The sequence below is a fragment of the Podarcis pityusensis genome (assembly GCF_964106645.2).
Source record: "Podarcis pityusensis genome assembly, chromosome: 12".
NCBI classification, from domain to species: domain Eukaryota; kingdom Metazoa; phylum Chordata; class Lepidosauria; order Squamata; family Lacertidae; genus Podarcis; species Podarcis pityusensis.
In genome coordinates, this window is record NC_138037.1 from 8,505,230 (window position 1) to 8,577,108 (window position 71,879).

At 45.6% G+C, this 71,879-nt stretch overlaps 1 protein-coding gene across 2 annotated transcripts; it reads right to left on the reverse strand.

The window, feature by feature from the left end:
- Positions 1-21,033: 21,033 nt before the first annotated feature.
- On the reverse strand, positions 21,034-49,099 carry GARS1 (glycyl-tRNA synthetase 1). 2 transcript variants are annotated; one of them, XM_080974076.1, is made up of 17 exons: positions 49,079-49,099; positions 42,362-42,463; positions 39,501-39,603; positions 38,133-38,274; positions 37,469-37,557; positions 36,250-36,326; positions 34,594-34,739; positions 33,237-33,386; positions 32,321-32,483; positions 29,870-30,034; positions 29,637-29,745; positions 29,114-29,258; positions 26,984-27,069; positions 26,131-26,240; positions 24,981-25,074; positions 23,065-23,255; positions 21,034-21,333 (listed from the first exon to the last, which is right to left on the reverse strand). In XM_080974076.1, exons 1-17 carry the CDS (start codon positions 49,082-49,084, stop codon positions 21,208-21,210), a joined length of 2,004 nt encoding a protein of 667 aa, XP_080830202.1. In that variant the 5' UTR covers positions 49,085-49,099; the 3' UTR covers positions 21,034-21,207. The 2 variants fall into 2 exon arrangements, with proteins under 2 accessions (XP_080830202.1, XP_080830201.1); XM_080974075.1 differs by lacking the exon at positions 49,079-49,099 and adding an exon at positions 47,700-48,057.
- Between the last annotated feature and the right edge of the window lie 22,780 nt (positions 49,100-71,879).

Genomic DNA, 71,879 nt, shown 5'->3' on the forward strand with positions numbered 1-71,879 from the left:
AGACACAAACACACACACCACTTTGGGGAGAGGGCATCATTGCGCCGGTGAACTACAACTCCCAGAAAGCCTTGCGAGCAGAGACCATTCCAATGCTAAATGCATGCAACTCTATCAAATTAAGAAAGAAAGAAAAACTGTTTCCCGGGGTAGAGGCTCTTCCTCTCTTATCTGCCTGCGTTTGCATGGCTGGATTTCCAAGCTGGGGGATAGGGATGGGGAAAAACCATTCCCAGGCGTTGCTCTTCTAAACACAGATTCCCACCCGCATCCCTTAAATTAAGCAGACGAGAGATTCCTTCCTCCGGTAGCTTTCCTTGATTTGGACCTTTGCAGAGAGCAAGTTGACCATCGTCACAACACACACACACCAAAAAAAAGCCTAAAGCAAGATCTCTTTCCAGCTGGTCACCAGGGCCGGAAAGATAAGGCGGAAAAGCAAAAAAAACTAGACCCGACGGGTCGCGCATTCATCCTGCAGCACGACCCCAACGGTGCATAGCATCACAGAATTGCACCCATTGCTCTGCGCGCATCCGGATTGGGGCGTGATTGCTTCTTCCTCGGCCATCGCTCCGTTGCGCTTTGGAAAGAGAGTGCACAACTCCCCAGTTTTTATCAAAGGGTCTCCTGGCAACCACATGATACCAGCATCTGCTAGCGATTGCACCTCCGTGTATCAGTGGCTGGGTATCCCCAATGAAGAGAGTCCCGCTTTCATAGAATGTACGGTTGGAAGGGAGCCCGGGGTCATCTAGTCTGACCCCCTGCGATGCAAGAAGCTGTTGGCCAACGTGGAATTCGAACCCACGACCCTGAGATTAAGAGCCTCATTCTCTACCCACTGAGCTATCCCAGGACTTCCCATTGGAGTTGGCCATTATGGGAACAGTACGCTGGGCTAGACCAGTGGGGTGGGGTCTGGCTTTGGCCTAACTCCGCAAAGCTCTTCTTTTAATGATTATTACACCCTTAATCATTTTAATGAAATTAGAAGACATTTAATATCAGCTCACAAAATCAGCAACATTTAATGATACGTCCTTTTGAATGTTCCTTACGATACGATAATCTTTATTGTCATTGTCCCATACAGAACAACAAAATTGAAAAATCTACATCAGACATTCAAAAACCAACAAGCCTTCTATCCCAGCTATCCCACCTGGTTAGCCCCCTAAAAACTCTGATACCCCATAATTAAATATGATATACTCCCATAGAGACTACCTTACACTGTGTTTAAAACCAAAATCGCATTTGGATAGAAACTGTTTCTCAGGCGGCTAGTCCTAGTCTTTATAACCCTGTACCTTCTTCCAGAAGGCAGAAGCTGAAAGATCATTTCCGGGGTGCGCACTATCCTGCGTTATCTCTGCAGCTTTCTTATGGCACCTGGAAGCATAGATTTGACCCAAGGTGGGAAGAGTGCACCCAGTTATTCTCTTATCACCGTCAGAGTAATAATAACAATAATAGTTTTTGTTTTTATTATTTATACCTCGCCCATCTGGCTGGGTTTCCCTGGCCACTCTGGGCAGCTCCCAGCAGAACACCAATAACAATAATAAAAAAGCAATAGCCTCAAACATTAAAAACTCCCCTAAACAGGGCTGCCTTCAGGTGTCTTCTAAAAGTCAGAAAGTTGTTTATTTCCTTGACATCTGATGGGAGGGCGGGTATCTGTATCATGCATTTAAAGTATTTTAAACGCTTGACCATGGGATAACATATTAGGACAAACATAATATGTTATAACCAGTGATATTCTTCCTGTAGCTTGGGGGCGGGGCAGGTAAAGAACACAGATCTCAATGCAAGCATGTTTTTAAAATAAAAATTAATAAAAACTGCTACAAAAAGAAAAAGAACATGCTTTGTGGGTGGAAAGTTCCGGGTTTATTTATATATATTACCTACAGTGTTGCATTAACATCCCAACTTTTCCTCCGTGGAGCCCAAGGCCTCATTAATGGTTCTGCTCCGCATTTAATCCCCAACAACAGCCCTGCGAGGTAGTTTAGGCTGAGAGAGGCAGTGACTGGTCCAGGCTTACCCAGTGAGCTTCATGGCCAAGTGAGAATTCGAACCCTGGTCTCCCACGTCCTAGTCCGGCTAATCCCTAGCATCTCCGTTTTGGCAGCGGAGGGAAGCTATCACTCAGCAGTTGAGCATCTCCCCCTATTTTTGCAGAAAGTCCCACTTTCAATCCCTGACATTTCTAGGTAGCTCTGGGAAAGAGCCCTGCCTGAAATTCTGAGGAATGCAGTCAGTGTTGGGAATACAGTGGTACTTCAGGTTACATACACTTCAGGTTACATATGCTTCAGGTTACAGACTCCACTAACCCAGAAATAGTGCTTCAGGTTAAGAACTTTGCTTCAGGATGAGAACAGAAATCGTGCTCCGGCGGCAGCGGGAGGCCCCATTAGCTAAAGTGGTGCTTCAGGTTAAGAACAGTTTCAGGTTAAGTACGGACCTCCGGAACGAATTAAATACTTAACCTGAGGTACCACTGTACTGAACTGGGTGGACCAATGATCTGACCTGGTGAAAGGCACCTTCCTGTATCCCCATGAGAGTGTGAGGAAGCATGGGTAGGCAAACTAAGGCCTGGGGGCCGGATCCGGCCCAGTTGCCTTCTAAATCCGGCCCATGGACGGTCCAGGAATCAGCGTGTTTTTACATTAGTAGAATGTGTCCCTTTATCTAAAATGCATCTCTGGGTTATTTGTGGGGCATAGGAATTCATTATTATTTTTTTCAAAATATAGTCCCCCACAAGGTCTGAGGGACAGTGGATGGACCCCCTGCTGGAAAAGTTTGCTGAGCCCTGTGACCATGAGATGAGTTCAGGTGCCCTGAGGTGAGAGTAGAAACAGCAGCTTCCTTATCTCTTATCTGTGCTATTCTTATCTCTGTGCTACAGAACCCTGAAAGGATATTAAAATGTGGGGTATCGGGGGAGGGAGAGAGGAGGCAGCCCATAACCAGCAGCTTAAATATGGTTTTTTCCCCCTTTTAAGTAACCCCAATATAACCCTCCCCTTCTTTTTATCAAACAGACCAAGGCCACACTGCTGTGATAATCGTCTCTAAAGAAGCCTCATGAGGTCTAGGATATCACCACCCGTATTATAAAAGGGTACCTTTCTTTTGCTGTTGAAAGCGAACAAGTTCAGATGAAGAATTCAAACAACTGGGAAGTAGGGGAGCTTCGTTTGGGGAACCCGGAGCAAAACTCACCAGGTTATCTTCCAGAGGAAAAACACAGAAAATAGCCGTTAAAAGGAGGAGGAGGAGGAGGAGGAGGAGGAGGAGGAGGGTTTGGATTTGATATCCCGCCTTTCACTCCCCTTCAGGAGTCTCAAAGCAGCTAACGTTCTCCTTTCCCTTCCTCCCCCACAACAAGCACTCTGTGAGGTGAGTGGGGCTGAGAGACTTCAGAGAAGTGTGACTGGCCCAAGGTCACCCAGCAGCTGCGTGTGGAGGAGCGGAGACACGAACCCGGTTCCCCAGATTACGAGACTATTGCTCTTAACCACTACACCACACTGGCTTGCAATCTCCTGTTTTGTGAAAGTAGATGGGAGGAGGATATTGAGAATGGAGCAGGCATAGTGAATAATGCCTTCCTTTTCCCTGGCACATAGTGCTGAAGTTTGTATTTCTGTCCCAAATGTGGGAAGAGGTTCAGCGGGAAAGGGAAATCTCCAAAGGCACCAGACGTTGGTCACGGTATCTGCATGTTTGCAAGAAATGTCGGATAGGCTTCTGCGCAAGACCCACCTGCTCAGGGAAAGGAAAAGGTTCTTTCCAGCGGAGCGCATGAGACAGGCGTTTCTTTTTTCTTTCTTTTTTTCTGGCTAGAAATGCATGAGGCAGGCGTTTCTAACCAGAAATCTGCCGAGGAGCTCGCTGTAAGATGTTCGTGAAAGATGAACTTTTGCATCTTCTCCTGCTGTGCGAAGAGCCTGACTCCCCAAGGTGATCACAGCATCCGTGTTGTGAAAAGGTTGGATGCGCACACAGGTCGAGGGCAGAGCTTTGTTGACAAGGGGACCCCAATGACTCACTGGAAAATCTGTGGCGGAAGAGGGGTCATCTGTATGTGGTGAGCGAGGGGAGAGACTGGGCACCAAGAGGCGTTTGGGCGCTCGTCGGAGGAACCGCATGAAAAACGGGCAATGTGCAGACAGAAGGTCACCAGGTTGATGGACAATATGGAATTGATAGAAAGGACTGACAGAATCCGAGACCAGGGAGAAGAGACGGTGGAAGAAGATTGGGGGGGGGGGGGAGCTTTAAAAAAAATTTTATTTAGAGAAATGTTGCAAAATTAATGAGTGTTAGAAAAATGTTGGAATGAAATTATATGGCTTTAGTAGAAATGTTATAAGGAGCTAAGTATAAGTTTTAGGGTTTTAATGGTAAGATAAGGTTAAAATAAATTAAGATAAATAAATGACAGAAAACAGTGAAAGATGGAAAGGATTTGCTGAAATAATTAATAACTAGAACACAAAAAGGGAGGTGTGAGGAGGTCGATGAAACAAGTTAATGAAAGATAAAGATATGGAAATATTGGATGTGCTTTTAATGGTTTTTGCTTTTGCTTTTGTTTTGATGTATCGTGTCGTTTGCTTTTTTTTATTTTATATGTACTGTAATGTATTGATTTGTATTGCTTATTTTTTCTTTTTCTTTTTTACTCCTTTCTTTAATTCTTAAACTTTTAATAAATATTATTTTTTTTAAAAAAAAGGGCAATGTGAGACAGGAAGCCTCTTGGAAGCCTGTCTTGACACGCAGAGAAGATAAGCTGCATTCCGTTCTTCTGGGCCCGGAACCAAAAATGTCGGAACCTGCGTTCAACCGAGCTCCTCCGAACTCCTCTGGAATCGCCCTCCGACGATAATTAACGACCTGAGCCTCTGATAAGGCTCCAAGCACGTTCCCATTCCGCAGAGTTTCAAAGCAGCAGAAGTGACGAGATTTATGAGCTACATCCCCAGGTATTATTTTCTAGCTACGCAGACAGAAAAGAAAACATCCTCTCTCTGTGAAACACAGAGAGCAACTGAAACAAACAAAGGAACAGGAAACCAGTAACGTCACATCCGTCTCCTGTCTTCTGTGAGACTTCCAACAGTCTGGAATGTGCGGAATGGAAACAGACTCTTGTGACTCCAAAGCATTGCACAGTGGCACAAACAGAAACTAACAAACCCATGTAAACGGGACTAGCCGGCCGCGTCTGTTTCAAATGGCTCAGAAAAGAGAAGCGGGCTTGGCTCTGGAAGCGGGTGCAACCCTCCCGAAGGTGGGTAAGGTACAGAGAAGTCCTGTCCAAACAAGGTCACAGAAGAAGATTGTTTGTGGAAATGTAGGTGGTCCAAAGAGGGTTTTCCATTCATCTTGGGGAAATCAGGTGAAAGAGGAACTTGAGGAGACTAATAAATGGAGGGTGGCCATGGCAGAGGACTTTGAGTCTCCTTGTGAAGATGGACCACCAGAACCTGCCTATCAAGGCTACCACCAAAGACCAGATATGTCTCCCACACCTCTGGAAATTCAGACAGGGTGCAGATTGGAAGGTCCCATGACTTCTGCAGATCATTTTGGGAATGTTCGGAAAATGTGCATCAAAGCAGAAGCTCTGGAGGGTTCTGGATACAAGAGCATCTGCAACCCACATCCCACTCTGGTGAAAGCCCAGAGAGACTCGGTCAAGGAAGAAATGGGTCCAGGGAACGAATATCCTTTGGAAACTCAACAGGAGGAAAACGTTACCCCATTTCTCAGCAGTAAAGATGCAGCTGTTCTTGAGTTCGCCAACGACCTTGCAAGAGGCGAGAAAGGTATCTCCGTAAGGAAGAGCGAGAGGCTATTCTCGTGCCCTGTGTGTGGGAAAGGGTTTAATCAGAAATCCAACCTTACCAGGCACCATAAAATCCACACCACGGAAGGGCCTTATAAATGCGGCGAGTGCAGAGAAAGCTTCCGGATGAACCGGAAGCTTCTCAGGCACCAGAGGACACATGTGAGCGAGACTTTCAAGTGCACAGAGTGTGGGAGAAGCTTCAAACAGAGGTCCAACCTCGTTAGACATCAGAGGATCCACACTCAGGAGGGCCCTTACCAGTGTCCGGAATGCGAGAAAACCTTCAACCAAAGGGGGAACCTTTTCCGAGACCGCACAATCCACGTCCGGATGGGGCCGTGCAATTGTACCAAATGTGGGAAGCCGTTTTCCCAGAGGAGGAACTTCATCCAACACCAGAAACTCCACGTGAGCGACGGGGCCCACAAGTGCTGCGAGTGCGGGAAGCGGTTCCGGCTGAGAAAATACCTCCGGCGACATCAGAAGATCCACAGCCAGGAAGCGCCATATAGCCGTAAATGGCACAGGGATGGTTTTGGTCTTAGGAGAAGCGCTGGAGGTCTCCACGTACTTAACAAAGAGCAGAGGGCAGACAGCAGGGAAGCTTGAGACTATCATGGAGGTGTCTAGACACATGAATTCCCAGTGTAATGCATATTGGGATTTCAGCTCCGTTCGTCCAAGCTGATAAGGCTCATCTTCCTCCGAGCCCTCCCAGCAGAGCATTAAAACAACAAAGTCCACAACAGAAGGATGAGATAGGTATGGGCTACATTGCTATGCTTTATTACTAAGCTATGCAGAGAGCAAAGAAATATACATCTCCTCTCTGTGAGAAGCAGAGAGCAACTGAACAATGGGAAACAAAGAACAAAGGAACAAAGGAAACAGGAAACCAGTAACATCACATCCCGTCTCCCTTTCCCGTGAGAATCCAACAGTATCTGACTCTGTGGAATGTAAACAGAGTCCTGTGACTACAAGCAGCTGCACAGTGAGGAAACAGAAACTAACATCCTCCCCCTTTCTGTGAACACCACTGGGCAGCATGCCAGTACAATATCAGTACAAACCCAATTTCTAACAATGCAGAGATGGACTAAATTTCTGATTTGGAATCAAGGATCAGGAACCTTTGGTTCTCTAGCTCCCATCATAAGAACTTAAGAGCAGGACAATGGCCTATCTAGTCCAGCATCTTCTACTCATGGTGGCCAACCAGAAGCTTATGGAAAATCCACAAGCAGGACTTGAACACAAGAGCCCTATCCCCTCCTGCCGTTACCAGGAGCACATACTTTCAGAAGCATAGTACCCACAACAGTGGATCATCTCTGGCCATTGACCTTTTGGGCTGTGGATGATGGGAGTTGTAGTCCCGCAACATCTAGAGCAGTGTCTCCATCTCTTTTTGGACTACAAGTCCCATCATCCCTAGCTCGCAAGATCAGTGGGTCAGGGATGATGGGTATTGCAGTCCCAAAACAGATGGAGACCCAAGTTTGGGAAACACTGGCTAGAGGGACATAGGTTCCCTGCCCAAATCGCTCAGATCTGCTGTTGAGAAATGTGTTGGGACTTGGGAAAGAGTGGGTTTGGGCTGGGTAGTACGCCAGCCTTCCCCAACCTGGTGCCCTCCAGACTACAGTTCCCATGAGACCCAACCAGGTTGCCAAAGGCTGCAGTTGGGCAAATTCTCCCAGCTTTGAGTGTTTGCTGCAAGGATGCAGAAATTTGCCTTGGGCACAGATTCCAGCTATAACTTCCTGCCTTTTTCTAACTGCGAAGAGATCCTTCAAAACATGAATTCGCCAAAGCGGGGGTTATTACAATACCACAGGGGTAGCCAAAACAGTGGTTTCCAGATGATGGACTCCAGTTCCCATGAGCCTCAGCCAGCTTGGCCAGTGGCGAGGGAGGATGGGGGTTGGAGTCAAAAACAGTTGGCTGGTCCTACTGTATTAGCATCTTAAAAAGCAGAGACATCACCTTGCCAACAATGGTCCGTATAGTTAAAGCTATGGTTTTCCCAGTAGTGATGTATGGAAGTGAGAGCTGGACCATAAAGAAGGCTGATTGCCGAAGAATGGATGCTTTTGAATGATGGTGCTGGAGGAGACTCTTGAGAGTCCCATGGACTGCAAGAAGATCAAACCTCTCCATTCTGAAGGAAATCAGCCCTGAGTGCTCACTGGAAGGACAGGTCGTGAAGCTGAGACTCCAATACTTTGGCCACCTCATGAGAAGAGAAGACTCCCTGGAAAAGACCCTGATGTTGGGAAAGATGGAGGGCACAAGGAGAAGGGGACAACAGAGGACGAGGTGGTTGGACAGTGTTCTCGAAGCTACCAGCATGAGTTTGACCAAACTGCGGGAGGCAGTGGAAGACAGGAGTGCCTGGTGTGCTCTGGTCCATGGGGTCACGAAGAGTCGGACACGACTAAATGACTAAACAACAACAACATCCTATCTCCTCTCATTCTCCTGTTTTCCAATCTACGAAGAGTCGGACATGACTAAACAACTAAACAACAAACAACAACTGTATTAGACTTTCATCAGCTAGGGGACCTGTGTCTTCACCCTCTTGCATAACTCCTTAACTCTTCCCCCCCATGGCTAGCAAGAATGGAATAGATTATGCAAATGTTGATGTTTATACAAATGTGCCCTGTTTGCATAATTTATACAGGATTGGCCAGAATTTGATTTTTCTTGGCACGCACTTTGGATGGCACAGATGCAGCATTTACATTTTTTTAAAAAATAGATGAACCACTGCATAGACAAACATTGCTGCCCATTTACCAAGTGGTATCTATGGTGCTAACAGCTTGGGAAGCTAATTGCCTGCGTTGTCCTGCTAAAGAGGCAAAGAGGATTTCATTTGCCTGAATGCAAAATGGTCCTTGACCATTGACAGCAATATTCAGTGCCAAGGTGAGCTGCAGGTAGCTGTCCGGGTGAGCCAGGATCTGTGCCAGAGACTCAGAGCTAAGGAAGAAAGCCAGGAGTCTAAAAATAAAAATATAATAAAAATAACCATTCCGCTCCCAGCGCAACAATTCCCATAGTGGTTTAACCGTTAATTGCACTTCCCAGCAAACTCGGAATTGTAGCTTAATGGAGTGAGGTTGAATCCCAACAATACAAAATTACCTTTTCTGGGGGAGTAGGCAGGGGGGGTGGGACTCCCTGGTCCTGAATGGGGTAATTGTGCCCCTAAAGGACCAGATGTCAAACAGATAAATAACTCAGTGACTTTTAGAAGACATCTGAAGGCAGCCCTGTATAGGGAAGTTTTTAATGTCTGGTGTTTTATTGTGTTTTTTAATATTTTGTTGGGAGCCGCCAAAGGGGACTGGGGCAACCCAGTTAGATGGGCGGCATATAAATAATAAAATTATTATTCTTGTCATCGTCGTCTTTGTGAGGGAAACAGGGGTCTCCTAAACATCTCTCAGGACCCTTAACAAGCTACACCTCCCAGGGGAACACCATAACTGTGGTATCGTGGTGCTTTAAATGTACAGCGGGACCTCAGTTTTTGAACGTCTCCATTGACGAACATTTCGGTTTTTGAACGCTGTAAACCCAGAAGTAAATGCTTTGGTTTTCGAACACGCCTCAGAAGTCGAACATGCAACGTCTGCTGAGTGCAAGATACTGAGGCTATTGAGTTTTCGGTTTTTGAATTGTCTTCCGGATTGGATTAAGATCGAAAACCGAGGTACCACTGTAAAGTGCAAAGGAGGCCCTAGACTGAAACAGGGAAAAGGCTTTCAGTGTCATGCATGCTTCCACCATGGGAGAACCATCTCTGACTCTATATTGAGAACCCTTATGCTTCTGTTTAGCCAGCTAAAGGCTCACCAATGTGATATACAGTGGTACCTTGGTTTTCAAACTTAATCTGTTCCGGAAGTCCACTCCAAAACCAAAGCGTTCCCAAAGCAAAGCATGCTTTCCCATAGAAAATAATGCAAAATGGATTAATCCGTTCCAGACTTTTAAAAACACCCCCTAAAACAGAAATTTCACATGAATTTTACTATCTAATGAGACCATGGATCCATAGAATGAACGCAATAAACAATGTACTGCAGTCACACAGTCAATCAATCAGTAGCTGAACTGGGTTCCACATGGTCACAAAAACAAAAACGAAAGAGCCGCAAAAACAAAAACGCAAAATAAATAGCAAAAACAGACAGATCTCAGCGAAACACTTAAAATGGAAGTGTGGCACTCAAAACAAAAGTGTGCCACTCAAAACGGAAGCGCAACAGTCAAATTGGATGTGTAACACTCAAAATGGAAGCATGGCACTCAAATCAGAAGTGTAACACTCAGAACAGGGCATGTTCAGCTTTTGAAAAAAGTTTGCAAACCAGAACACTTCCAGGTTTGCAGCATTTCGGTTCCAAATTGTTTGAGTACCAGGGCATTTGAAAACCAAGGTATCACTGTATTTGAACAGCAAGAAACCTTGTTGCGCCTTCAAGACTTAACAGGTTTATTATTATAGACTCTGGAAGGGACTCTAGTCCACAATAGCTTGCTCCCTAATACATGTCTTTAAGGCCACAGGGCTGCTCTTTGAGCTTCAACAGACAACGCCTCTAGGAAATGTTTATATAGATGAAGAACGTCTCCAAAGCACCCCTTGTGCAAGGCTGCCGTGGATTTCTAGTCCCTTCATAAAACTATAGTTCCCAAGGTTTCTTTGTTGGGAACCAGCGCCAGTTGAAAAATCTGGAAAGTGTCTTACATTTATAGTGTGGCAGTAAATTTCATTTAAGGGATGCAGGTGGCGCTGTGGGTTAAACCACAGAGCCTAGGACTTGCTGATCAGAAGGTCGGCAGTTCGAATCCCCACAACAGGGTGAGCTCCCGTTGCTCAGTCCCTGCTCCTGCCAACCTAGCAGTTCAAAAGCACATCAAAGTGCAGGTAGATAAATAGGTACCGCTCCAGCGGGAAGGTAAACGGCGTTTCCGTGTGCTGCTCTGGTTCACCAGAAGCGGCTTAGTATGCTGGCCACGTGACCCGGAAGCTGTACACCGGCTCCCTTGGCCAATAAAGTGAGATGAGCACCGCAACCCCAGAGTCATCCGCGACTGGACCTAATGGTCAGGTGTCCCTTTACCTTTACCTTTAAATTTCATTTTACGTTTATGGAAGCAATAACGAAAACTGCCGTTAAAAATCCTCACATCATCTGAGGCCACTGATGCATCTAGCTCAGTCTAAACCACCGAGCCTCTTGGGCTTGCCGATCAGAAGGTCGGCGGTTCGAATCCCTGCGACGGAGTGAGCTCCCATTGCTCTGTCTCAGCTCCTGCCAACCTAGCAGTTCGAAAGCACGCCAGTGCAAGTAGATAAATAGGTACCACTCCGGCGGGAAGGTAAACAACGTTTCCGTTACTTAAGAAGAAGAAGAAACAATCTAACTCAAAATAAGTCCCAGCACAAATCTCAGCCTGGTGTGCAAAAAATGTGAATATAATCCCTTCCCCCCCCCCAAAAAAAGCACTTCATTTTTCACTTTCCAAAATGTTCTTATGCAAAAGTTTGACTCATCCCTCAAGGGCGCGTTCAGTTTGTGAATAGTAAAGATTGTGCATAGTTTAGCAAAAGGCCCAGGGAGAACTAATTAGCATCCAAGACACAGCAAATGGATGACTTGTTCAATCAAAGGGGGTCGAGAGAATCTCGCTTGCTAATTCCCCATCTGATTTGCAAAATAAATCGGCTGCGCAACAGGTTGTTGCGAGCGGTGCAAGCAGTCAGATATCAAGCAAATAAATATGGAGGGTGAAAACCCAGGATCGCTAATGCCAGCAGATCAGTTGTGTAATCCCTCCTAACCGAGAATATTGAATGAGCGACATGCTCTGTCCCATTCTGGCTCCTTTGCTTACGGAAACAGTCTCATGTTTGAAAATAAAGGTTGCCTTTATGTAACTTCAATCATGTTCTATAGATAATGCAGAGGACAAAACTGTTCGGAAACATTTTGTCCTCTGAGCTTGAACGTTGGACAAGATTAACATTAGATTAACGTTGGGAACATCATAATCCATCATCTAGGAAGGGAGAAAACTCTTATTTCCTTGGCGCTTGTCAATTTGGAATTTAGTCATATTTTACTACAGCAAATACATCTTGCTGGCTTTCCCCGCAAGTTTCCTAGAGCCACAGTCACTTTACGGTTTGAGTAGGACCACAAACTTTCACATATTAACTAGGGTGTTTGATGAAATCAAGGATGGAGAGGTTGGACAACTACAGCTCCCATATTTCATCATTATTGGCCCTGAACGTTGAGGCTGATGGCAGCTGGGAGTCCCAACAACATCTGGAAAGGTCGTTGTGCAGATGAAGTGGAATAAATCCATATTAGCAGTCTGCATTTGAGTTGTTGTTGTTTAGTCGTTTAGTCGTGTCTGACTCTTCATGACCCCATGGACCAGAGCACGCCAGGCACTTCTGTCTTCCACTGCCTCCCGCAGTTTGGTCAAATTCATGCTGGTAGCTTCGAGAACACTGTCCAACCATCTCGTCCTCTGTCGTCCCCTTCTCCTCGTGCCCTCCATCTTTCCCAACATCAGGGTCTTTTCCAGGGAGTCTTCTCTTCTCATGAGGTGGCCAAAGTCTTGGAGCCTCAGCTTCAGGATCTGTCCTTCCGGTGAGCACTCAGGGCTGATTTCCTTCAGAATGGAGAGGTTTGATCTTCTTGCAGTCCATGGGACTCTCAAGAGTCTCCTCTAGCACCACTGCATTTGAGTAGCATGTAGAACTATCGTGAACTATCACTCCCAACAGAGTTGATTACAATTATCTACATCCTGCATTTGAGTAGCATGTAGATAATTGTAATCGACTCTGTTGGGAGTTATAGTTCACGATGTCTAGTGGCCACCAGAGTGGGAGAGATTGCACATCCATAAGGCGGGGGGGACAGAAAGCAACTTGGGTTGACCTCTTAAACGTAAAGGGTAAAGGGAGCCCTGACCATTAGGTCGTGACCGACTCTGGGGTTGCAGCGCTCATCCCACTTTATTGGCCAAGGGAGCCGGCGTACAGCTTCCGGGTCATGTGGCCAGCATGACTAAGCCGCTTCTGGAGAACCAGAGCAGCGCACGGAAATGCTGTTTACCTTCCCGCTGGAGTGGTAGCTATTTATCTACTTTGATTTATTTTTTATTTATCACACTTTGATGTGCTTTTGAACTGCTAGGTGGGTAGGAGCTGGGACCGAACAACGGGAGCTCACCCCATTGTGGGGATTCGAACTGCTGACCTTCTGATTGGCAAGTCCTAGGCTCTGTGGTTTAACCCACAGCGCCACCCGCGTCCCCAGGTTGACCTCTTAAAAATAAAAGACAAGGTGCCTGTGAACCACATTGCTATGATAGGCGCCACATTTTAGAGCTGGCCACACAGAAGTTGGTGGACACAATCAGAAGCCTCCAAGTGCCTGTAGCTGCTGCTGCCTGCTATCTATAGATCCATCTTCTGTCTCTCTTAACCATGCCTGATGCCTTCCACTCCCTCAGGAAGTACCTGGTCTCTTGCAGCCAAGCAGAGCAAGCAAATTATGGCTCCTCAGGGGTACCAGCTTCTGGGAGCTGAGGTGTTTTGGGCCCCTTGATATCTTTTGAGAGGGGGTCACGCCCTTCCAATGTTGAGGGGGTGGAGGAGGCTGGGCAGCTCCAGGGGTTGGCTTTTTCTCCTCCTCCTCCTTCCCCCAAGGGGAAGAAGGGTGGAAGAAATCACCTGCCGGTAGCAGCACCAGGAAGAGGAGGAGCCTCTGGCCAGTGACACGTGACTAGTGCCAGTTTTACGTATAAGCTAAACAAGCTATAGTTTACGGTCCCACTCTCTTGGGAGCCCCACAAAAATGTAAAGGAGGAAAAACTGGATGTACATTTCCAAAATATAAGATAAAAAAGAAATAAAATAAAACCTACATACAGCAAGAGTGTTTTGTGTTGTGTAGACTCCTATGATGTAAGTCATGGGCCCCGCCTGCTAGCCTGCTCCCTAAAATATCACTGGTTTGCTCATTTCTCTATATAGGGTGCCTACATTCTAGGTTAGAGCTTAATAATGATCTCACTACAGTGGTACCTCAGGTTCCAGACGCTTCAGGTTCCAGACTCCGCTAACCCAGAAATAGTACCTCGGGTTAAGAACTTTGCTACAGGATGAGAACAGAAATCGTGCGACGGCAGTGGGAGGCCCCATTAGCTAAAGTGGTACCTCAGGTTAAGAACAGTTTCAGGTTAAGAACGGACCTCCGGAACGAATTAAGTTCTTAACCAGAGGTATCACTGTATTAATATACTTCTTCTTAATTGTATTTCACTATTAATATACTTCTTCTTAATTGCATTTCAGTTCAACAATTACTTTGATAAAATACATATTTTGTTATTTGCAAATGGCTTTAGATACCTATGAGGTCCATAAATGACCATATTGCATATATTCGACACAAAAAACAGCGACAATTTGTTGTTGACGAAGGACAGCTGGACATATAAAGGGCCCCATTACCTTCAGTAGCTTGGGGCCTCATCAAACTTAAATCTGGCCCTGCACATGGTCACCGCATTCGGCTCCTCCCAACATCTTGATGTCATGCGCGCAACAACGGTACAACACGTCACACAAGTGACATGCCCTTCCCCAAAACTTTTGCCTCTTTGGCTCTTTTTTTCCTCTTTGCTTCCATAAAATGCCACCTTGGGGTGAAGGAAACATTAGTGGATGCCAGTGTTGGTGACAGAGACTGAAGATTGCTGGGTGGAGCAGCAACAGCCAGCACCAAGAGCTGCTACAGGCCACCTGAGGCTTCCTAACACAGATGGGCTGCTGCCTGACTCTGCCATTGCCATCTCCTTCTTTGCAACGCACTCCTGTTTTCGGAGGAGCGCCTGTCCTTTTTGCCGTTGATACATTTAATCCTTCTGTGGCTTTCTCCGAAAAGAAGGAGGTGAGGACTGAACGGGCGCAGTCGCACGCACTCCGAGGGGAAGCCAGCTGCGGATTAAAGCAGACAGCAGACATGCTACACAGTCGCCCAGTGCATGAATAAAGAAGGAGCGCATTGGCAGGAGCGCACTGCACCGTCTTGAGCCTCTTATGCATATGGAAGAGTTCATCCCTCCCCTGAGCAGGGACAGGAGCAGGCTGAGCAAATAAAGGAATTGAAAAGGGATTACGGTTGAGCAAACCTGGATTTCCAAGGTACAGCTGCCTGTTTTGCGATGTTCCCCTTTGAGATTGGTAGCATTTGATCCCCTGGCTCCAACGATGCTCTCCGGACCAAGAAATACACTGCCTTCGCCTCTTATCGCTTTCCCGGGAATGCATGCTTCTTATGCGCTGCCAAGCACATCAGGACATTGTCGGTGCTCATATCCTTCTGAAATGCCCTAAGAGAGCATCAGATGCCACTCATGGGGGTCCCCTGCCTTTCTGGAGGGGCTTTCATTCTTTTGAAATAAATTTTTGATTTACAATAATGTTGTTTAGTCATTTAGTCATGTCCAACTCTTCGTGACCAGAGCATGTCAGGCACTCCTGTCTTCCACTGCCTCCTGCAGTTTGGTCAAACTCATGCTGGTAGCTTCAAGAACACTGTCCAACCATCTCATCCTCTGTCGTCCCCTTCTCCTTGTGCCCTCCATCTTTCCCAACATCAGGGTCTTTTCCAGGGAGTCTTCTCTTCTTATGAGGTGGCCAAAGTATTGGAGCCTCAGCTTCAGGATCTGTCCTTCTAGTGAGCACTCAGGTCTGATTTCCTTCAGAATGGATAGGTTTGATCTTGCAGTCCATGGGACTCTCAAGAGTCTCCTCCAGCACCATAATTCAAAAGCATCCATTCTTTGGCGATCAGCCTTCTTTATGGTCCAGCTTTCACTTCCATACATCACTACTGGGAAAACCATAGCTTGAACTATACGGACCTTTGTTGGCAAGGTGATGTCTCTGCTTTTTAAGATGCTGTCTAGGTTTGTCATCGCTTTTCTCACAAAAAGCAGGTGTCTTTTAATTTCGTGACTGCTGTCACCGTCTGCAGTGATCATGGAGCCCAAGAAAGTAAAATCTCTCACTGCCTCCATTTCTTCCCCTTTTATTTGCCAGGAGGTGGTGGGACCAGTGGCCATGATCTTCATTTTTTTTTATGTTGAGTTTCAGACCATATTTTGCACTCTCCTCTTTCACCCTCATTAAGAGGTTCTTTCATTCCCCTTCCTGGATCACTGCCTTGTCGTGGCAAAGGGGCTTGAATAACTCAGAGAAGCTATGAGCTATGCTGTGCAGGGCCACCCAAGACGGACAGGTCATAGTGGAGAGTTAACGTGATCCACCTGGAGCAGGAACCAGCAAGCCACTCCAGTATCCCTGCTCAGAGGTCATGGATCAGTGAACAATGATCATGGATCCCAAGAAACTGAAATCTATATAACAAAATCAATTCTGAATCCAAATATCAAGATTACTCTGAATCTCCTTACTTCCCCCCATCGCTTCCATGGGTCCTATTGATACTGTTTTCCACTGCATAGCAATACTTCTCCAATTTTTAATCTTTCTAAAATATCCGTACATTCCAAGTGCGTTAAAAATCCTGCTAATGTTTTAACCTGCTTGCAATGATCTTGTATATAAATTATAAACTTTTCCCATTCTTTTTAAAAGTTCTTGTCTTCTTGGTTCCTAAGTTTCCCAGTTAATTTCAGCATAGTCCATCAACTTGGTTTGCCATTCTTCTCTCGTCATGGTTCCCTTTCTGGGCTAGTAGCGTCTGTGCAGCTGTTGTCGCGAACATAAACAGTTTTTTCTGGTCCTTTGGGATCTCGATACCTATAATTCCTAATAAAAAAAGCTTCTGGGTTTTTTTAAGCAAAAGTTATTTTGAACATTTTTTTCATTGCATTGCATATCATTTCCCAGAATTTTTTAATTCCTTTACAGGTCCACCACATATGATAAAAGGTACCTTATTTTTCTTTGCATTTCCAGTATATATTTGTACATGTTCTACACATTTTTGCTCATTTAACTGGGGTACATCATTTTCATATAGTTTTCTTTCAGTAAAGACCACGCCTTAAATTTCAGATCTGTTTTCCCGAGCATCTCCCATCTTTTGATTGCTCGGCGGAGATAGCTTGACTACAGTAGTTCGGGCATTGGTGGTTTCAAGACAGGGTTAATGCAATATACGTGGGGCTTCCTGGAAACTGCAGTTAGTGCAAAATGGCACAGCATGGTTCCTGACAGGAGTGAGACCTTGTCAGCATGTGCCATCTCTGCTCAGAGACTTACATATTTGTTACTGGCACATGTTTAATATTGAGCCCTGACCGGCTTATGCAGTGCAGGGAAAGGACCCAAGAGCTAAGGATTTAATCCCCATAGGAAGTCCAGCCTTCAGGTATATGTTCTCAAATTCAAAATTCAGGACTCCTGTAATGTTCTTTTATTGCTTAGTGTTATACATTTAGGTCTGCAGCTCCCTCTTCTGGAAATATAGATTTAATACACTTCTCAACTTCAGGCATCCTTTGTCAATTAGGATGGAAACTTTGAAGACAATTAATTTGTTTGCTTTGTCAATTGAACATTTTGAGGGGTTTTTTAAAAAAAATCCAGGGTCACCTTTTAAAATCAAGTAGTTTATATTACTAGTTATTACTGATAGTGTTTATTAGCTTGGCCTTGTTTTTTTCAGAGTGTGCTGCTTCTTAAAAAAATTATTATGCATGCTAAACAGAGATTTTCCTTCATAAATGCTGGGCACTGCTTCACTTTGTGCAACTGTTGTTTGTCTGGTCGGCTGTCTTTAATTTTCGTGTTTGTGCGTATACTTGAAATTCACTTCTCAGAAAAACAGTTCATCAGTGGAAATTGTACAGTGGTACCTGGGGTTACTTACGCTTCAGGTTACATATGCTTCAGGTTACACTCTCTGCTAACCCAGAAATAATGCTTCAGGTTAAGAACTTTGCTTCAGGATGAGAACAGAAATTGTGCTCCGGCAGCGCGGCAGCAACAGAAGGCCCCATTAGCTAAAGTGGTGCTTCAGGTTAAGAACAGTTTCAGGTTAAGTATGGACCTCCAGAACGAATTAAGTACTTAACCCGAGGTACCACTGTATTGCAATGTTACCAGAGAGCAGAGGAGCACTGAATTCCCCCCAGAAAGGGGGGAAGTTGGCATATAATTGATGTTGATGTTGGCACATAAGTGAAAGGCTCAGTTTCACGATTTTGCTGAACTAAGAGGCTGATGAGGTTGAGTTTTTGGCAAATTCCTGTTTCGGAGTTTGTGTCAGCACTTACATTTGGGAACACCCTGCCTGTTGCTACCAGGCACCTAAAACATTTTTGTTTAGACCAGCCTACCCAGATATTTAGAAAGTCAATGAAAGTTTTTATCTGCTTTTTCTCCATTGTTATTCAAACTTTCTGAAAGTCTTAGATTGTTAATTTTTCTCATTGATACTTTTCTTATCGATCATTTTATCGTTTTTTATGAGCCACTTGAATGTTTGCCTGTTTTTACAGCCAAGCAGTGTATAAATTTTATGAAATGAATAAAATAGATAATAACATAGCCATTGGGCTGACTGCTGGGATAAATGAGAAACTGTTGCTGAAGAATGTACTGTAAGTAATCAAGTTAAATTGCATGATTACGTCCAGAACTTACATTTCCCAAAAGCAGCCTGTTAGCCAATTGCAACTCAGAACTGCACACAATGTAGTATTTTGCCCCATTAATGGACTGGGATGGGTAGCCAACCTAAGGCCCAGGGGCTGGTTGCAGCCCAATCGCCTTCTCAATCCGGCCCATGGACGGTCCAGGAATCAGCATGTTTTTACATGAGTAGAATGTGTCCTTTTATTTAAAATGCACCTCTGGGTTATTTGTGGGGCATAGGAATTTGTTCATATATTTTTTTCTAAATATAGTCTGGCCCCCCACATGGTCTGAGGAACGGTGGACCAGCCCACGGCTGGAAAAGTTTGCTGACCCCTGGACTAGGACAAGAACAAACCTGAGTGTGAAATCACCAGAATGAGGACTAAGCTATTGAGAGGTTCGAGGTTTGTGCCATCTAGTCAATCTCCTTGAAGGTGGATTGAGACCCAATGACTGGCAGAATCCGAGACCAGGGAGAAGAGTAGGTAGAAGAAGATTGGAAGAAATTTAAAAACTATCTACAGAAACACTGCAAAATTAATGAATGTTAGAATGATGTTGGATTGAAGTTAAGGGGTTTTTAGCAGCAATGTTATAAAGGAATAGGTAAAAATGGATTGTCAACAGGTGATAATCTAAAGTTATAATATATTAAGATAAAAGATTAAGATAAAATCAAAGAGGGAAAGAAATTGCTGAATTAACTAATTGAACTGGAATACAAAAAAGGGAGGTGTGAGGAGGTCAGGGAAACAAGCAAATGAAAGATAAGATATGGAAAGACTGATTTGTTTTTAATTGTTTTTATTTTTCTGTATTTTGTATTTTCTTTTTTCCTTCTTCGTATTTTTGTAACCTTTTTTGAAACTTTAATAAATATTATTAAAAAAAAAAAAAAAAGAAGGTGGATTGAGACCCATGTTTTAATCTGTAGCTGGTGTCACTCCCAAGAGGGAAGGAAAATCTCCCCCAAATTATGGCATTTACCTGCTTGAAACCCATCTCAAAATCTCGAGGTGCAAACTCAAGACCTATCAAAGCTCTAGTGTGAGTTTGAATTTGAAGGATCTTTGCATTGAAACTGGTTTTTTTTTTAACAGTTTGACATGCTCAAAACTCAATTTAGGTCCATATGTGTTAAGATCCATTCCAGTTTCAGTGAACCACCGGAAACTGAAGAATATAGCCCTCTATTATCTGCTACATCTGCACATCTGAAACAGTCATTTCGGCTTCCTGAGCAGAAAGAATCAGTGTGGAGGGTGTGATGTGTTTAGAAAGGAAAGGAGACAGAGGAATCAAAAACTATGAATAAAATACACAGTAACCATGGTACTGGCTTCAGAAAGTGTGTTAAAGAGTTTAGGACAGCGGGTGGCGCTGTGGGTTAAACCAGAGCCTAGGACTTGATCAGAAGGTCGGCGGTTCGAATCCCCGCGACGGGGTGAGCTCCCGTTGCTCGGTCTCTGCTCCTGCCAACCTAGCAGTTCGAAAGCACCTCAAAGTGCAAGTAGATAAATAGGGACCGCTCTGGCGGGAAGGTAAACAGCGTTTCCGTGCGCTGCTCTGGTTCGCCAGAAGCGGCTTAGTCATGCTGGCCACATGACCCGGAAGCGGTATGCCGGCTCCCTCGGCCAATAAAGCGAGATGAGCGCCGCAACCCCAGAGTCGGTCACAAATGGACCTAATGGTCAGGGGGTCCCTTTACCTTTAAATGATAAATGCACTGACCCCAGTACACAGCATAAACACAACAAACCCTAGATTTACACATCAGTTCAACCAGTGACCCTGTGAGGTAATGAGATGAGCGCTATTTTGGGTATCCTATCTGTAAAATAATTAAATGGATGTTTCCATAAGACTGGGTAAAGGGATGGTTGAGCAAAGGAGCACACATTATTGCTCCCAATTCTTTATAGTTCAGAGAAAACCATTCAAAACCAGACTGGCCTGGTTAACACATAGCACTATGCCACTGGGTTTTTTCCACGCCTATGGTTGGTTTAACAAGTCACGAGTTAACCACGGAATTCTCCCACAGATGAACAAAGCATGGCTTCTCCAAAGCTTGGGTTTTCCCCCATCTGCTCTTACCTTCTGCCTTTGTAGCTTGGTCAAGTTCTGGGGTGGAGTGACCAAACCAACCATGGGTTCACATATCATGCCAAGCTTTTGTTACAACAAACCAAGGTTTTGCGAGCCAGTAACAAACCACAGCTTCAGACCATGGATGGTTGGCAGTAAACAAACCATAGCTGAGCTGCTAACCAGGGCTCATTCATCATGGTAAGCCACGGTTTAATGAACCATAAAGTAATATAAACCATGGTTTAATATTATCTGCAAGCCAGGCCACTGAATATCTGATGGTGACAGCACCAAGGAGAAAGGAGACAGAGAAAGCAAGCTTAATGAGGCAGTGTTTTTAGTCTTTTAACTGTGTTTATTGGAGCTGGGAGTTAAAATTAGGCAGCAATTGGAAGTGAAGGGGGAAGATAACCAGACAGTCCCTGTTTTGAATAATACACATGATAAATTTCATATTAACATGAACAGTAAAAAGTCGACTTCTTGTTAAGTTTCCGGGGAGTTTGTTTCATTCCTCTATTGTCTCCTTTTTGCCAGTCTCTTGTCCCTCGAAGAGTGGATACTTGGCCTCCACGTCAGCCCAGGTTATGTTGCCGTTTGCAAGATCCCGAACTATGGTGGGAAGCTCAGAGATCTGGAAGCAGGAAGAAGAAAGTGCACTTTCAGACTCCAGGATCAACACAGAGCTAATCAACTTTCTCAGAAGAACAACGGGGCTCAGTCCCCTTGAGACAGCACCGTTGCAGAATGTAGGCAGCCAGTTGTACCCAGCAATAGGTGAGCTCCTTCTTAGAACTGTAAAGTTGGAAGGAACCACGGGGGTCATCTAGTCCAACCCCCTGCAATGCAGGAATCTTTTGCCCAATGTGGGGCTTTAACCCACCACCCTGAGATTAAGAATCTCGTGCTCTACCGACTGAGCTATGCCTTTCAAAGGCGCACTGGACAGGATAAACACACACCAGACCACAGGTTTCCTGTGTGCATTCTCTACTTCACTAGGCACAACTCTCATCAGCCTCACTGCGTGGGCACTGTTTCCTTTTTCCCAGAATATTTCTGGATTATAATGAGCCCAGGAAAATCCTATCTTTACCCTTGAAATAAAGGTATCTGTTGAGGCTCAAGTTACAAGCATGTTGCAGCTGGTGCTTGTTCCCCCATGAACACAGAGAAGGGTCATGGTTCAGAGATTAATAATAATAATAATAATAATAATAATCTACCCATCTGGCTGGGTTTCCCTAGCCACTCTAAACAGCTCTCTACAGAATAAACACAATAAAACATCAAACATTAAAAACTACCCTAAACAGGGCTGCTTTCAGATGTCTTCTAAAAGTCAGGTAGTAGTTTATTTCCTTAACATCTGATGGGAGGGCGTTCCACAGGGTGGGCGCCACTACCAAGAAGGCCCTTTGCCTGGTTCCCTACAACCTCACTTCTCACAGAGGGAACCTCCAGAAGGCCCTCAGAGCTAGATCTCAGTGTCGGGGCTGAACAATGGGGGTGGAGATGCCCCTTCAGGTATACTGGACCAAGGCCATTTAGGGCTTTAAAGGTCAACACCAACACTTTGAATTGTGCTCGGAAACGTACTAGGAGCCAATGTAGGTCTTTCAGGACAGGTATGATATGGTCTCGGCAGCCACTCCCAGTCACCAGTCTAGTTGCCGCATTCTGGATTAGTTGCAGTTCTGAGTCACCTGCAAAGGTAGCCTCACGTAGAGCACATTGCAGTAGTCCAAGCAGGAGATAACCAGAGCATGCACCACTCTGGGGAGACAGTTTGCAGGCAGGTAGGGTCTCAGCCTGCGTACCAGATGGAGCTGGCAGATGGCTGCCTTGGACACAGAAATGACCTGCAACTCCATGGACAGCTGCGAGTCCAAAATGACTCCCAGGTTCCGCACCTGGTTCTTCGGGGCACTGTTACCCCATTCAGGACCAGGGAATCCTCCATACCCGCCCCCTGTCCCCCCAAAACAGTACTTCTGTCTTGTCAGGATTCAACCTCAATCTGTTAGCTGCCATCCATCCTCCAGACACTGTGCATGCAGAAGGACCCCAGTATTTCCAGGCTGGCCCAGAAATGGACGCAACCAGAAACCCTAGAGAGCTGCTGCCAGCCAGTGTAAGCAATACTGGACTAGATGGACTAATGACCTGACTTTAAGAAGACAGGATAGCTGCCTTATACTGTCTCCCAAGCACCGCTGGTTGTAAGAGGGGACTTGTCTCATTCTCTCCATTCAACATGATGTGTTTTTAGTTCCTTCTGCTTCTACCTGCACCCTTTCTCTTCCGGTTGCTTGCCTCGAACCTCCAACTTGCCCCCCGCCCCAACGCAAAGGGCACAGCCTACCTCAGCTCGTATCTGGCGCATGGAGTCGCGGTCTCGCAAGGTGGCCGTGTGCGGCGACCGGTTGACCGTGTCAAAGTCAATCGTGATCCCAAAAGCCACACCGATCTCATCCGTCCTGGCGTAGCGCCGGCCGATGGATCCGGAAGAGTCGTCCACCTTGTGGGAGACCCCGTTTCTTGTGAGGGCTTCGGCTGCGAGAGGAAACAAAGGTGCGCATCATTTTATTGAGTCGGCCGGCTTTATAGAGAATTTAAATGGGCACAGAGAAGAAATGAGCGTCCCCCAAAGATTGCCAGAAGGATGACTGGAAACCTCAGCTGAGCCAAGTCAAGCCCAAGTTTGTTTTATTTAAAGGGTTGGATATTTGTGCAGCCCTTGAGAATGGGGTGGAATGTCTAATTTAAACCACATATACACAGAAAGAGAGAGAGCTGCAACTGCAAACTAAATTCAGCAACGTTGCCATGAACTAGAATACAGTGGTACCTTGGTTTACAACCATCTGTTCCAGAGGCCCGTTTGTAAACCAAAACAGGTTGTAACCCAAGGCGCGCGTTCGCCAATGGGGCCTCCCCAAAAAATTTGTCCGTAATAATAATAATAATAAAAAAAGGTTGTAATACAAAAAAAGTTTGCAAACCGGGACACACACTTCCAGGTTTGACGTGTTTGTAATCCAAAACATATGCAAACCAGACTGTTTGCAAACCAATGTACCACTGTACTGCAGCGTACAATATCCGAGACCACGAAGCCCTTTGGATACATTATGCCTTCCCTACTGCCAAAAGGAAAAATCATAGAATTGTAGAGCTGGAAGGGACTCCGAGGCTCATCTGGTCCTACAATGCAGGAATTGTTTGCCCAATGTGGGACTCGAACCCACAACCCCTGAGATTAGGAGCCTCGTCCTCTAATAACTGAGCAAAGGGCACCCGAAGCCAAAAGGGAAGTGTATATCCTAAATATGAACCAGTTTCCACGGCCAGTTGTGGTTTTTTTTCCTGTCGGGGAATGCTCAACCACAGTCGTGGGGAACCCTTTCCACCCCAAGGGCCACTTTCTCTCTGGGTTAACCTCTTGAGGGCCACATGCCAGCAGATGGATGTAAGGTAAAGGGTAAAAGGTAAAGGGTAAAAGGTAAAGGGTAAAGGTACCCCTGACCAGTCGTCAATCGTGGACGACTCTGGGGTTGCGGCGCTCATCTCGCTTTATTGGCCGAGGGAGCCGGCGTACAGCTTCCAGGTCATGTGGCCAGCATGACTAAGCTGCTTCTGGCGAACCAGAGCAGCGCACGGAAACGCCGTTTACCTTCCTGTCAGAGTGGTCCCTATTTATCTACTTGCACTTTGAGGTGCTTTCAAACTGCTAGGTTGGCAGAAGCAGGGACCGAGCAACGGGAGCTCACCCCGTCGCAGGGATTCGAACCACCGACCTTCTGATCAGCATGTCCTAGGCTCTGTGGTTTAACCCACAGCGCCACCCGAGTCCCTGCAGATGGATGCAGCCAGAGGAAAAAGCAAGCAGAGCAATAGGTGCAACTGCAGGCTACATTCCACACATGTGCCAGTGGTTTCTGCATCCACACATCTCTCCATCCAGCAAGCAAGAGACATGATCACAGTTCAAGCATGCATGCTAGTCAGCTGAAAGGACAAAGCTGAAAGGCAAAGCCAATGAGGAGCAAGGTCTGGGATGAAGGGTCCTGAGAGCCAGATAAGAGTCCCAAAGGGTTGCATTCAGACCCCACCCCTGAGGTTCCCCACCTCTGCTCTAGCACAATGAAGTCGCATCAGTGAAACAAATCGTGTAAAAAAACCTGGTCAATCCCCTTTCCTGCTGAACACCCCCAATTCATCGATGCAATCGCAGCTTTGTTAACACAGGGCAGCCCGGAAGCATCGGGAGCTACTCACATAGTTCCTTCACAAACGGAATGAATTCCTGGTTTTGGCTCAGGGGAAGGACAGAGCACTTGAACGGCGCCACCACAGCAGGGAAACTGAAGTACTGGTGGAGAGAGAAAAGCAAAACAGGTGATCAGGCAGGGGAAGCTGACAGATCCAGAGTGGAAGACTCTTCATCTGAATTAGATGGGAATTAGGGGTAAATTGGAAGGTCCCCCCCCCCAACTCTGCTGTACGTATGCTATGAATTATGTGACTAGAAGACTCTGATTTTGTGCTCTGATTAAATAGTGAAAAGAACATTCATTTTGATCTTGCAATTTGGACCTTCGTCTGTGGATGCTTTGCTTTTCCTTCTTTTTTGCCAAGTCCAGATTCCTCCACCCACCCAAATAGGAAAGGAAAAGCTGAACCTCAATCTTAAGAGGGGCAAAGGGCACAGAAAAATAGGCAGAGTGGAAGCTACCGAGGATCGGGGGGAATTAAATACAGAAAGCTAGAACCTATGTTTGTGTTCATACAATCCACTCCAGGTGACCAAATTGTTCTTTCCATATATATAAATATTGGATACGTACATAGAAACATATGACCGTTTAACAGACAATGAATTATGTTTTCTACCTTCAAAAATAAGGCTGGAAGCCTAACTCTTTTTACAACACACACACACTCCGGAGTTAAGAGAGCTATTTCATACATTTCAGATTTCCTACAGAGAAATATTCTGAGTAGGAAAATGCTTATCATGACATGTGGAGTGTGGAGTTGGGGTGCAAGTGTTTCATATGGCCCAAGCAAACTGATTAGGTAGTCAGTGCATACATCAGCTGCCCATACTTGTTTGCACACTCCACACACTACAAGAAACATGAATTGCATACCTGGAAATGAGTTGCGTGCAGGAAGTCAATTGTGTCAGGTAGCTGCTTGTCTATGAGGGTGCTATTACTCCCATTTTACAGGCGGAGAAAGGGAGCAAAGAGAAAGAGCTATGACTCAAGGCCGTTGGGGGCTGAGCAGGGCTCTAAACGAAGTCTGCAATGCCCAAATCCAGCGTACAATGCTGGGGCTACGAAATCCGCGGAGCCTCTCATAGGAAGCCACCAACATACATCAACTCTGAAACCAAACCAAAGTCACAGGGGGGAAATCCTACCGTCCGTTGCTCATCTCCCTCCCGGATGCGGAACGTGTGCTCAAATATCGTGTACATGATCCTTCCGATACCAAACGAAGGCTCAATCACATTGGGGACAATCTCTTCCACTAGAAAACAGATAGGCAAAAAAAGGGTATGTTTTGCTAGGCCAACTCAGGTTGGAAAGCGTAGAAGCTTTTCGCGTTCATAGCAATTCTGCCCAACAGCAACGGGGCTCAAAGGTTGCCACTGTAATGCCCACAAACATTTATCTCTCAATTTGACTGTACGGAGCAATTATATCAGGCTTCCTCAACCTTGGCCCTCCAGTTGTTTTTGGCCTACAACTCCCATGATCTCTCGCTAGGAAGACCAGTAGCCAGGGATGATGGGAATTGTAGTCTCAAAAACATCTGGAGGGCCGAGGCAGCCTGAATTATATCAGTGCTAGTGGTGGCCCCAGTGGAGGTAAGGCACTGCCTGGGAACTGTGCATTCCAGTCAAACCAAGTGAATGGCATCTGAACACATTTATAACGTTGGTTTGCGCCCCTGACCATGAGGAAGCCATTTCAGTGCTTGTCATGCTGCCAATAAAAAACAGCCATTCCAGCGTTTCTCAAACTTGGGTCCCCTGCTGTTGATGGACTACAACTCCCATCATCCCTAACCGGTGGGGTCCTGGTAGCTAGGGAAGATGGGAGTTGTAGTCCAACTACAGCTGGGGACCCAAGTTTGAGAAACACTGCATTGGGCTGCAATTATATGTGCTACAGTGAATGGGAAGGAAGTCTCCCACTGATTTGGGGCAGGGGACAGTCTTCTGGCTATGATCTTTACTATTTTATAGAAGCAAGTACAGGGAGACCTACCGTGTAAGGTTTTCTGGAACCTCTTCACGCCAACCATGTCCTTTGTTAGTTGAAAAGTTTTCCCTTCCGTTTCAAAGGTAAATTCCCTGAAAAGAAAAGGGGACTCAGAATCAATATCAGGCTCTTTTCCTTCCAGAGGACGCTGTAGAGTTAAAGGAAAACAGCAGCAGCAGTGCCATTCTAGTTCAAAAAGCAGGTCCAGCAGAATTTGAAGGTCATCAAAAGTATTCCAAAATTCCAAAAAATTGTTATGAATGAACAACCAGGTCAGCTCAAGGATTCCTAACAACATCCTGACTAGATTTATACTTCTTGAAAGTAAACAGCTGAGGAAGAGCAGGTAATCCTTCTCTGCTAGCTTTATTCAATGGAATTAGACAGTCCAACATCTCCTAACCTCTACGATCACTATGCTCAGGAAGTTTAGAATACTGCATCTTGCGATTAGGGATTATAGAAATTAAGTAAATATAGCAAATGCTAACAAAAATGGTGGTTAAGTATTTATCTATAGGAATTACTATAAACCTCCAACTCAAAATATTATACGGATATTTAAAATATCCATTAAATGAAGGGGATTATGGGAATTGGAGGAAAGTATTGCAGATGGAGAACACAGAGGGGGAAAGACTCAGTCTAATCAATTCTGCAACATACTGATTAGCCTAATAAAGAAGAAGATTGGAAGAAATTTAAAGACTATCTACAGAAACACTGCAAAATTAATGAATGTTAGAATGATGTTGGATTGAAGTTAAGTGGTTTTTAGCAGCAATGTTATAAAGGAATATGTAAAAATGGATGGTTAACAGATGATAATCTAAAGTTATAATATATTAAGATAAAAGATTAAGATAAAATCAAAGAGGGAAAGGATTTGCTGAATTAACTAATTGAAATGGAATACAAAAAAGGGAGGTGTGAGGAGGTCAGGGAAACAAGCAAATGAAAGATAAGATATGGAAAGACTGATCTGTTTTTAATCGTTTTTACTTTGTATGTCCATTTTTTCTTTTTTTCTCTTTCTCTTTTTTTCTTTTTCTTTTCTCTTATTTTTGTAATATGTTGAAACTTTAATAAATATCTTTTTTTAAAAAAAAAAAGATTAGCCTAATAAAGTTTTGCTCTAATGCAGATGTAGGCAATGGGTAGGCAAACTAAGGATCGCGGGCCGGATCAGACCCAATTGCCTTCTGGATCCGGCCCGTGAACGGTCCAGGAATCACCACGTGGATCACCAGCGCGCACGTTCTTTCCCTCTCCCTCACACGATGATGATGGCGGCGGCGCCTCCTCCCTCCCTCCCTCCTCCTGGCTTCTCTCCGCCCTGCCCAGAGAAGGAAGGGGGCTGGGCTTTGTTGGAGCCAGCAGCAGCAGCAGCAGCGCTCAAGCGACTGCCATCTTAAGCAGCCCCTCTCCAGAGCCCTTTCACGCGCTGCTCATCATCCCTCCACCAGCACCGCCAGCCCCTGCCGCTCACAGGACACAGGTAAGCAGCCACCAGGGCTCGTGCTGCTCTTGAATCATTTTTATTTTTTATTTTTTCAAAATATAGTCTGCCCCCCCCCCCCAAGGTCTGAGGGTCAGTGGAGCAGCCCCCTGCTGAAAAAGTTTGCTGACCCCTTGGCAAATGAGCATTTCCTGATACTTCTATGGATTTGGGGATTTATTTATTTATTTTTAATGAAGGAAAAGGAGTGTCAATTGGGAGCCTTTGCTGATTGGCGGCCGATTCAGTCTCCTTTCATCTTCTAATCCCAATTTTTAAGTAACAATTGCTCGGGCTTTTTCAGATCTTTCACAAGCTCTTCCGCCCTTGCCAAAGCTCTTGAGTGTGCTGGAAGAGGATCTATGTACTACTGGTTCTTGTGATCCAAGAGCAAATTTCATCTACGAAAAACAAAGATTTCTGCAGGCATACTACAGAGTTGACACAAATGACAGTTTGCCAGCCGCATCGTCAACAAAACCCGAGATAGTCTGAGATCAGAAAGCGAAGCCCCAGAACCAAAGCACTCTCTGGGTGACAATTCAGTCGCAAGTTATTTGTGCTCCAATCTGAGCATCACGGCACAAATTGGTGGGTGGAAAGTGCCTGATTCACCTCCCTCAGGCTCAAACACTTACCCTTTTTCGTTCAACAATTTCTCCATCTCATTGATGTAGCACTCATCACAGATGGAAAGGTATTCCAGCACCAGTTTGGCGTCCTTTTTGTAAGCCTTGCCAATGGCTCCCTTATTTGCTTCGAACTGAACGACGTTGGCTGTTTTGTGCAGGTTACGTTAAGGAATCCCAAGGGAACAGGAGGAACATGAAAAACTTAAAACAAATCCTTATTTCCAGATGAATAGGCTTTGGACTCTAATGTAACTGAAATAGAAAACTATCTTTAGAAAGATGTTTCCCGCAAAAGCATTTTATTTTAAAATCCGATTTAAATTTAAAAAAAATCTGTTTTAAATAAAAAGAATCATATCTGTGTGTGTGGTGTGTGTATGTAAAATATCATTGATTTTTCAGGAAGCTTCAAGAGAGCTTCCTGAATTTACTCCCAGCAGCCTCACAAACGGAAAACCATTAGTTGAACCCACACATCCTCCCAACTCGATTCCCCGTCAGTTAGAACTGTTTTATTTCTGAAAGGATATGGGTTCCTTCAGAGGCTTTTCAGCTACAAGAGGAACTTTGGTGGCTCTGGCGTGGCAAGAGAGGTCGTAGCAAGAGCGGTCAGCACAGCCAACAATTTCAATCCACCCCTGAAAGAAGAAAAAAAGGATTCGCCTCTGTTCAGCACACCACCGCGTGAGTTAGCCAAACTCTCTCCTCTCCCCGCCTCCCCTCGATTAATACAGAAGCCTCTGCAGCCATCAAATCACTTACGTAGGATGTTTTGGACTCTGCATCCCAGCAGTCGCAGGCGTAGTGGGCCATTTCGTTCTCCATGTGTTGTCGGAAGCGCAGCTTGTTTGGAGAGATGCCGACTTTGACAAGGTAGAGGTAGATGCGGCCAATGAAGTAACCGAGCACCGAGTTATTGATTACACCCTGAAACGAGAGAGAGAGATGGGATGCCCAAAGCCAAAAACTGCTTCCTCAAGTAAATATGCACTGAAGAATTGATGCTTTTGAATTCTGGTGCTGGAGGAGACTCTTGAGAGTCCCATGGACTGCAAGAAGATCAAACCTATCCATTCTTAAGGAAACCAGCCCTGAGTGCTCGCTGGAAGGACACATCCTGAAGCTGAGGCTCCAATACTTTGGCCACCTCATGAGAAGAGAAGACTCCCTGGAAAAGACCGATACAGTGGTGCCCCGCAAGACGAATGCCTCGCAAGACGGAAAACCCGCTAGACGAAAGGGTTTTCCATTTTGGAGGTGCTTCGCAAAACGAATTTCCTATGTGCTTGCTTCGCAAGACGAAAATGTCTTGCGAGTTCCTGCGGGGTTTTTTCCTTTCCCCCCCCTTTTTCCCAAGCCGCTAAACCGCTTATCAGCTGATCGGCTAAGCCGCTTAACAGCTGATCGCGAAGCCGCTTATCAGCTGATCGTTAAGCCGCTTATCAGCTTATAGTTAAGCCGCTTAACAGCTGATTGCTAAGCCGCTTATCAGCTGATCCGCTAAGCCCGCTAAGCCGCTAATACTGTAGCGCTAATCCGCTAAACCGCTAATAGGCTTGCTTCGCAAGACGAAAAAACCCGCAAGATGAAGAGACTCGCGGAACGGATTCTTTTCGTCTTGCGAGGCACCACTGTACTGGGAAAGATGGAGGACACAAGGAGAAGGGGACGACGGAGGATGAGATGGTTGGACAGTGTCCTCGAAGCTACCAGCATGAGTTTGACCAAACTGTGAGAGGCAGTGGAAGACAGGAGTGCCTGGCTGCTCTGGTCCATGGGGTCACGAAGAGTCGGACACGACAAAACGACTAAACAACAACAACAACAGTGCTGCACACCTTGTGTTCAGTGTTAGACACTCAGATGTACTGTATAAGCTAATCGCCAAATGGCACCTTAAACCTAGGTTGCGGTTGCCACAATGGAATGTCTAGGTGCCTCTTTTTTTTTACAACAGTTTTTTCTATTGCAGTTGTTATTGTGGCTGTTGTTCATTTCTATACCGCTTTATATTTTATATTTATAAATCTCAAAGCGGTATATAACACATTCAAACTTCAAATTGAATGATCCAGAATTAAACAAATTCAAGCTTCAAGGACAATATTTCAGAACCTCCCGAGTGGCATTTTGCTTACTCCGGTCACCAACCAGAGATCTCCACATGGTCGCAACTGGACCCGCGCCAGTTGCAAATCGTGCCTGGTGTCTAGGGAGTTTTGAACACTGCTTGACTTGCGGTACAAAATACCGGGCCCTTTTCCATGACATTTCAACAGCATCCTCCATGTATTGAATAAGGAAAGTTAAGTTAGGACCAATCTTTTTATCAGTTCCACAGGATTTTGATGCCGAGGTGTTTTAAGGGCTTGTTCACAGCTGAGCAGTGGGACCCACAACCAAATCTCAATAATGGTTATCAGAAGCACAATTTTTTGTCAACATGAAGATTCCTACGTGTAGTAAAAGCAAACCCAACATGTCTCTGCCTTGGAAAATCAGAGGATTTTAGTTCTGGAAAGGTGCTGAGACTTTCCATCATAGTTATAGGTAGGTAGCCATGTTGGTCTGCCGTAGTAAAAAATAAATAAAAAAAAAAAAATCCTTCCAGTAGCACCTTCGAGACCAACTAAGTTTGTCTCTAAGAGCCTAGAGCTTAGGACTTGCCGATCAGAAGGTTGGCGGTTCGAATCCCCGTGATGGGGTGAGCTCCTATTGCTCGGTCCCTGCCCCTGCCAACCTAGCAGTTTGAAAGCACGTCAAAGTGCAAGTAGATAAATAGGTACAGCTCCAGCGGGAAGGTAAACAGCGTTTCTGTGCGCTGCTCTGGTTCGCCAGAAGCAGCTTAGTCATGCTGGCCACATGACCCGGAAGCTGTATGCCGGCTCCCTCAGCCAATAAAGCGAGATGAGCGCCGCAACCCGAGTCAGCCACAACTGTACCTAATGGTCAGATGTCCCTTTACCTATAAGTTTGTTATTGGTATGAGCTTTCGTGTGCATGCACACTTCTTCAGATACCAGATGCTTTCCATCATAATTAAGGCTAAACTTGTAGAGTGAATACAGAATTAATCTGTGTTGCTTCTTGTTCAGAAATTGCAATATGCAGACCTCATCTAGTTCTCCACAAAGGTGAGTATCTAGCAGAATTCATGGTGTTCTCTTCCACATTTTCTTCACACGCTTCTACTGCAAAACACACTTTCAGTACCTGCTCAACAGCATCCCCCAGACGCATGGAATGAGCCGACTGCCCGCTGGTCTGGGCTTTGGAAGAGTACAAGAGGATGTGAAGGTCTGCTACATTCTGGAACTTAGGGTGATGCTTCTCACTGGGATCCACAAAATGCTCAATTTCTGCCATTGTGAATTCCCTAAAAGACAAAGGCATGCCCTCGGTTTAGTAGCTATTCTGCTTGAGAGCCACTATAGCATCTCCCATAAAGGTGAGATAACCCACAAGCTCTACACAACACCACGTACACAGGTCAATCCATCTCAATGTCTCGTGGCCTCTCAGACTCAGAGAGCTGGAGTCACCCAGTGGACACTGGGATAGGGAACCCAAGGGCAAAGTTCATGCTAAAGCTGCGAGCATTTGGCACCATATATTCAATTATAAATTATACAATTATAAATTATACAATTATTTATTCAACTGTAAAGAGAACGAACAGAGAACAGAGAATATATAAAAGGTCCACCGCTTTTTAGCCACCCAAAGAACAAATAAGTGCAGTGAAAATCTCAAGACAGTTGCAACAGTAACCCGTCTACCTAAAACCATTTCCCCTTTCTCTCAAAAAACCCACACCAAATATCTGCACTGTGGAATGTTCTACTTCTGGGGATCCAGTTAAAGTCAATGTGGGAAAGCAAAGTAAAAATGACAAATATTCACAAATTTATGATATGCCACAGACAGTGCTGTTGATATTTCCAATGATTATGCAACAGGGTCTTTTTAGAAATCAACATGTAGAGAGGTGACTGCATGGGAAACATTTTAGGAAGACACACCCATGGTTCCATTCCCTTACAAGTTGAGAGAGAGAGAGAGAGAGAGAGAGAGAGAGAGAAAGTCTATAGTTTTAACAAACTCTGTCATAGAAGAATGCTTACAGTACCTGACTCTAATGAGGCCTGAGCGAGGAGAGATCTCATTCCTGAAGGAATTCCCAATCTGAGCAGCAGCAAAAGGAAGTTTGCCTTGGTTAAATTCCAAGAGGCGTTTAAAGTTCAGGAAGATCCCCTGCGCAGTTTCCGGTCTCAGGTAACTTAAAAAAAAACACACAAATGAAATCCAACAATGAAAGCAACTGAGAAGCAGGAAAATAACTCTCCTGAGAGCAGACGGGCCTAGTTCCCCAACTTTTTATCTGGGGCAAATTGTCTTGCAATCAAAAAGTACAACCAGCATCTCTCCCCCGACTGCTCAGACTCCCTTTGCTGGCTTGCTTGGCTGGGGTGAGGGGAAAAGGTTCTGAGCCTCAATAATTCCCCCTGACCCAATCCCAAATTTATTATTAAGGCTTGCATCTGGTTCCATATTCTCAGTGTCTTCCTGCTCATGTGCTTGTTTTTCTAGGAACAGGAACACTAAATGCTGTTCGATTTTAAACCAATTATCACTTTATTGCTTTACTGCACGCTATGATACAAGTAGCTGACAGCCTGAGGCATCACTGCTGCTTATCCGCCTTAGGGCCACATAATTAAACACCGGGAAGACCTTTCTAACAGCAACAGCTGTTCAACAGTGGAACGGATTCCCTCGGGAGGTGGTGGACTCTCCTTCCTTGGAGGTTTTTAAGCAAAGGTTGGGTGGTCATCTCTCATGGATGCTTTAGCTGAAATTCCTGCATTGAAGGGGGTTGGACTAGATGACCCTCAGAACCCTTTCCAACTCTACAATTCTGCGATGCTTTTCTAAGCTTGTAAAATTAAAGATTGCAAGGCTAGTCTAGCCAAAGAGAGATGCTGCGAATAACCCACTCAGCAGTAAATTTGGTCACCTTTATGTTATATTAGGATAAGAACAAAAACACCCCACATTGAGCTGAGTTGACTACCATGGCCTGGTGCAAATATTTCCTGTCGAGTCCCAAGCGGCTTTTGAATTTAGCTCATTCCTAGCTCCATGACTCCTAGCCCTTGCTAAACCTTCCCACCCCAGAATTTCCAAATCGCATGTGGGGGAAAACCACTACGCTTGAGCATTTGTGGGTTTGGGGTGCAGGGAGCAGGGAGCAGTCTCAATTGTTCCATACATCACTACCCCAGTCCCTCCTCCATCACTGGTAGGTTCAGCAACACACACACACCACCCCAAACAAATTGAAGATCCCCAAGACCTCCTCCTGGGGAGGGTTAGTTGACTGTAAGCAGAACACAATGGAATGTATTCAGCTGTAGTACGAGCCAGTCACCCTCGTCAAGCCCAGTAGGTCACAAGAAATATGTCAACATCCATGCTTAATTTACCCTGGCATGTTTCCTCCAGGCCCGATAGAGGTCTTGAACATAAGATTGAAGGACACCGGAGGACTGAGGTCATTTCCAGTAATGGGAGACTTCACGTTGTAGTTCACAAACAGATCCGCAAGCTCTTCCTGGCCGTAGTTGTCCAACTAGGAGCAAAACACGAAAGGCATTTAACACAGGAACCTGCAGCAAAGACTTAACTCTATCCACCCTGTCTCCTCTTTAAAAAGACACCAGCCCCTTATGAGAAACTGCAAAGGATTAATCCTGGCATTTTACTGGGGGAAGCAACAAGCATGGATTTGCCAGCGCAGCCTCTTACAAGGGCATTCTGGTGGTGGGATAAGGGGCCAGAGCAACACAGACAAACAGAAACACTGTCACACGTTTCCCAAAGAGTGCTATGAAGAGGGCTAGAAGGGAAAGAGGCGGGCTGGGGAACCTGTGGCCCTTTGGATGCTGCCAGACAACAACTCCCATCATCCTTCACTGCTGACCATGTTGCCCGATGGGAGTGAAGGCCAACCAGATCTTGAGGGCCACAGGTTCCCCCCTCTCCCTACCTCAGAAAGTAAATTAAAAAGCCCACAATCCTTCTATATTTTCATGCCCTAACGCAATGCCAGCTGTTTGTGAGGATCAGAAAACCAAATCTGCAAGTTGAAGGACTTTGAGATAAGTGCACAACGGGTACAAGGAGGAACAACCTCTTTTCCTTCTCTTGCGAGGTTATGAACTGCTGCAAATGCCTCCTAGGAAGGAGGGGTGGTCCGTCTTTCCCTTTCTCTGGCCAACAGCTACTTCTACAGGAGGACCCAGTCAGGAGAGGATGGGCGACAGCAGTGCAAGTGTCGACTGCCTACACTGCAGCTATCAAGTCCCGCTGTGTGTTTCCACCACACACCCCTCTTGCACCTGCTTTGACAAATGGGGATTTCTCTTCGGGGAAGCAGACATGGATGCAGGGGCTCCAGCTGCTTATTTCCATTCCTTCCCCTTCTTACTCACATTGGGTCAATGAAAAAATGAATAGGTCAACTCCCGCCAAGTGAGCCAGGGCCAAGTGCCACAAGCCGACTGCATCTTGGGCCACCCTCAGCACAGGCAAGTATCACAGCTACAGATTGCCAAATCTCAGTTCCCCCACCAGGTTGTTGTTATTATCCCAGCATCCACCTTGCTTTATCCAAAGCAAAAGAAAACATATAGGCACGGATCAGCCAAGAGCTCCCTTTCAGCTTTGCTCAATCTACAGAGAAGCAAGTTTCACAAATGTCAGCTGCACAGATTTGGACAAGCAGGACTAGAAATTATTCAAAGGCCAGAAACAGGGGAGGAGAAAGTTTCTTACTTGATAGACTTCATGCTACATGTGGAGCTCTGAATTTGCCTGTAATGGAACCACGGAACCAATTGCCCACCACTGGGCAATTGTAATAGATTCCCAGCAGGTATGTGGAACAAACCTTTACAATCTACACACCGCAAACAGCCACCCCACCAAACGAATTCGCCACTGATCTATGACCTGCAGAAAACTCATTTGTGAGATGTTAACTTCCAAGTTCATCCGGTGTCTTAATTCTTCCCAGGAAACCCAAAGTAAGTAATTGAAAGCTTGCGCCTCCGTTTCCGTTTGCACAGCCACATACTGACCTGTGTCAGAACATTCTCCATTTCAGCCTTCTTCTCAGCTGTACATTTCTTGTCCGACATCAGCTTCTGTAAGTGAGCTGCAAGAGAAGGCAGAAAGAAGCGTTCGTGGCCTACCACAAAGCCCACCAGAATGCAGATTCTAAGAACTAGATGGGCAGTTTCCAAAAATAGGTCTCCGAGGAGCCCCCAAGATCCCCAAAGCAGAGATCAGTAATGATAGGTTTCTCAGAGAAACATGTCTATCATATCCATCATTAGTGACTTCCTTCTGCAAAGCATAGCTATAGGAGAGAGTTCCATGCTCCCAGCTCAAGGTGAGCCTGAGGCCCAACAGGTCTGACTTGTGCTCAAATACCCTCCAGGCTTCTCTATAGTGCATAGAGGGTTCCTCAACTCGAGTGTCAATGTAGAAAAGAGTTTTTGAAGATAAATGTCTGAAAGCAACCGAATCAGGGAAACCAATTTGGCTCTGCCCTTTCTCCCAACATGTTCAGGGAGAGAACATCCTCAGCCCTCCCAGAGCTGGCACAATTTAATGTTTCTAGTATCATTTTCACAGAATAAGAACAAAAAGTAGCTGCTGCTGGGTTTGGGCCAAAGACTCATGTAGTCCAGCATCCTGTTTTCACAGCAGCCAACCAAATGCAACAGAAATTCACCAAACCTACGAGTTCCCAGCAGCTGGTATTGTGAGGCATACAGTGAACATAAGAGCATAGCTGTCATGGCTAGTAGCCACTGATTGCCTTACTCTCCATGAATTTGTCTAATCCTCTTTGAAAGCCGCCCAAGTTGGTGATCATCATGGTGACCGTCACTACTTCTTGTGGGAGCGAATTCTAGAGTTTATGAGCTGTGTGAAGAAGTACCGTCTTCTCACAGCACATGGTTAAACTGTGGCACTCACTCCCACAAGAGGCAGGGATGGCAACCAACCTGGATGGCTTAAAAAAAGGATTAGAAACTGTCTAAGTCACTCTTAAGACGGCATTCCGTTTCCAGTCCTGACAGCTGCAGAGAAAGGAGGGAGGATATTGAAAATACGGTGCTGAAGATATGCCAGCCCAGCATAATACATGGCTTATGCTAACTTGGCTTTCGCTTGGGAGAGGAGAGAGATTAAAACTTTCAATCTAAAAACATTTGTTAGATCAATGCTGAGGCGGGGGGGTGGGGTGGGGAACATGCAAACCAGTCCTGCTCTCGCAGCTCAGCATACCTTTCAGGAGATGATCAGCTCGAAAACACTCCCCATTTTTCACATCCTTCACCATGAAGTCTGCAAATTTGTCTACGTGGCCGGAGGTCCTGCAATGGTCAAGAGTAGCGTCATCGCACATGGCATCAAGATTTATTTTATTCATTAGCGGATTTATAAACCAATTCACAATGCAAAGCTACCCAAACAGTAAACCAAAAGCAATACTACTGTGGTAGAATTCACATTCTGCAAAATGACAGGGTTATACTTCAGGAAACATCCTGAGCAGCCATCTACCTTCTTGCTGCAGCGGTACCTATATAAGCGCATGCATATACACACACACAGAGATACCACGGTTTAAGAACAGTCCTGTTTACGAATGATTCGGTTTACGAACCCTACAAAACCAGAAGTAGTGTCCTGGTTTGCAAACTTTACCTCAGTCTACAAACGGAAACCGAATGGTGGAAGGGCACTGGCGGTGGGAGGCCTCATTAGGGAAAGCGCGCCTTGGTTTAAGAACAGATTTGGTTTAAGAATGGACTGCCAGAATGGATTAAGTTCGTAAACCGAGGTACCATATATAACATTCTCTTTCTTTTTTCACTTTATTTTGTAGAACTGAAAAAGCTTCAAATAAAATATTAATAATAAAACAGTAGGATGACATGCTACTTACTTCAGAACAGGCTCTGGCGTGAGCATGGTGCAGTCTATCTCAAGAATCTGCTCTTCCTGGATGAAGTGCTGCCTCCAGGCATGAACTACATTGTTCTTCAAAGCACAACCCACAGGACCAAAATCATACAGGCCACTCACACCTGCAAGAGAGACAAGCTGTGAACACACACACACACCATTCCAAATAAATAGGTAAAAAAACAGAATTCCCGTCTGCAATCTACAACATGAGCATTATAAAAAGTTTTGCAACATTTTATTAGTGCCATAATATAGAACATAATTAATTGTTATCTCCTTACTACTGCTGGCTATTACACAGTTGAATTTTTGCAGATTAAGGCAATTAACTCATCCTACCAATAACCGTGAGAAACTTCCTTTTGACATGGAGAGAAGCATCTCCTGGCAATTTTTACTAGGATGCAAGCACCACTGGGCTCAAGATCAGTGAGACACACTCCAGGTAAGTGTGCACAGGATTACATCGCAAGTATTTTGCTCCACTAGTGGAGATTAAAAGGTCTGTTACAGTAATACCTGTCTAAAATAACCTACAAAAACCAGATATAGTTTTAAGTAAAGCAAAGGCTCTCCTCAAAGGGAATTTACAATTTCCTATAAAGTTTAAACCCATAAAAAGAATTTGCTCATGATGTACTATGGAGCAGTGTTAGAATTAGACCCAAGCAATAAATTGCACTGAATGACAGTATCATAAAAGGTAAAAGGTAAAGGACCCCTGACAGTTAAGTCCAGTCGCAGACGACTCTGGGGTTGCTGTGCTCATCTCGCTTTACAGGCCAAGGGAGCCGGCGTTTGTCCGCAGACAGTTTTCCAGGTCATGTGACCAGCATGACTAAGCCGTCTTTGGTGCAACGGAACACCAAAACCAGAGCAGCGCACGGAAACACCATTTAACTTCCCGCCGGAGTGGTACCTATTTGTCTACTTGCACTTTTTGGTGTGCTTTTGAACTGCTAGGTTGGCAGGTGCTGGGACCGAGCAACAGGAGCTCACCCCATCGCGGGGATTCAAACCACCAACCTTCTGATCGGCAACCCCAAGGGGTTCAGTGGTTTAGACCACAGCGCCACCCGCATCCCCTGACAGTATCATACACCCACCTAATTTTTTTTGCACCATTCAGCTTAATGCAGATGGTAAGCTAGATCTCCGACAGCTTTCATTATTTTTATTGTTAAATTTGATTTCTATGTTACCGCTTGCCTTATGTTTAAAACTGACCATTACATCCTGTATTGTGCATTTTATCACGGCCTAAGACTGCAAAAATAAATAAATGGTGGAGAACACAGGAAATCATGCTCTAAAGAGCCTACAATTACAATTATAAATTGGGTACCTCCATAAATAGAAAAAGCCTGGTCATAGAAAAACCTTCGCTTCAGAGTATCTTCCATTTTAGCTCTGTCCACGATATCATCCTTTGGCTGCAAAGCCAGCTCCTGTAAAAAAACGAATGATAGATTTCAACTAAAATAGTTCTTCCCTGATCCGATTATTCTCTCTCTTTCTCTCAGTAGCACACACACCTCCGTCTTTAGAGATACATTGCCCTGCATAAAGCAGAATAGTGCTGGACGTCTTCTGCTTGTATCTGAAGCTGCCCAACATCTGTAAAAGCTATTTTTAAACACTGTCATAGGGCATGCTGCTTTCAGCTGCATCGGAGCCAGGACTCTGAAGCGCACATGACAAGGAGCCAGTGATGGAAAAACCTCCAGAAAAGTAGCTGAAGTCCTCAGTTAAGTGTTTAGGGAAGCTTCTCACAACCTGGTGCTCGCCAGATGTTTTGGACTACAAGACCATCAGTCCCACCCAACACAGGTGCACTACCCAGGGCTGATGAGAATTACAGATCAAAACATCTGGGGGGCACCAGCTTGGGGGAGGATAGCTTACAAAAACAGATGGCTTAGAAAGCAGCCTATACATGGTGCAATCAATAGACACCTTTTGAGAAATTTCCTGATAAAATGGGTGCTACTGGGGGAAAAGGGATCTCCGTGTAAGTCTTATTGCTAAGATGCATTTATTTAGCACCAGAAGGAAACTAACCAGCTCTCCTCAAAGATAATATAGCACCAACAACATTGCTAAATATGTTTTTAATAATCTCTGTGTGATTATATTTCCGTACTTTACTGTGGTTGCAGATCACTGTGTGGCTTACACATTGGGAAACGATGCAAAATTTTAATAAGCCTAACATAGCTGGGATGCCAAATTCCAAAAACTTAAATGATGTTTAAAAGAAGAAAAATGGAAATGGTAGTTATACGGCCCCCAAGACATGACAGTCTCTGCACATGAGACTTTGAAATAAACTAGAGGGGAGAAGCAATGCTTTTTGCTATATGTGACCCAGTCCAGTACAGTAGAGCTGAGAAGGTAGAATTTAAGAAACTATAAATGGCTTAGGACCAGGTTATTTGAAGGACTGCCTCTTTCCACACTACGTAGGAGGTGCTACCCTGTGTTCCTTCACCACTGCAGGACAGCTTCATGGGAACACAGATGTCGGCTCTCTCAGAAGTGACATCCAGACTGTGGAATTCTCCAACAAGACGTTCAGCTAGAACCCTTCTTATCAAGCTTTAGACACTTTTTTAATAATTCCATTGTGGCTTTTAAGCTGCTTTAACCTCCTGCTGCACCAACTTATTTTTTAAACTGGCCCAGTTGCTTTTTAGTCCTCTCGTGCTGGTGTTTCAATGATTTGACTGCTGTACTGCGGTCTTCTAAATCACAGAATCTTAGAGTTGGAAGGGACCCAAGGGTCATCTAGTCCAACCCCCTGCAATGCAGGAATCTCAGCTAAAGCATCCGTGACAGATGGCCATCCAACTGCTGCTTAAAAACCTCCAATGAAGGAGAGTCCATCACCTCTCGTAGCTGTCAGAAAGTTTTTTTGAAAGTTTAGTTGGAATCTCCTTTCTTGTAACTTGAAACCACTGCCTTAAGTCCTACCCTCAAGAGCAGGAGAATAAATCCATAAAAGTTACTAATCTGCCAAAATTTCTGCTAGCCTTCTGGGGGCTGACCAAGGAGGGAAGGAGTATTTCATGGCTTCTCCCGCAGCCCATTTGCTTTCTATGCTGGACCCAGAAGAGCACTCATTTCCCACTTGGCCCACCTGCTCACTCATCAGCATGCAATTCTTGTTTCCAGTGGCCACCCAGTGAGTGCCTAAATCAGGCATAGGCAAACTCAGCCCTCCAGATGTTTTGGGACTACAACTCCCATCATCCCTGACCGCTGGTCCTGTAACTTGGGATGATGGGAGTTGTAGTCCCAAAACATCTGGAGGGCCGAGTTTGCCTATGCCTGGCCTAAATACAAGTTGGACTGATGCGAGTTGGCAAAGGCTGGTCTAAACCGTGGTTGAGCATTACAAAGATAGGCCAGGCAACCCCCACCCAGTGCAGCCAGGAGCAGTTTAGAAGCATGAAGTTAGCCTCGACGACAGATGAGGAAAGCCACCCCACTTACAACTTTAAGTTTACTACTACTACTACTACTACTACTAATAATAATAATAATAATAATAATAATTTATTTATACCCTGCCCATCTGGCTGGGCCTCCCCAGCCGCTCTGGTTGGCTTCCCTCAAAATATTAAAAACACAATAAAACATCAAACATTAGCAACTTCCCTAAACAGGGCTGCCTTCAGATGCCTCCTAAAAATCAGATAGTTGTTTATTTCCTTGACATCTGATGGGAGGGTGTTCCACACGGTGGGCGCCACTACCGAAAAGGCCGTCTGCCTGGTTCCCTGTAACCTCACTTCTTGCAGGGAGGGAACCACCAGAATGCCCTCGGAGCTGGACCTCAGTGTCTGGGTTGAACGATGGGGGTGGAGACGCTCCTTCAGGTATACTGGGCCGAAGCCGTTTAGGACTTTAAAGGTCAGTACCAACACTTTGAATCTGGCATGCTATCACTAACCATAATCAAGAAGAACCATAGATTGGCATTTGCAGGAAATGCTGAACTATGGTTAATCTGGAAATGGACACCGAAACTTCCAGCCACCTCCTTGCAGGCACAATGGAGGAAGAAAAGGGGAGGGGAAGCACAAAAGTCTGAAGTTCATTGTAACTTGTCAGTGCAACCCTAAACCTTGGTCATTTACTCTGGCATAAGGGGGGTGGGCGGGGAACCAAAAGCCAACAAAAAAATTGACCCCCAAGGCTCACCTTTGCTTCGAGGATTCTTTTGCGAGCCTTGAGTTCAGCTACTGCTTTGTCTACATCCACCTGGGGAGCCTTCTCTTCCTTCAACTTTCGAACAAGTTCGCCCTAGAAAAAGAATTGCAAACAGTCAGTACGGGTTCAGTTCTGAAAGAAGTCCCATGAACATAGTTGGGGGGCGAGGAATTGCCAGCAGAAACAGCACTTTTCTGCCACTTAAACTCACAACATACACATGGATTTGAGGGGCAAGCGATACCTGACCCACAATGATGTTTAAACCAGTACAATTGCCTTTTGAAGGCAGTGGGGAGTGAGCTCTCACAAAGAAATGCACAGAGTGTGGTGCGTCACAGTCTATGTACTTTTACCAAGAAGTCAAGTCCCACTGTGTGAATGCAATTTACTTTCTAGGAAGTGTGTCCAGCACTTCGGTATCATTGGTTTTCTGAAAGATGTGACAGTAAACAAAAACAAATTGACAGAAGCAAGTTATTACGGCATTTCAATAAAAGCCATATGATTTTGAAAGACAGCAATGCAACTGACTGCAGACATCTTGATAAAGGCTTAAGGATGGTTTCACAGTGGGTTGATAACAATGTAGGTTAGGAAAAGTCATTCTTACTAGGGATTTCTTATCTCACATTCACAACAGTCCTGGGAGGATAGGCTATGACAAATTTCCCTTCCACGCTGTATCTACTGGGTCCCATAGCTGAGAACCACCATAGGTCTTATATCACACACTTCAATTTTCACACAAAATTCAATACTAGTTTTTCCTTACATGGAAAACAGGGCAGAGCAACATTACTGTGAAACTTAGGTGGATAGAACTCCAAAAGTCCCAGGTTCCATCCATAGAGTCTGTGTAGAACCTTGGAACGCCTACTCAGAATTCCCAAGTAGTTTGTCACAAATTATGCATCTGGAGTCTTGCAGTGAATATATACACAAAGGGTACAAACCCTAGTGAGTCACAATCACAGTTCCCCAGATTTGGGGTGTGGGTAAGTGCATATATGGGGAGGGGCATACACAAAAGTCGACACTCAATAAGTCTACTGTCTTGACTGCTCCCAGCAGGTGAGATTGTATGGAGCTGGACAAACCAATGCAAGGGCTTAGCTGGATATATCCCACAACAGCCTTTGCCAACCTAGTGCCCTCCAGATGTTTTGGACTATAACTCCCATCAGCCCCGGCCAGATGGTGGCAGTTGTTGTCCAAAACATCTGGAAGGCATCGGACTAGCAGAATGCCTTAAGGATTAGATTCATTTTTTTTAAAAAAGACTATAAACTCCATCACCTTCCTAGTTTCACACATCACAGTTCAGCATCAATCTTCCCCCTAAATAGATTTCCCTTATTGATGGTCTCAAATGGGACTGCATTTTTTATAATAAGTTCTTTCTACACTGGTAAACCGTTCGCTCCACCGACAAGCAGCTGGCAGGAAGAGCAGAAGTCAAGGGCAAAGGAAAATATGAGCAGGAGGGAAAGAGCTTCAGATGTGGAAAGAAATCTCCATCCTTATGAGATTAATCAAAGAAGAGGCAGGCACGCCAAGCATGACAGACCACAAACTCATCAGAGAAGAAGCGAAAGAGAAACCCGACAGTGTCCATTGCTGCAGCCAGACTAACAACGAGCTTGATTCTGAATGTGAAAGTTTGACTCGAAGTCACTGCAGTTGCAGGCTAACGTGGCAGAAGGGAGGGAACTGAAGGTTGTTTTTTTAAGCTAGAAAAGAAGGGAAGGAGAAGAAGGGAGGAAGAGAGGGTCGGCTGAGAGATAAAACCTCAGGAAAGCAATATTAAAAAGACATTTGAAATCTGCAGTCACCAGTAATGAAAGGGGGGGGGGGAAGCATGCATTTTTAAAAAGCCAGCAGCATTTGCAGTTTCACATGTCAAGAAAGAGAAAGTCCAGAGCACACAGGAAAAAGGCAGAAATTGAGGCGGGGGGAGGCAGGGGGGGAGGGAGGGAGAGGAAGGAAATGCCGACAGGATTCATTTATTTGAGAGAACCTGCCCAACCCAAAGAAAGTGCAACGGAGCTAGACTGATGTGGCAGATTTCACTGCAGCTTTGTCCCTTATGGCAGGGAAAGGGATCCACCCCTCGAACACAGAAGCCTATTGCATCAGGCACTGCTGCAGGAGGAAAACATTAACCCAGCCCAGGTCTGATTTCTCACTCAAGGAGATCTGTCCAGAGGTGTAATTAAAATGTTTCTTCGTTCCCTAATGACGGGGACAAGCCAACAGTCCATACAACCTCCTCTTCATTCACCAGATCTTAATCTCTGCCAGGCTAATTTCACATCACACAGCACACTCTCTGTGCCTGGCAAAAGTCCCTTCTCACACCAAGCTTTACTTTCAGCATTTCCTTATTGCAAATATGAGAAAGCAGGAAGATTCCTGTTTAAGAAAACAGGACTGTGTTTGTGTGTCAGCTATTGAGATTCCTTTTAAAAGGATAACCTCTGACTCTTGAATCAAGCCACCAAAACCTGATTCAGCAAGATCTCCTTAGAACCAGGTAATTTGGGATGGTGTATGATGATTCACAAGAAAAACAAAGCTGAAGCATACGCTAATTAAGATGCTACCCATCCAGTTATGTAAAGACACCCATCTGAGTCCATTTTACATGACTAGCTAAGCAAGAATAGACTGTGAACTTAGTGGCATAATGGGGAATTTACACAGAAATAACCATGTGTCTAAAGATCAGGTATATAAATAATCTGGGTATGCAGGGCCTTCTGCTCAGTTGTGAAACAACCAAACAAATCCAATTTTGCATTAGACTGGAATATATAGACATACACCCTCCAGGATGCAAAGATATAAAAGAGTATTGCAGGAAGCAAGCAGATGAGAGTCAGATGGTATGTGGGGAAGCACAGCTCATCTCCACCATGTGAAATCCCCCACAAAAAAGTTAAGGAAATTTAACAGTACAATGCTTTAAAGCAGCACCGTCTATCAATAGGCGTTCATCCCTACTGGGAGTCTAAATATATCCCCAAATCCTTACAACCATTGTATTATTACGACTACAATTTGTTTATATAAACTGCTTTTCAGCCTAAAGACCCCCAAAGCAGTGAACAGCCTATTAAACTGATAAGAACATATATTATGCTTGATCTTACCCAAAAGACCATAAGAAAATGCTTAGTTTGCTTCTTTTCAAATGAACAAAAGTGGCTTCAGATCTTTGAATCAGAGAGCGCAGAGATTCAATTCTTTACTGCAAGGTATCACATCTGTCTACAAAAGGAGTGTCATGAGGGGCAGGGTAAAGGTTCATTAGGAATAATGCATTCAAAGTGAAACAACTCTGTAGAAAGCTAAAGCTGCAATCCCCCACTAACCTAGGACCACTGAACCCAATGGGGCTTACTTCTTAATAGATATGTATAGAGCATTGTGCTGTGTAAGACATGCGGGAGAAGAAAACGATGCTCTGTGTGGACTCCACTCTGCTAAAAATGGGTTTGAATCATCATTTCACACTGTAGGGGGGAAAGGGGACCTTAAACACATTCCTCTAAACAGCTGGAGCAATCCAGCTGAAGAAAATGAGAGGAAAGACCATCCACAGTATATGGGACAGCAGGGGGAAAGAGTTCATATCTATCTTGTTCTCAGCTCAGCTTATCACAGTGGGAGAGGAACTGCAGAGAAGCATATGAGTTTATAAAGAGGAAGGCAGGAATCTCACAGAAGACCCAGATCTATGTTCAGGTAAATCTCACCCACCCAAACGGAATATAGGAACCTAGTTATATGAAAGAAAATGCAGCAGAGAAATTAGCTGTAACACAAGACAAATCTCAGGAACCTGCGGAAAGGACCCACTGCCATACACACAAACACACCCAACTGGCTCTCTATGAGAACAGGAATGCTGCAAAAAGACACAGCACTTTAATTCAAATGTACATGAGGACTTTCCTCAAACAGAATTAAGGAATGTCTGTATGAATCCAACTTTAGGTAGATACAGATCAGTAACTAAAGGGGGGTTATTCTAAAGCAATGGTGACTTCCTACACACCTCAAAGCTACAGTGGAAAGCCTTGGAGAATAACCAGGAATTAAGCATTTGTATGTATCTCTTAATTCTACAGCTACACCGTGAATGGGGGGCAGAGTGACATGCAAGTCGGAACAGAGAAAGATGACTAGGATGAGAAAGCTTCAAACAAAGGAAGGATCCAGAGGAAGCACCTGTCCTAAATCAAGTTTTGAAAGGACACCACATCACGACACGCAAATCAAGGGTTGGTTAGGATCCCCCGAAAACACCCAGGATCCAGAATCCCAAGCAAATGCCACCCAGAGTTCCAAGCGTAAAGGACAACCAGGGGCAGCTGCATCTTGTCACTGGGTATCCTCAGATCAGAAGGCTCCCAGGACAATCCTATACGTGTGGTTGTTCAGAATCGAGCCCCACTGCACCCAGCGGGGCCTTACACCTGTGTAAAGCGTCTTTGCAGCCTGACAGTATTGCTGTCAGGTGCGATTATTCGCCTCTTTCCCACTACACAGATCCAGACTGCAAGGGGAAGCCTATTGAAAGGGGGAAAGAGAAGTCCTCTATAGACATATCCCTGTGTGTTTGTAACTATATATGTCTCTCTCTCTCTCTCTCTCTCTCTCTCTCTCTCTCTGTGTGTGTGTGTATCTCCAGATATGTGTGCATCCCTATTTATATGTATGTGCAACTATTTATCCCTATGTGTTATGTGCATATATATAGATACAGATATATATATGTGTGTGCGTATGTATGGGTATATCAGTATGTGTGTATATCTGTGTATTATGTTTATATGTGTGTACAGTGGTACCTCGGGTTAAGTACTTAATTCGTTCCGGAGGTCCGTTCTTAACCTGAAACTGTTCTTAACCTGAAGCACCACTTTAGCTAATGGGGCCTCCTGCTGCCGCTGCACCACCGCCGCGCAATTTCTGTTCTCATCCTGGGGCAAAGTTCTTAACCCGAGGTACTATTTCTGGGTTAGCCGAGTCTGTAACCTGAAGCATCTGTAACCTGAAGTGTCTGTAACCCCGAGGTACCACTGTGTGTGTGTGTGTGTGTGTGTGTGTATACACACACACATATATATACATATATATACACACCCTCATCCAGATTGGGGGGGGCGGGGTGGGGGGCAAGATCCTAGGATGAAAAGGAGAGAAGCCCCCCGACCCAAAGTATGCGGAGTCCCCCCTCCTAACGCAGGCAGACATCCCCCCCCCCCACTGATGGACAAAGGACCCCCCCCCTCCAAACAAGCCCCCCGTCCAGCCTCACCTGCTGCCGCACCGCCTGCCTGAGCGGGGCGAGCAGCGCCTCGGCGGCGGGCCCGTCCATGCCGGCGCCGGGGTTGCTGGTCCACTGGGAGGGCGAGGAGGAGGAGGAGGAGGCAGGGACGGCGGAGGGGGACCCGGGGCGCCTGGTGACCAGGGTCCGGCCGGCGGGGCTGGGCTGGAGGCCGAGGGAGGCGAGGGGGCTGAGCAGGAGGCTGCGGATGCTGCTGCTGCTGCTGAGGCGGCCGAGCGAGGCGGCGCGGAGGACGCTAAGGGGCCACGGCATGGAGCGCAGGAGGGCGGCGGCGGAGGCGGCGAGGCCCGGCCCCCAGCATGATGAAATCCCCGGCCGGCGAGGCCGCCCTCTCCGCTCGCCCCGCCTCGAAGCAGGCGGACGCGGCGCCCGCTCCGCCGCGGCACTTTCGCTCCTTCTCTGCGAAGTCGCAGGCGCAGATTCGACACGGGCCAGCGGGCGGGATCTAATCCACGCAGGCCTCGCCTTTCCCCTGGGCCGGAGTAGGCCGCGCCGGTTGCTAAGGCAACGGCCAGGCCTCCCGCCGCCTCAGAGGCCACGTTGGGGCGCTGCGAGGCCGAGCGAACAAAATAAAATAAAAATAAACGGAGGGTTGGCGGGGAAGCAGGAGCACTTGCTACCTGGAAATGTTGGGGAGCAGGGGGAAATATTATGGGGTGGGACGTGTTTGGCTTTTTTAAAGCCTGGCCTCGGTTCCGCCTTTCTCAAACTTGGGTTCCCCAGAGGTTGTTGGACTACAACTCCCAGCATCACTGATCACGGGCCCTGCTAGCTAGGGATGATGGGAGTTGTAGTCTTCAGAACAGCAGGGAAGCCAAGTTTGAGAGACACTGATGACCGGTGAAAAAACACTGCAGGAGGACAGGAGTAAACACCACAGAGGAGATACATGACCTTGTACCACATATGTTCACCCAATGCAAGAAACCCTAGTCTGAAGGAGTCCCAGATTTAAGAATTCATCAAGCACATTTCGAAGACTACAGATCCCATACTGCAGTGCAGCCTCGCTCTAATATTCTTTGTCAATAAAGAAGCATGCAAAACTGGCAGCTGCACAATGCCGAAGTCTTTGGTGCTTCGTCACTCCCCATCTCCCTCTCGGAAAACTGCAGAGACTCCACTCCTGGGAGGTCAGGCACATGACAGCAGCCCTTCCCACTGGCTGCTACCAACACCGCTAGTCTCCTCCTTAAATACTACAAAGTCCATGTTGCAGGGCAAAGGCAATCAAATGCGTGTACTCAACAGGTGCGTGCAATCATGGTTCAGTTTCCCCTCATTGTTAACCGCCATCCGATCTATGTGGTGGCACAAATCCTGGCAGTTTTAAGTTGCCCACGACTCACTTCCATAAAGCAGCGTGCTCACCACACAAGACTGGCAGACCTTCATCTTGTTGGGCATCTCATTCTCTCATACCCTTTCGGAGAGGGTTGTCCAGCTCAGTGTTGATGGAGAGGTTGCTGGTTATGGTGGAACCCAGGTAGACAAAATGGCCTTCCACCTCAAACATATGGTTGTCAGTGCTGATGTGTGGAGTGCCAGCGACGTCCTGACCCAGGTTGTTGGTCTTCATGAGGCTGATGGTATGGCCAAGCTCCCTGCAGGCTTGAGCAAAACAGCTGATGAGTCTCTGGAGAGCTTCCTCAGAGTGTACAGTCAAGACAGCGTCATCTGCAAGCAACATCTCTCAGGTAAGGACCCACCACACTTTTGTGTTGGTGTGGAGACTTGCCAGGTTGAACAGACCCCCATCACTCCTTGAATGGAAGTATGGCCCACCTTCTGCAATGGTCCGGTTTGCGGGCGCTCAAAGTCCTGGCAGAGGATGGCGGGACCTGGGGCAAGATGGCAGGGTGGGAGCAGGAACGAGAGTCCGGAAACCAGGAGTCAGGAAGCCAAGGGTCCGAGGATCAGGAAGCAAGGAGCGAAGAAGCCAAGGGTCCAATGATCAGGAAGCAAGGAGTGAAGAAGCCAAGGGTCTGAGGATCAGGAAGCAAGGTGTCAAGAAGCCCAAAGCAGGAAGCATGTTGCTGTGGCAAAGAGCCAAAGGGAAATGCTGCCCTTATATCCCTTCTGGGCTCTTGCCACCAGGTGCTGTGAGTTACCAATCGGCCTTACCTGTGCGGCCGCACCTTGCCTCTTGAGAACAAACTTAGGAAAGCCCCAGTCCTGTAAATCCCTACCAGACACAGGGCCTGGCTCCTGCACGCACTCCTGACACCTTCAGTCAAGCTGAAGGCATCTGAAAGCACCATCAAGAAGAATGTGCCAAAGAGAGTTGGGGCAAGAAAACAGCCCTGTTTCACACGGCTCTTTGTAGGAAAGGTGTCTGAAGATGAGCCATCATACTGGAGAGTGCCGAGCACGTTCTTGTGGAGGAACACAATCATCTTGTGAAGTTTCGGTGGGCATCCTATCTTGTTGAGCAATGTGAAGAGTCCTTTTCGGCTGACAAGGTCAAAGGCCTTCGACAGGTCTATGAAAGTGATGTACTAGGGCTGTCATATGTCTGGATTTTCCCGGACATTAGCGGGATTTCAAGGCAGAAATGACGTCTGGGGGGATTTCTGAAAGGCGGCACTTTCTCCTGGATCTTAGGCAAGTCAATCAAAAAATCGTGTTGTGGCACAGATCTTTGTTCTCAACGCCGTAAGAGGAGGCCATGGAGGTGTGGCATGAGGGAGGAATTGAAGGAATTTCTGCACTTCTGTTGGGATTTTGGCCTGTCCTGGGTCTTTCCCACATGCTTGAGAGTTGATGGCACTGTTGATTTGAGGTCTCTCTTTCTCCTTTGTGCTATGGGCTCTCCTTAACCTGAGATGGACCTTGCTTGCCACCAGGCAGTCATCCATGTGGTATCTCCATGTGACCCGAATACAGTTCAGTGCTGATTTCCTGGTGACAATCAAATCCAGCTGGTGGACTTACTATCCTTGAATTTCTCTAATCTTTTGAAGGGATCTAAGCAAGAAGCTGTCAAAATTTGCTGTGCCTTGCAGCAAATTACATAAGTAAATTATGCATTGTACAAAGAAGTACTTGCCTTTTGTCTCCCCTGACTGTGCTGCCAATGGGTTCTTGAATTATAAGTGATGGAGATAAATTTCACTCTCATCACAAAGAGTTTTATAAGCTTCTATCCTGCCTCTTCCGGAGGTTCAAAAGTAACTTTCCTCTTTTGGCATATTGCTACGGTAGCTCAAGCAATTCAGCACTGGGACTCACTTTATCAGAGTATGTAGCTTAAGATTCCCTGACAATGTACAGATAAGTGACCAAAATAAAAAGTAAGAACAGTTTGAGAAAGTCAGTAGAGAAAATCTCATTTATTGGGGAGGGGGAATTTGCCAAAGCTAGAGTTTTCCTGCGATATGCAACCACTGGGCATGGATTACTCGACTTGTACAAAAGTAGAGATAAGTGCTCTTTGGGAAATGCAAAATTTAAGGCAGTGGCAACATTTGTTGTCAAAATTGAAGAGTACAATATTTAACCGCAGATGTATTTGAAGGAAAATACTGGAAAGTGTCCGTAAAGTTAAAGCTATGGTTTTCCCAGTAGTGATGTATGGAAGTGAGAGCTGGACCATAAAGAAGGCTGATCGCCGAAGAATTGATGCTTTTGAATTCTGGTGCTGGAGGAGACTCTTGAGAGTCCCATGGACTGCAAGAAGATCCAACCTATCCATTCTGAAGGAAATCAGCCCTGAGTGCTCACTGGAAGGACAGATCCTGAAACTGAGGCTCCAAGACTTTGGCCACCTCATGAGAAGAGAAGACTCCCTGGAAAAGACCCTGATGTTGGGAAAGATGGAGGGCACAAGGAGAAGGGGACGACAGAAGACGAGATGGTTGGACGGTGTTCTCGAGGCTACCAGCATGAGTTTGAACAAGCTGCGGGAGGCGGTGGAGGACAGCGGTGCCTGGCATGCTCTGATCCATGGGGTCACGAAGAGTCGGACACAACTAAACGACTAAACAACAACTACTGGAAAGTGTCCCTACGAATTGTGAGGAAGAAGAACATACATCATCACCACCAGGTGTTTTTGAATCCTGCACAAACACACAAGAAGAGGGTGTCTTGCATTGTAAGCGAACACTGTTGTCCCCATCTGCTCATTGCAGACTGGAAACATACGGCTGATCGACACATGCTGTAAGGGAGATGTTCAGGAGAGAGATGTGGCGTTAAACAAACCAGCAGTCTTAATGCAAGCAGCAATCCTGGCATATTCTCCAGCATCCCCAATTGCAAATGCCACTTTTTGGTGCAGGATCAATCTGTCATATCCATCACAGCAAGACCTGAGGGCACCTTGCTGTGAAGCCATAAATCATCCCCACTGTACATTACAAACGTGAAGTGGCAGAGGAGGCAAGCAGATATTATGATCTTGGTAAGAAGGTTACATGTCTTTCCAGGACGGCATCCTCCAATCTGCTGTATCCTAGATGGTGCTAGAATCCAACCCCCATCATCCCCAATCATTGGCTATGCTGGCTGGGGCTGATGGGATTTGAAGTCCAAAAACTAGAGTGCACCAGGGTGGGGGAGACTGTTCCAGGAAATGGTGGCCTTTGGTCCCACGGCTAGTTGCAAAGCAGGAATCTCTTATCACACTTGCTGTTGCTTTTTGCTGAATTCATTCTATATTTTACCTGGCACTGTCTGTTTTTTGGCTCCTGGCCCTGATAAATCACTGTTTTGTAATTTGAAGAGGTTCTTTTCTCCTAAAAGAGCCTTTCCTAAAATCAACCATCTTGGAAACTGTGATTGGTAGGTGAATCCTCAAGGACTGCCTCTCTGCATATGAACCTACCTGGACCCTGAAATCATCCTCTGAGGTCCTTCTTCACATGACTCCTCCATGAGAGGTCTGGAGGATGGCAACACGAGAACGGGGCCTTTTCTGCAGTGGCTCCCGCTCTATGGAATGCTCTCCCCAGGGAGGCTTGCTGGAACCTTCATTATACAACTTAAGGCACCAGACAAAAACATTCATCTTCAACCAGGCTTTGGGTTGCCCTTTTAAATGTGTTGTGGGATAGGGGATTTAAAAAATAAAAATATAAAAATTTGGTATTTTGTGTTTTTTATATTGTAATTTACAATCTGAGATTTGCAATTTAAATAAATAACTAAATGGTAACGCTGCCACTGGGGGCTGCCCAGCTGGTGTTGAGCCATGGCAGGGACTTTTTTGTGATGGCCCCCCGTTTCTGTATACAACAAGATCTGTGTTTCACCTGTGAAATGTTGGAGGGTGTGTTCTTTTAGGGCTACCCCACGTGTTACCTGGCACAGTGTTTAGATCAGACATGCCAACTATTACACAGCAAAGCAGCAATGCTCTTCCCAGAGGTGTGAATGTTGCCCCCGTTTTATGAAGCATGCCTGAACCGCACAGTTAGTTCCTCAAGGGTTTCTGGTTTGGGAAGGTCTAGGGCAGGCTTCCTCAACCTCGGCCCTCCAGATGTTTTTGGCCTACAACTGCCATGATCCCTAGCTAGCAGGACCAGTAGTCAGGAATGGTGGGTTATTGTAGTCTCAAAACATCTGGAGGGCCGAGGTTGAAGAAGCCTGGTCTAGGACCCACACAACAAATCCTAGCTCAGGAATGGGTGACCTGCAGACCTCCAGAACTCATTGGACTCCCAACTCCCATCATCCCCAGCCAGGATGGCCCAATGGTCAGGGATGGTGGGAACTGTAGTCTCCAGGAGGTCTACTTATGGGGTCCTGCTCCATACTGGGACCCTCCAGAGGTCTCCAGTATCTTCCCCTCCGATGTTCAGGTTCATGAGAACTGGAGCATGAGATACTGGCTGGCCAACTGGTACTCTTCAGGTGGGACGGATTCGGCCACATGGCCCCTAGTTGTTGACTGCTATGGTAGACAGTAACAAGGCCACATTCCACAATGGGCAGAGTCCCCAGTCCGCAACAAACTGTCGCCATCAGGAGAATCCCAAAACAATGCTGAAGTCCTGAATTTCCTGTGGACCACTACCTGCCCCCCACCGTCCTGCCCAAATAACTCTCCCGTACTGCGCAACTCTGAAGTTTGTTTGTTTTCTAAGGGTTTTGAGACCACAGCTTGTCCTGCTTCGAAGCGCTTGTGCGACTGCTGCTTCCTAACCGTTAAAACAGCTGGGAGGGGGGGGAATTAAAAATGGAAAGAACTTGTCGTTCCGCACAATGTAGGAAAATTCCTTTGTGTTTCAACTCCCTCGCTTGATTTGCATTAAAAATAATCCCTTACCGAAGAGGGGTTATGTAACTGTTGATGTGAAGCAGCTAGTTGAGGCCGCTAGATGGCAGGCCTCCTCCTTCCCTCTTTCTTTTTCAGATGTATTCTTCCCGCTCTCCCTTTTCCCTCACACACAAACCATACACACAAACTCCACTCCCCCTTTAATGAGGCCTCTTTGGGTTTTGAAATTTCATCTGGCTTGGTTTTGCTGCCCACCCCACTTTGCACAGAATCTACAGCACATACCAAAGTTTCCGCGCTAGGGTGCCTCACAGGAGGAGTGGCCCTTGCAACAGAAAACACCCCAGATGCATCCAAAATGGATTGCGGCAGTTCTTGGAAAGTACTTTGGATGCCTCGCCGCCCCCTATTTCCACTTCTTCGTTTTTGGAAGGGTGGGGAATTTGTGTGGTTTTGCACACATAGCATTGGGATCACACTAACACCATATATTTAAAAGCACTACGATACCACTTTAAACAGTCATGGCTTCCCGCCCCCTGAAGGATTCTGGGAACTGTAGTTTGCTAAGCATACTGGAGTTGCTAGGAGACCCCATTCAAAGATGAAGTGGCCCAAAACCACAACACCATCTTCCAGGGCTGCATTTCTGCATGAGACACGTAACCCATGCAAGATTACAGCACCCCCCAAATTGTTGTTTCAGGACACTGATTTTGCACGGTGCCCCAAAACGTGTGTTTTGGGGGCACTGTGCCTGAAAAAAGTGCAACCCGAAATTCCACAAGATTGTTGCAGCCATTTTGGCCACTGTCCCCTCACAGGAAAAAAATGGGATGTCCCGTTTTTCCGAGGGCAGCTGATGGGTTTGTTATTCTTCCTCCCAGAGCTACAATTCCCAGAGTTCCCTGCGATGAGAGATTGATGGTTTAACCATGCTGGGAATTGTAGCTCTCGGTGGGGAATGGGGTCCTCCTAGCAACTTTCAGCAATGTTTAATTTTATTCATCTATTGCATTTATATACCATTTTTATTTTCTTTAATTCGCTCAAGGCAGTATACATGGTTCTCCCCATCCTCACTCAACCCCTCACAAGGACCCTGTAAGGTAGGTTATGTTAGAATTCCTGCTCCATGATTGCAGTCATGGGATTGTTGTCTATCACATGACAGTGTATGTTTTGGCTCCACAGAGTGGGAAGTGACGGAGACAGGATGTTTGTGTTACTGTCTTCCGTGAAGTAGGACTATTGTCCTTTGTTCTTTTTCTCTTTGCTGTCTGATGCTAGAAAGAGAGGGAGCCATGTTGCAGTGCTCCGTGTGTGTTTATATGTAAATAAAGTAGATTAGCCAAAATGCTGAGTTGCTGAGGTCTGTTATGCAAGTTGCGCAAACTCTGCGGATCCCTAAGTGTGCCGGTGTCTGTTGGCATCGGTCGCTGTGATGTTCGGGCTGAAGAAAGCTTTTGAAGCCCCCAAATGGTCGACCAGGAGGGAGAGAACATGCCAGTTGGGCATGTGTCTCTGCCAGGGTCCTACTTGAGTGTAGGCTCAGCTCCTCACAGGTTAGGCTGAGAGGCAGTGACCAGCCCAAGGACACCAAGTGAGCTTCGTGGCTGACAGGGGCTGTGAATCCTGTATGGGGTTATCAGTCCCATATAACCCCTCGCAGGGACGCGGGTGGTGCTGTGGTTTAAACCACAGAGCCTAGGACTTGCCGATCAGAAGGTTGGCGGTTTGAATCCCTGCGACGGGGTGAGCTCCCGTTACTCGGTCCCTGCTCCTGCCAACCTAGCAGTTTGAAAGCACATCAAAGTGCAAGTAGATAGATAGGTACTGCTCCGGCGGGAAGGTAAATGGCATTTCTGTGCACTGTGCTGGTTCGCCAGAAGTGGCTTAGTCATGCTGGCCACATGACCCGGAAGCTGTACGCCGGCTCCCTCGGCCAGTAAAGTGAGATGAGCGCCGCAACCCCAGAGTCGGTCACGACTGGACCTAATGGTCAGGGGTCCCCTAAAATAAACCCTGGCTTATGTCATAATGAATGTGTTGGTATTTCAGGCGCCCAACACTATTAGTGGATCTTGCTGGAATTTTCAGGCAATGCGGGTTTTTGAAAAAGATTATTTCCTCCTTGTAGGCCAGCCATTTATCACCAACCAACACAATAGGGAAGTAAGGGAGTGGGAGGAGGCAAGGAACCAAGGGAAAGAATATGTTCTGTACTGCGTAAGGGTTTGTAGAAGGAAACTCAGAACCAAAGAAGAGGGCTTGAAGGAGCTTTCGAAAAGTAGAGGTAAGACTTTTATTAAGAGGCAGAGTACAGTGTTCGCAGGGAGAGGTCAAAGACATGGAAATTGAAGGCCTAATCGAATATTAGATGGAGCAGAGAGAAGGGAACAAGAGGGCACTTGAGCAAAAAATAGAAGGGGAATGAAAGGAAGGAGCGTGATGTCGAGCTTTCAACAAGGCCGGCTCTACCATTAGGGAGAGTAAGGATGCTGCCTTAGGCGGCAGATTCAGGGGGTTGGGGAGCAGACAGAGCAGTGGATGCTGACCCATTATCACCAGTACGATTTGGTTGCCAGTCTGATTGGCTTTTCTACGTAGGTTGGCAAAGTCACCACCTTGACTTTTGCCTCGGGCAGCAAAATGTCTTGGGCAGGCCATGGCTTTAAAAGTAAGAAAGGGGTATTTATAGTAAGTATAGTGAAGAGAAGGAAATCAGTATGTAGACCGAAAGAAAGAACTGATTTGACCCCAGGATGCCCTCGCTCAGTTTTGAGGATGAGAATTCTCCAGTTCCCCTCTGGGCGTGCAGATATTCACCCTATGTGTCATTTGTTGCGTGTCAAGCATTGCCTTTGGGTATCAAATGATTGTGTGCGGGAGTCAAGGTCAGACAGTAAGCCAAGAGCGGGCAGGAGGAGTGACTATGAGAAGGAGGGTTGTCTTATTGACTCTCTTTATCATGTAGGAGTGAGGAGTCATTGGGCCCAGAGATGTGGGGATCCTCTAACCCTCATGGTTGCCCACCAAGGCTGTAGTTAGGTGCATATCCTTGAGCAGTGTCCTTAGGCTTCAGCCTTGCTCCATCCACTAAGACTGGCTTCCTGTTTTAGCTGGAACACTGGGGGCAATCCTCTTCCTGACTACTCTGTGTTGACTCCTGGCTTGGCCACTGTCAGAACAGTATGCTGGACTGAATGGGCCATTGGCCTCATCCAGTTGGTGCTCTTCTTCTGCTTCTGACTCTCCCTGTTCTGATTATCAGATCTGACATCACTCCTGGTGTTATGTACTGAGTTGAATAGGATCCAAAATGCAGCAGTCTGATTGGTCCTAGAACAATAGGATTCAGAATGCAGCAGTCTGATTGGTCCACAGGAGCCACCCAATCCAGATCACGTGGAAGTGAATCTGCAACCTGATTGGCCTACAGGAGAATCCCGGAATTAGTCAATCACGTGGGGCCCATTGTGTAAATAATGTATATAAAGCAGACATTCTGGGGGAACTTCCATTCCTCCTCACCACTATGAGCTGAATAAAGAGCATGAAATCCACTCTCGACTCCGAGTATATTTCATCTGGATTTACTCTTGACAGTTGCCCGTCATCACACTTGCGTTGTCTTGACTACTGCATCTCTCCAGATGTATCAGACTACAACTTCCATCAAGCCTAGCCATAGGGCAGGCTGCAGAATCATAATCGAACTTATGTTTACACACAGCAGTGGACTATCCTGTGCTGAAATGAAGGCCTTTGCCAAGAATGGAGGGATTGGCTCACAAACAGATTCCCCAGGCTTTTCGCCAAGGCCTTATGGAACAGAGGAATGTTCAGCCTCTACCTTAAAGCTTTGACTCTCGACCAGCTGCTTTTAATGGTAAGAACGAGCTCCCGGTGAGAAGTTCTGGACATCTGATGAAAACTTGGTAATTTATGTTCTAATGCTTTGGTCCGCTGAAGATCAAAACTCAAATCCGTTTACCAAATGAAATCCAGATTCGGCTTCTGCTGTGAGCTAGGCTCCCCCCCCCCCAAATGATGTCACCAGCAGCGGATCTGAACCCACATTCCTCCAACTCAGCTGCAACCCTAATGACATGAATCACAGCCCAACCAGACAACCTCTACAGTTCCAGTTGGTGGATCTCAGGGCTCCTATACACCTGTGGTGCATTTAAGCATGATGGTGAGCAATTCTCCAACCACTTCCATGTTTGCATAGGAGCACCAAAAAGCTTCTGTGAAATCTGTGGTGTTCAGGGCAAGAATAAAGTCCCTTTGCCCATTCCCCTATACAGTGGTACCTCGGTTTACGAACTTAATCTGTGCCGGAAGTCTGTTCTTAAACCAAAACCGTTCTTAATGGTATGTCCCATGGAGGACCTTATGGTCTTCAAATAAAAACATATTGGAGATCCTGGGCCACAGGCTGGCCTCAACCAGAGCCAGGGCTTTTTCGGCCATGGCCCCAATCTGGTGGAACGCTCTGTCACAAGAGACTAGGGCCCTGCGGGACTTGACATCTTTCCTCAGGGCCTGCAAGACAGAGCTGTTCCACCACGCCTTTGGCCAAGGCACAGTCTGACCCCCTCCTTCTGTAATCCTCATAGAACTCTAGCCCAATGGTTGCCATGAATTTGACTCTGAATTGATTTTAGAATGAATTGATTTTAGAATGTATTTCAATTAATTGATTGTGATTTTACGTAAACTGTGTTATTTTTACCGTTGTTAGCTGCTCTGAGCCTGGCTTCGGCTGGGGAGCTGCTTTCTACTGAGTCAAACCATCTAGCTTAGGATTGCCTGACTGGCAGTGTCTCTCTGGGAATTTAGGCACGATTGTCTCCCATACCTACCTAGAGATGCTGGGAATTGAACCTGCGACCTTCTGCATGCAAAGTGACTGCTCTGCCACTGAGTTATGGCAGTTCCCTCAAAAGTATGAAGTCCAGAGTCTATAATTAACTAACTCTGGGGAGCCTGAAGTCCAACCCCAAAGGATGTCCTTGTCTTGTTGGACCTCCGGAATCCATAAAGTGTGTAGTCTAGCAGCAATCCTCCGAGGGTTCAGCTCGAAGGAGCACTCTGCTCTGTAAATCTTTTACTCATTCTTGGTGTCTTTTTGACGATGTGGGTGCACAGCCTAATAGAAGGACTGGCTGGCCTCCAAGTTCTCACACATGGCGATGAATTCAAATCTGAATTCTCTTTAATGCAGGAAATCCGAAGATGCCTATACATATAACAGATAATATCTTAGCTTTCTCAAAATAAGACTGTGACCAATTTCAGTACCACCTGCGAGTTATCAGGAAAGATAAGAAATGTACCAGTGTAGGGAGAGACAATGGCTTGACCCCCCCCCCCAGTGCAGCCTTTGTGAACAGGTGTGTGAATACAAATTTATTTCTATGGTTTATCTCTGTAGGCTATTCCATAAGTGGTAACTCAATGGGATTTACTTCTGAGAAGACACTTTTAGTTAAAGCTATGGTTAAAGCAATGGCTTTCCCAGTAGTGATGTATGGAAGTGAGAGCTGCACCATAAAGAAGGCTGATCGCCAAAGAATTGATGCTTTTGAATTATGGTGCTGGAGGAGACTCTTGAGAGTCCCATGGACTGCAAGAAGATCAAACCTCTCCATTCTGAAGGAAATCAGCCCTGAGTGCTCACTGGAAGGACAGATCCTGAAGCTGAGGCTCCAATACTTTGGCCACCTCATGAGAAGAGAAGACTACCTGGAAAAGACCCTGATGTTGGGAAAGATGGAGGGCACAAGGAGAAGGGGACGACGGAGGATGAGATGATTGGACAGTGTTCTCGAAGCGACCAGCATGAGTTTGACCAAACTGCGGGAGGCAGTGGAAGACAGAAGTGCCTGGCGTGCTCTGGCCCATGGGGTCACAAAGAGTTGGACATGACTAAACGACAAAACAACAACAACAGACACTTTTAGGACTGTACTGAAAATACCCTTTCCGTCCCCTGTAAATGTGATCTTTTCGAGCCCCACACAAGCCCAGAATGTCACAACACAGTTCCGTGCTTTATCTTCTGTGCCTGCGAACTAATAATTTTGCTTTGATTTTTTCCCTTTCCCTTTTTAACTTCCCTTCCCTCTCCGTTATTGTCACCCGAGTGCGATCAACCATAAGTTCAAGGCTTTATTTCATGCAAGACAGAAACGTATTTTTCTGTCTCAAGGGCCGGACTCGCGATGCAGAAGGCTTTTAAAGCGGGGAGGGGGATAGAACAATTCTGAGAGATGGGAAGAAATCAGTCAGGGGAGAACAGGAGCGCTCTATTTTTGCGGCGCCTTCTTTCATCTGTGTCTCTCTGCATGCGCTGTGTGCTCTGGTCCTTTTAATCTAGCCGTAGTCTCTTCTGCGGACGATTTGCATGACAAGCTTTTCAATCTGACAGCCGAGCTTTCGCATTAAAAATAGGCACTTCCACATGGCCAAAAATAAAAAGTAAAAAATGCAACTTCATTTCTCCTCTGCTTACGGGTTTGGAGCAAGGGAATGCTGAGAACGAAAGTAGATCAGGTGAAAAAAGATTATTATTATTATTATTATTATTATGGCCATGTGGAAACAGGATTACGGCCACACCAGCATACTCTTAGGCATGGGTTCAGAGACAAGAATCATCATCTAAACCAGACACTGTGAACTGAGGCCTGCACCTTCCTCAGATACTTTTGACTGCCAGAAATAAGTCCTCAGACTGCAGGCCCTCTAAGTGTCCCTATTTTCCAGGGACAGTCCCGGATTTACAGAAGCCGTCCCAATTTCTGATTTGATCATGGAATGTCCCACTTTTCCTTAGGACATCCCTATTTTCCTTGGAGAAATGTTCAGGAGGATGGAATAGGATGTCCCTATTTTCCCTGCAGAAATGTTGGAGGGGATGGAATAGGACGTCCCTATTTTCATTGGAGAAATGTTGGAGGGGATGGAATAGGACATCCCTATTTTCACTGGAGAAATGTTGGAGGGGATGGAATAGGGCATCCCTATTTTCACTGGAGAAATGTTGGAGGGGATGGAATAGGACGTCCCTATTTTCATTGGAGAAATGTTGGAGGGGATGGAATAGGACGTCCCTATTTTCATTGGAGAAATGTTGGAGGGGATGGAATAGGACGTCCCTATTTTCATTGGAGAAATGTTGGAGAGGATGGAATAGGGCATCCCTATTTTCACTGGAGAAATGTTGGAGGGGATGGAATAGGGCGTCCCTATTTTCATTGGAGAAATGTTGGAGAGGATGGAATAGGGCGTCCCTATTTTCATTGGAGAAATGTTGGAGAGGATGGAATAGGACGTCCCTATTTTCCCTGAAGAAATGTTGGAGGGGATGGTATAGGACGTCCCTATTTTCCCTGGAGAAATGTTGGAGGGGATGGAATAGGATGTCCCTGTTTTCACTGGAGAAATGTTGGAGGGGATGGAATAGGACGTCCCTATTTTCACTGGAGAAATGTTGGAGGGGATGGAATAGGACGTCCCTGTTTTCACTGGAGAAATGTTGGAGGGGATGGAATAGGATGTCCCTGTTTTCACTGGAGAAATGTTGGAGGGGATGGAATAGGACGTCCCTATTTTCATGGGAGAAATGTTGGAGGGGATGGAATAGGGCGTCCCTATTTTCATTGGAGAAATGTTGGAGGGGATGGAATAGGACGTCCCTATTTTCACTGGAGAAATGTTGGAGGGGATGGAATAGGACGTCCCTATTTTCCCTGAAGAAATGTTGGAGGGGATGGTATAGGACGTCCCTATTTTCCCTGGAGAAATGTTGGAGGGGATGGAATAGGATGTCCCTGTTTTCACTGGAGAAATGTTGGAGGGGATGGAATAGGACGTCCCTATTTTCACTGGAGAAATGTTGGAGGGGATGGAATAGGACGTCCCTGTTTTCACTGGAGAAATGTTGGAGGGGATGGAATAGGATGTCCCTGTTTTCACTGGAGAAATGTTGGAGGGGATGGAATAGGACGTCCCTATTTTCATGGGAGAAATGTTGGAGGGGATGGAATAGGGCGTCCCTATTTTCATTGGAGAAATGTTGGAGGGGATAGAATAGGACGTCCCTATTTTCACTGGAGAAATGTTGGAGGGGATGGAATAGGACGTCCCTATTTTCATGGGAGAAATGTTGGAGGGGATGGAATAGGACGTCCCTATTTTCCCTGCAGAAATGTTGGAGGGGATGGAATAGGACATCCCTATTTTCACTGGAGAAATGTTGGAGGGGATGGAATAGGACGTCCCTATTTTCATTGGAGAAATGTTGGAGAGGATGGAATAGGGCGTCCCTATTTTCACTGGAGAAATGTTGGAGGGGATGGAATAGGATGTCCCTATTTTCCCTGAAGAAATGTTGGAGGGGATGGAATAGGACGTCCCTATTTTCACTGGAGAAATGTTGGAGGGGATGGAATAGGACGTCCCTATTTTCCCTGAAGAAATGTTGGAGGGGATGGTATAGGACGTCCCTATTTTCCCTGGAGAAATGTTGGAGGGGATGGACTAGGACGTCCCTATTTTCATGGGAGAAATGTTGGAGGGGATGGAATAGGATGTCCCTATTTTCCCTGGAGAAATGTTGGAGGGGATGGACTAGGACGTCCCTATTTTCATGGGAGAAATGTTGGAGGGGATGGAATAGGATGTCCCTGTTTTCACTGGAGAAATGTTGGAGAGGATGGAATAGGACATCCCTATTTTCATTGGAGAAATGTTGGAGGGGGTGGAATAGGACATCCTTTTTTTTCCTTGAAGAAATGTTGGAGAGTATGGAGTTATGTAACCACCAAGCCATCTGAAGGCAATCTCTGTATAGGGAATTTTAAAAAACGTTTTAATGGTGTATTATGTTTCTATATATGTTGGAAGCTGCCCAGAGTGGCTGGGGCAACTCAGTAAGATATGTGGGGTATACATTGTAAAATTATCATTATGGAACGGGACGTCCCTATTTTCATCAAAGAAATGGTGGAGGGTATGTCATGGCTGACCTTTGGCCACACGTTCTGCGGTTGGTAGGAGTTGCGACCAACCACACAGTAGCTGCCTCCCAATCTAATTCGCTCCTGAATTTTCCTACGTTTCCTAAATTTCCTCTCTGTTTGTTTACGCCAAACTTGGACAACCCTCACCAAAAAAACAAGCATCCCAAATGCCCAGTTCATAAATCACATTGGCATTCATTTATCTCCTAGGCTACAGAGACAGCAGTAAATAATGAAATCAGGTTTCGGTGCTTGGGGGAGAAATTGAGGGAGAGAAAATTATACGAGTGTACTGGGTGATGGAACTCAGGGGGACAAGGTATCTGCAACGGGCTGTCTTGCACCTGCAAAAAAAGAGAGCAGGAAATCAAGTTAAAGCAAATGAAATTTAATTCAAGGGGGAATGTGAACCGAACGCAAATTTGCATTCTAGATAGTGAGTAGGGACGAATTAAGACCTTTATAGGCCCTATGCACTTAAAAGTTTTGGGTGCCCCCATATAGATCTAATTCAAATATATAAACAATAAACCGTAAAATAAACTTGTTTTTTGAAATGAAGCAAAAACAAAGAAGTAAGAAGGAAAATAAAGTTTGTTTTTGTATACTTCCACTTGAAAAAAGAACCTTTTTTATGTATGCGACAGCAGCAGCAAGAATACTCATTGGGAAATACTGGAAGACACAAGAATTGCCTACCCGAGAAGAATGGCAGATGAAAGTGATGGACTATATGGAACTGGCTGAGATGACCGGCAGAATTCGAGACCAGGGAGAAGGGTCGATGGAAGAAGATTGGAAAAAATTTAAAATATATCTTCAAAAATACTGCAATATAAAAGAATGTTAGAAAGAGGTTGGAAAAAGAATATTAGGTTGTTTTGGCAGATATGACATAATGGATTAAGTAAAAATGAAGTATAGAAATTGAGGATAGAGGAGGATTAATTATATTATTGAATGTTAAAATAAATAAATGAAAAGAAGGTTAGAAGGATTTGCTGGAAATACGATTTAAACTAGAATACAAAGCGGGGAGGTGAGAGGAAGTCACGGAAATAAGTAAAAGGGAAAAAGGTTGTAAAGGTTTAATTCGATTTTTGTTATATTTCATTGTAATGTATTTTTATATTTTTTGTTGAGTTTTTCTTACTGTCTGTTTTTTGTTATATGTTCTATTCTATTTTGTATGGTTTTTTCTTCTTTTTTGTAATCTTAAAATTGGAATAAATATCTTTTAAAAAAAGAAAAAAAAGAAAATGTTTTCTCCTCCTTTTTCTAATTGCCAAGTCTTTGATCAGATCCCAAAAACTAAATTTACGTAACACTTCTGCTTCTATACTTAGCAGAGAAGGGGCACCCAACCTGCCTTTTTGCACAGTTGTTTTGTTGCGATTTTTAAAATATACTTCGACTGAGAAAATGGATGCTCAGCCGAGCACTCTGTGGCCATGAATGTTCAAAATCCGGCAATGGGAAATTTCTGTGGGCTTATTTGGCTTAATGGTTAATCCAGCCCTGATAGTGAGAAGGAACTACAAGCCAACAAGTGAAGCAGTCTGACATAAAGAAAGACGCAGGAATTTTATTTCAGAGGAGCCGGACAAATAAATGCAGGGGAAAAGGACACACAACTGTTTGAAATCTCAAGTCACAATGATGGCGATAAGTTTACAGTGCAACCTTGTGCGCATTTGCTCAGAAGTAAATCGCACTGAGTCACCAAGTTCCATGGCGATTCCTCCCAGGGAGAAACACAGCAGCCTAAGGGACCCCGTGGCCCAACAGAGAGAGGTTTTGTGCTGAATTTAAATCCCTTTGCACCACAAGAATGGGATCCCATGTAATCCATTTATCAGATTTTCGCTTTTAATCCAGACACGGGCTGGACCACTACGATAAACAAGATGCCAGGCTAGATGGACTTTTGGGCTGACCTGGAACCAAGGCTCTTCTTAAGTTCTGTTCAGATGGGGTCACCTGCCCCAGGTAACTTGCGGATTTGATGAAAGTGTCAAGTGGTACCTTGGTTCTCAATCCGTTCCGGAAGTCCGCTCCAAAACCAAAGTCTTCCCAAACCAAGGCGCGCTTTTCCGTAGAAAGTAATGCAAAATGGATTAATCCGTTCCAGACTTTTAGGTAAAGGTAAAGGGACCCCTGACCATTAGGTCCAGTCGTGACCGACTCTGGGGTTGCAGCGCTCATCTCGCTTTACTGGCCGAGGGAGCCGGCGTACAGCTTCCGGGTCATGTGGCCAGCATGACTAAGCCGCTTCTGGCGAACCAGAGCAGCGCACAGAAACGCCGTTGACCTTCCCGCCCGAGCGGTTCCTATTTATCTACTTGCACTTTGACGTGCTTTTGAACCACTAGGTGGGCAGGAGCAGGGACCGAGCAACGGGAGCTCACCCCGTCACAGGGATTCGAACCGCCAGCCTTCTGATCGGCAAGTCCTAGGCTCTGCGGTTTAACCCACAGCGCCACCTGCGTCTTTAAAAACTTTTAAAAACAAGCAATTTAACATGAATTTTACTATTTCACGAGATCATTGATCCATAAAATGAAAGCAGTAAACAATGTACTGCAGTCACACAATCAATCAATCAGTCAATCAATCAATCAGTAGCGGAACTGGGTTCCACACAGTCACACACACACACACACACACACACACACACACAGCCAAAAAAACACAAAATAAATAGCAAAAACAGACAGACTCCAGTGTAACACTCAAAACGGAAGTGGCACTCAAAACAGGGCATGTTTGGCTTCCGAAAAAAGTTCGCAAACCAGAACACTTCCTTCCAGGTTTGCAGTGTTTGGGTTCCAAGTTGTTTGAGTACCAAGGTGTTTGAGAAGCAAGGTACCACTGTACTGTTCCTTTCCAAGTGGCCTTTTGACTTGTGAAACAATGAATGGCCTGACTGTTTTCAAGCTGTGCTTTGCAATCTCTGCAGCTCTTCCGCAATGTTTTGTCGTTGTTTAACCTAAGGTGAACTTTTTATCGTTTTACTGACTGAATTGCAGTTGTTATATCCTAAGCTGCTTCAGGAAATAAAGTCGCTGTGGGTTGTAAATGGGATGGTAAAGCAATATTTGTCTATAGCTGAGCGTTGCACATTGCTCTATTGTTCTGAGATCCAGCTCTGAGGGCCTTCTGGTGGTTCCCTCATTGTGAGAAGTGAGGTTACAGGGAACCAGGCAAAGGGCCTTCTCGGTAGTGGCGCCCGCCCTGTGGAATGCCCTCCCATCAGATGTCAAGGAAATAAGCAGCTATCCTATTTTTAAAAGACATCAGAAGGCAGCCCTGTTTAGGGAGGTTTTTAATATGTAATGCTGTATTGTTTTTAACACTCAATTGGGAGCCGCACAAAGTGGCTGGGGAAACTCAGCCAGATGGGCGGGGTATAAAAAATAAATTATTATTATAACAATTTTTTTCCTCCTTGTAAAAATATTTTCTCTTTTCAAGGTTTTTGTTTTGCAGTTTGAATTAATAGTGATCATTCTAAATCAAGGAATGATTTGCATATCAGCTTTTTAATAATATGGCTGATCTAACTCATAACTCTCTCTGGTTCAATTTTTCTGTTCTTATCAACTTATATAATTTTTCAGCTGTGGGGTTTAAAGAATGGGACGAAGGAAATAAGTTTATGTAATGTTTTGTTGGTGGAGACACTAGATAGGTAGTTAGGTAGGTAGATGATAGATACATACCTGCATTTCCCAAACTGGCACCCTCCACGTTTTGTACTACAATTCCCTCGCCAGCACAACCACAATGCCTGCGGCTGGTTGGAATTTGCTTTTATTTGTTTGATTCAGTTTATTTATGAAACACTTCCCACAAAACATCTCGGAAAGATTTCGCAGCAGAAGCGCCAACAGTAAAAACAATGAAAAACAATTCCATATGTAAAGGAACAACACACACATACACATATACACAAAAACACACTCTTATGTGAAAACTGTTTCCATTCCAATACAGAGACAGGTTGGGATAACGATCTTCACTTGAAAGGCTGTTTGGGTGGGACGGAAGTCTTCAATAGGCAAAGGAGAGGTAAAAAAGGTAAAGGCAGGGCCATCTTAGCCATAGGCGCTATGGGTGCAGGGCACCCAGGTGCTGGCATCTCAGGGGCACCAGGCCAAGAGTCCGGGGTCCGAGAGTTGAGTCCGGAGAAGAGCCCGCCCGTTGGTCAGAGCGCCGCAGCGGACTCTTCTGCTGTGGGCGGCTCTACACCACGAGTTCGGGGGCGACCGAGCCAGCGAGATGCTGAGGTGGCCGGCTGGCTCCGCCCTCCTGTGGGCCTGGGACTGGGCAACCTGGGAGGGGCACCGGGTGGATCTTTGTTTTTTTTTTAAAATGATATTTATTAAAGTTTCAAAAAAAATACAAAAAATACAGAATACAGAAAGAAAAAGAATAAAGTTTTTTTTAAATATAACCAAAGAAGTAAAAAATAAAAGAAAACATACCAAATAAAACAATTAAAAGGACATTAAATTTCCATAACCTATCTTCCTTATACTTATTTCCCCGGACCTCCTCATACCTCCCTTTTTTGTATTCCAGTTCAATTTGTTGATTCAGCAAATCCTTACCATTGAAATTACCCAGTTGCAAACCTTTTTTCATATCTCTTAAAGCATTACAGCTAAAAAAAACCCTTAGTTTCTATCCAACATCCTTCTAAGATTCCTTAATTTTACAGTATTTCTGTAAATAGTCTTTAAATTTCTTCCAGTCTTCTTTCACCGTCTCTTCTCTCTGGTCTCGGATTCTGCCAGTCATTTCCGCCAGATCCATGTAGGTGGATCTTTGCACCACGGTGCCACACATGCTTAAGACAGCCCTGGGTAAAGGACCCTTGGACGGTCAAGTCCAGTCAAAGGCAGCTATGGGATTGTGGCGCTCATCTCACTTTCAGGCCGAGGGAGCCTGCGTTTGTCCACAGACAGCTTTCCGGGTCATGTGGAATGCCCTCAGATGTCAAAGAAATAAACAACTATCAGACTTTTAGAAGACATCTGAAGGCAGCCCTGTTTAGGGAAGCTTTTAATACTGGATGAATCATTGTATTTTAATATTCTGCTGGAAGCTGCCCTGAGTGGCTGAGGAAACCCAGCCAGATGGGTGGGGTATAAATAAATTATTATTATTATTAGATTATTTGATGTTGAATTGTGTTTCAATTTGTTGGAAGCTGCCTAAGGTGGCTGCGGTAACCCAGTCAGGTGGGTGGCATATATATAAAATAATAATAATAATAATAATAATAATAATAATAATAATAATGTCTCCAGGAAGTGAGAGCTTCCTGCAGAAACCAGCAGAGAATTTGCGAGAGATATTCTACCCATTAATGCCACAACTTTTCCAAGGGGCTTGTATGTAATGACCCATCTGACCGCAGCTCAGAGACGGTTGCGTGCGTTTTCGTACGAAATGTCATTTTGTGATGGGCGGATATATTTCTGGTCCCTGTGGGAAGCCACCTTAGCCCAGGTTGGCTGAAATGACGCTGGATTCATCGCGCTGGGTGTCCAGTCTATGTGAGAATGGTCCAGCCGTTTTGGCGCATGTTAAGGCTTTGCTGAACTGAGATGGCCTTTAACGCAAACACAGCCTCAGCCTGGAGATATTAAAACATCTACAAGCATTTGGGAGGGACCTTCTGTCGACTGATGTGCGCCTGCATGTTTAGGTCTTCCTTCTTCCCCCCTCTGCTCTCCGAGATGATTCAAAACAAAATGATGGTTGTTCCTTAAGATGCTGGGTTTAACATGTTGGAAATGTAGAGAGAAAGAAGGTAACTTTTTCACATATGATAGACGTGTCCCAAGGTAAAAGACTTCTGGGAAAAGATTTATAATGAATTGGAAAAAAATGTTGAAAAATACATTTATTAAGAAACCAGAGGCCTTTCTACTTGGAATAATAGGAATGGAATTAGCCAAAAAAGATGTTAAATTATTTTTGTATGCCACTACAGCGGCAAGACTGCTGTTAGCTAAAAATTGGAAATCTCAAGAAATCCCAACTGTGGAAGAATGGCAGATGAAGATGTTGGACTTTTTGGAGCTAGCCGACCTGACTGGAAGAATCCGCGTCCAGAAAGAAGAGGAATATCAAGAAGACTGGAAGAAATTTAAGGACTATTTGAATAAATATTGTAATATAAATAATTAGAAGTCACTTGAAAGTACCAAACAGGCCTAGGATTAAAATAGGACTTAATTGTAAGTAAGTTGGATTTAGAACAGTAAGAAAAGAGAACAAGATAGTTAATTGCTGGAAATAATTTTAGTTTAAGAATGATATTGGAGAGCTGTTATACGCAGATATGATGAAATTCAGAAGGGAGGGATCTGAGGAAGTCAATTAACAATGTAAGAAAAATTGGGTTTTCAAGGGATATGTGTTTAAAACTTCTTTTTTGTTTTTCTTTTCTAGTATTGTAATGTTTTTTTTTCTATGTCATATTTATTATAATTGTGAAAAATCTAATAAATTTGTTTTTTTTGGGGGGGGGGAAGATGCTGGGTTTATTCCCCTCCCTTTCAACATGTCCAGGAATTACATCTAGGTTGGGTGAGTGGAAAGGGCCAAGCGGCTGGCACGGGTGGAGTGAACATTTTTGGGCGTACGAAGGGTTCTGCTGTTACCCGTCCGGAGCTGAGAAGCGTCCTGTTACTGCGGCCGGCCGTGTGGTTTGGTTGTAGCCGGGGAGGGGAAGAGCTGAGCTGGGCCGATCGCTAAACTAGCTCAAACATCTGGGGGCCTCATAGAGGGTTTTGAGCGTAAGCACACCGAGCCAGCCAGCAGCGAGGACATCTTGTTTGTGTTTTTCTGCAAGAACGCTCCCAGTGGGTTATGTCAGAGGTGAGGAATGCAGGCCACCCTCGGACATGAGATCAGCCTCGTATTTTTAGGCCGTTCAAGTTACCATACTCTCCGAATAACAAAACACTCCTTTGCATTTAGGAGGCTGGGGCCCGAGCAGAAGGAAGGATGAATCGATCCAGTTTGGGTTCTCCCGGTTTTGGAGTTTGCCAGGCTTAAGTTCCTTTCCCCCTGGTTCCACATCTCAGTGAAAATTGTAGATTGCATTTTGGTGTGTTGTTTTCATGGATGCAGGCAATTTCATGCACACTTTAACAGCCCCTACCCCCAAGTATTTAGGTACTTTTGTACACGTTACTTTGCTGGAGAAGTGCACTGCAAAATTCGGAGAAGTGTGAATTTCGAAAGATGGCTACATTGTGGTTTCCATATTGTTTCAGAAAGGGCAAGTTAGGTAGACTCGCCTTTAAATGCAAACTGAATTGAATTTCATCCCTCTCCCTTCTTAAGATAGAAGCAAAAAATAGAAACCTAGAATACCACCACTATGAATGATAATTTATTATTCATATGTCGCCCATCTGACTGGGTTACCGCAGCCACTCTGGTTGGCTTCCGGCAAATTAAAACACAGCAAGACATCCGGCATTAAAAACTTCCCCATACGGGGCTTCCTTCAGATGTCTTCTAAAAGTCAGGTAGTTGTTTATTTCCTTGACATCTGATGGAAGGGCGTTCCACAGGGCGGGCGCCACTACCGAGAAGGCCCTCTGCCTGGTTCCCTGTAGCTTCCCTTCATGCAATGAGGGAATCACCAGAAGGCCCTTGGAGCTGGATTTCAGCTCCAACCTCACCGGGTTCTGGGAGGGGGGGTCTGGAATGCTTTCTAAAGACACTGTGTCCATCAGCTGTTGCCCTCCTAGTGGTTCCTCCTCCTCTCCCATTATTTCCCAGCTTTCCCCCTCTTCTGCCTCTGAGCTGTGCTCTCCCTTAAACCCCTGTTGTAATTCTGAACTGTCTTCCTTCTTCTCTGGAAGGGTCAGGCTGGGAACACGGTCTCTACCAGTCCTCCTCTGCCCAGTCCCTGACAAGGACGCTGGCGAGTGTGCACTGAGGAAAGGGGGGCAGTGATTTGTGGAGAACTGTACCCGCCAGGAGGCAATAATCAGAGGCATTGGAAGCTTCAGAGCTGGAGAATGGAGCACAGAATGGGTCGCAAGAAGAGAAGGAAGAGGCAGGTCAGGGACGTAGTGCAGTTGGTTAGAGTGTGGTGCTGATAATGCCAAGGTTGCAGGTTCGATCCCCGTCCGGAATAGCTGCATATTCCTGCATTGCAGGGGGTTGGACTAGATGATCCTTAGGGTCCCGTCCAACTCTCCAATTCTATGATTCTATGATATACATGACAAGTGAAGGGCCAACTGCTTTCCCCGCCCCCTCCGCCACCACTCTCTCCTAGAACCAGGAGGGGGTTGAAAAGGGATGAGCAGAGGACGCTTCCATGCAGGCTTAGTCTCTGGCTGTACACTTGCAGCCCATTGGGGGAAGGTACCTAAACTGCTGGAGGGGGAATGGTTCCCTGTTGCTGCAACTGCTCCATAGAGCTGCCTAGATGCTCGACTGGTGTGCATGGGTATTTGGAGCTGTGGAAATGACTGTAAGTGTCATAGTTGACGATAAAGGGTTTACTGTCTGCCGGGTGTATTCCTTTGGCCTTTGACAGGTGGGTGAGGCCAAAGACAAATGTAGGTGTGGCTTAAGGCAAAAAGCAGGCAAGAACAAAGGTGAAGCAATACACCTTTGCACCATGAGCTACCTTCCAGTCTTGCAAAGGTTTCCACACACACACGTAAAAGTATTATCAAAATTTAAGAACATCTTCCAGCTTGGGGGGGGGGGGGAGAGAAAGGACTTGAGCAGAATGTGTAGCAAGGGCAATGAGGACTGTGTCCCGAAGAGAGACCAAGGGCCAGATTGAGAAATTTGGAGGGCCACATTCAACCCTCTGTGCAGAGGCTCCCTAGGCAAACATTTGCT

Excerpts from the sequence above, each read along its gene's own strand:
- GARS1 (XM_080974075.1), bottom strand. The coding sequence starts at position 47,981 with ATGCCGTGGCCCCTTAGCGTCCTCCGCGCCGCCTCGCTCGGCCGCCTC. Across the intron at positions 39,604-42,361 it reads AAAGAATCCTCGAAGCAAAG|GAGCTGGCTTTGCAGCCAAA; the intron begins GTGAGCCTTGGG and ends GTTTTTTTACAG. Across the intron at positions 34,740-36,249 it reads TGGAGAATGTTCTGACACAG|TTGGACAACTACGGCCAGGA; the intron begins GTCAGTATGTGG and ends TTTTGCTCCTAG.